Source organism: Canis lupus, chromosome X (genome assembly GCF_011100685.1).
Source record: "Canis lupus familiaris isolate Mischka breed German Shepherd chromosome X, alternate assembly UU_Cfam_GSD_1.0, whole genome shotgun sequence".
NCBI classification, from domain to species: Eukaryota; Metazoa; Chordata; class Mammalia; order Carnivora; family Canidae; genus Canis; species Canis lupus.
This window is the reverse complement of record NC_049260.1, coordinates 123,780,169-123,834,816: the sequence shown is the minus strand read 5'-3', so window position 1 is coordinate 123,834,816 and position 54,648 is coordinate 123,780,169. Positions and strand designations below refer to the sequence as shown.

The 54,648-nt window shown below is 48.4% G+C and overlaps 3 protein-coding genes across 3 annotated transcripts; all 3 read right to left on the bottom strand.

Moving 5' to 3' along the window:
* Window positions 1–11,200: 11,200 nt before the first annotated feature.
* On the bottom strand, window positions 11,201–12,482 carry LOC100683646 (EKC/KEOPS complex subunit LAGE3-like). The gene is made up of 3 exons (XM_038586666.1): window positions 12,185–12,482; window positions 11,779–11,907; window positions 11,201–11,525 (listed from the first exon to the last, which is right to left on the bottom strand). The coding sequence occupies exons 1-3, from the start codon at window positions 12,412–12,414 to the stop codon at window positions 11,387–11,389; spliced, it is 498 nt and encodes a 165-aa protein (XP_038442594.1). The 5' UTR covers window positions 12,415–12,482; the 3' UTR covers window positions 11,201–11,386.
* A 24,182-nt stretch (window positions 12,483–36,664) lies between these two features.
* LOC100683490 (protein MIS12 homolog) lies at window positions 36,665–38,029 on the bottom strand. The gene is made up of 2 exons (XM_038588860.1): window positions 38,018–38,029; window positions 36,665–37,162 (listed from the first exon to the last, which is right to left on the bottom strand). Exons 1-2 carry the CDS (start codon window positions 38,027–38,029, stop codon window positions 36,665–36,667), a joined length of 510 nt encoding a protein of 169 aa, XP_038444788.1.
* A 942-nt stretch (window positions 38,030–38,971) lies between these two features.
* Window positions 38,972–39,910, bottom strand: OR1D6 (olfactory receptor family 1 subfamily D member 6). Its single transcript, NM_001389173.1, is given in 1 exon segment — window positions 38,972–39,910. A coding segment is annotated over 1 exon segment (939 nt).
* Between the last annotated feature and the right edge of the window lie 14,738 nt (window positions 39,911–54,648).

Here is a 54,648-nt window from a genome sequence, read left to right as displayed (position 1 = left end):
TGAAAAGCCAAGACTGTCCTTGACTTACCCTTGGGGCAGTTAGAAACCCTCAAGCCCCACAGCAAAGCCCACAGCTGCCCCGACTGGCCCTGGCTGTCACAGACCTGCCTGCCTGCTTAAGCCATCCTCCTACGCGACACACAGCTGGTCAGAATGGCAGGCCAGCATCTGCTTCCGTCCCAGTTGTTCGGATTTGCCTTCTGGATGCAGGTGCTCAGAAGACTCGAGAAGACCCATTGAATAAAACCCCGTGCCCAACTGAGACTCTCATCTGGGTCCACTCGACCCCGGTGCCCCATCAAGGAAGGGGTGACGCGATGGCCTCACGACAAAGTGGGACCGTGTGCTCTCGGGGTTTAGGCAGCACTAAAGCGGAAGGGAAAACTCCGCCAGGAAACTGGGTCCAGCATAGGACAGCCAGGGACGATCCCCCTTCCCGAGGGGACAACAAACCTCTGTGAGCATCAGCCAGCTCACGGGGAGCCTGCTGCCAGGGCACCACGGGATCCCAGGCCGGAAGTCACGGTGATCGTTAAAAGCTAGTCGTGACGGTACCTACGGACGGCGTTACTTTCCCATTCGAACACCACAGAGGGCCTGGCGGGACATGCAGCCGTGTCCAGTCAAAAAGCACCACCTCGAAACCCTATGACAGGGAGAGGCGAGGAGTCCTCCGTGTCTGCGCGCGTTGTTCGTGGCCCCAAGGCCGGCCGAAGCGATAGAGCTCGTGCAAATCGTCGTGCGGCGGGCAGCGTGGCCAGCTCTGTCCCAGGCCTCACCCCGGGGCTGGGCTCCGTGCGGGCCCCTGGGCGGTTCCCTCCTCTCATGCTCACTCTTCCTTTCTTCCCAGCGGGAGCCACCATCCCTGGCACGCCTCGCTTCCGGGCTCGTTCAGGCAAGAGGTGGCCGAGGCAGGCGCACGCGTGCCGGGAAGGGGCAGGCCCACCTGGCCGGGGTCACCTGCTATGCTCATCGCGGAGCCCAGCACTCCCTGCCCCCGTCGCTTGAATTCTCTTTCTCTGGGGAGACAAATGACTGATCTGCCTGTTGGGGTCTCCGGCTTGCGTCTCCTCAGCCGCGATTTCGGGGGCCGGGACGAGACGTCTCCAGGAGCCGCGGCGCCAGGACCGTCCGTGGACCAGGAGGTCGGGACACAGGTCAGAATCCGCAAGCGTGACACCCAAATGGTCCTGATGGCAAGACCGGCTGTCCTCTGCGCCCCGACGCTCCGCTGGGCAGCTTCTCCACCAAACTCTGGGAACCCTACTCCCCCCAGTCTCGGCTCTGCATTTCGACCGAATGCACCGCTTCACACGAAGAAGAGAGAACTCGAGTGTCATTCCTCCGTATAAAACCTTTATTAATGCCAGAAAGGAAACAGTACAAAACATACTGGGTTTTGCAGATCAGCGCGATTCTGCGTACAAGGCCGGTCCTACCCGGGACGGAGGGGGCCCCGAGCGGACAAAGGCCACCGTCCAGCGGCTCCCTGGAGGGAGGACCCTGTGCCTTCGAGCTCCCCCCTCCCCGAGGAAAGCGCCAGGCCCCAAGCTCCTGGGCCTGCGGCCTGGGGGACTTGCAGGCTTGAGACCCTTGGGTCCCCCTTCGGCGCAGCACAGTCCCCGATCTGCAGGAACTCCCCAACAGGGTGACACGGGAGAAAAAGCAAAAAGGGGCTCCAGAGACCCACGTGGGCTCGCCCCGCCACCTCCCGGAGGCCGTGCCCCGCGCAGGGCACACAGCTGCCGTGAGCACTTGCCTCCACTGGTATCTGTGATCGTTCCCATTTTCAGTGCAGAGCCCCAAGCCTCAGGCCCTGGCCACATTCCTGGCCCCGTTACCCACAAGCCAGCTCCGCAGGGAAACGGGAGGCGGCCGGCCTCGCGTGCACGGCGGCCCCTTTCCCAGGGCGCTCGCTGCCGTCAGCCCCCAACTGGCTGCCCTTCCCGGCCGCGAGGCGTTATGCTCCTGGGAACCTTCCATCGGCAGTCTTACCGAAGCAGGGCCTGTCGCAGGGCCTGTCACACACACCCTGGAAAGGAGGCTGAAGTCCTCTGTTTTTCTCACCCCTAATTAATTGCTCCCAGACAAGTCACACGGCTCCAGTGTGTATTGCTTCGTGCAGCCGACGCTTCCGGGGACAGTTTTGCAAAGAGGCTTGGGGGGTGGTCAACTGGATGCCACCTCACTACCGGTGTCATTTTAGCTCTTTCTTTCCTGATCTAGCTCCAGTCGAGTGTGGTTCTTGGCACTTGGGCATAGAATTTTCCGGCACCAGCCTGTCAGGTAATCAAGAATGTGAACACAGGTGCACCCCCTCCCCCCGGAGGTTACTGTCTACGAGGTCCACCAGCCCCGGATTGCTGCCTGAGGCTCTGTGACTCTTTGTAAGTCACGCAGGGAAGAAGGCGGCTCCTTCCAGGCTCTGGCCTGTGCGTTGTGACGTGGAGCTGGCTGCAGGGTGCAGGGGCCCCTCTCATTTCTCTGTCCAGGCTCATGGGGGACCCTTACATCATTTAAAGCATTCGACAATGTCCCCCACCCCACTTTCCTCCAGGAAGAAAATGCCGTCACCAGATCCTGCTGCTTTGCACATGAAAAGTACTTCTCTAACGATCTGAAAAGCCAAGACTGTCCTTGACTTACCCTTGGGGCAGTTAGAAACCCTCAAGCCCCACAGCAAAGCCCACAGCTGCCCCGACTGGCCCTGGCTGTCACAGACCTGCCTGCCTGCTTAAGCCATCCTCCTACGCGACACACAGCTGGTCAGAATGGCAGGCCAGCATCTGCTTCCTGTCCCAGTTGTTCGGATTTGCCTTCTGGATGCAGGTGCTCAGAAGACTCGAGAAGACCCATTGAATAAAACCCCGTGCCCAACTGAGACTCTCATCTGGGTCCACTCGACCCCGGTGCCCCATCAAGGAAGGGGTGACGCGATGGCCTCACGACAAAGTGGGACCGTGTGCTCTCGGGGTTTAGGCAGCACTAAAGCGGAAGGGAAAACTCCGCCAGGAAACTGGGTCCAGCATAGGACAGCCAGGGACGATCCCCCTTCCCGAGGGGACAACAAACCTCTGTGAGCATCAGCCAGCTCACGGGGAGCCTGCTGCCAGGGCACCACGGGATCCCAGGCCGGAAGTCACGGTGATCGTTAAAAGCTAGTCGTGACGGTACCTACGGACGGCGTTACTTTCCCATTCGAACACCACAGAGGGCCTGGCGGGACATGCAGCCGTGTCCAGTCAAAAAGCACCACCTCGAAACCCTATGACAGGGAGAGGCGAGGAGTCCTCCGTGTCTGCGCGCGTTGTTCGTGGCCCCAAGGCCGGCCGAAGCGATAGAGCTCGTGCAAATCGTCGTGCGGCGGGCAGCGTGGCCAGCTCTGTCCCAGGCCTCACCCCGGGGCTGGGCTCCGTGCGGGCCCCTGGGCGGTTCCCTCCTCTCATGCTCACTCTTCCTTTCTTCCCAGCGGGAGCCACCATCCCTGGCACGCCTCGCTTCCGGGCTCGTTCAGGCAAGAGGTGGCCGAGGCAGGCGCACGCGTGCCGGGAAGGGGCAGGCCCACCTGGCCGGGGTCACCTGCTATGCTCATCGCGGAGCCCAGCACTCCCTGCCCCCGTCGCTTGAATTCTCTTTCTCTGGGGAGACAAATGACTGATCTGCCTGTTGGGGTCTCCGGCTTGCGTCTCCTCAGCCGCGATTTCGGGGGCCGGGACGAGACGTCTCCAGGAGCCGCGGCGCCAGGACCGTCCGTGGACCAGGAGGTCGGGACACAGGTCAGAATCCGCAAGCGTGACACCCAAATGGTCCTGATGGCAAGACCGGCTGTCCTCTGCGCCCCGACGCTCCGCTGGGCAGCTTCTCCACCAAACTCTGGGAACCCTACTCCCCCCAGTCTCGTTTTTACCGTTCGGAGCGTGCCTAAGTGAACGGCCCGGTCCGGGGCGCGGTCCACGGCCGTGGGGGCACGGCCTGGGGGCTCCGGGCCCGTGTGGCCGGGGAGGGCCACTCAGCGTGCACAAATGACCCTCTCTCCCAGCGGTTCTTGCCAAGCCCACGGAACCTGCAGATTCTCCCCGGATCTTGGCCCGGATCGACCCTCGGTGCGATTCTGGCAAAAGAGCCGCGAGGGCAGGGCCCGAGCCTCCACGCCCCGGTCCCGGCCCGAGCACACGCCTCACACTTTGGACTGCCTCTCGTCCGTCCACTCCTGCTTCGTGCTCTGCAGGGCTTGGGTCTTCTGCTCATCCACTTGGACGTAGTCGACTCTTTGCTCTTCCGCGAGGAGAAGTTTCTGAGGGGGGAGCACAGAAAGGGTTTCGTCACATTGAATCACGAATCAGGAAAACGTCGGCCCTTCTGTGGTAGGTTCCAGCGTTGTTAACCCTTTGGAGCCCCCCCGGCCCCCCGGTCACTCCCCGCAGAGGCGGACACCTCGGGTGTGTGTTTGGACAGCTCTGGACCTGGGATCCTCCAGCCCGGCTCGGGCCATCGGGCTCCTGTGACCCATACGACGGCAGTGGAAGGGACGCAGGCCGTCGGAGAGGGAGGCCGGCAGCTCGTGCTCCTGGCACGAGGGATGGTGGGCGACGGGGACACAGCGGGCCGTGGCCCGAGCACAACAGCCGAGGCCCGCGCTGCCGCCAGCCCCGAGGGCCTGGGGGCGGGGTCCCAACTGCAGGGCCCCCCGAAGGCCGCCCAGGCCCTCTTTTGTCCCCGCGGGTCTCCCCCTGCAGACCAGGTGTTCTGGAACATCAGCCCAGGTTTGGGGAACGAAATTACAGGTGAAGGAGAAGTGGGAGCTCATTTGGCAAAAGGAAAGGGAAACGCGGGGGGCCCTCCTGGGACGGCTCGGGCACGACGGACGCCTACCTGCTGTACAGGGGCCGGGGAGGCTGAATTGAAGTCCAGAGCTAAGTAGTCCAGGCTGAATTTCTTTGTCCACGTCAGAGCGCCACTGCCCAGGGGGTTGGCTGTCCTGTGATTCTGGAAGGCAACATCACAGGGCCCACGTTACGGCTGTAAGGCCGGGGGCAGGGGGGCGACTCGGGGTGCACCGCAGCCCCTGCCATCGGGTCGCAGCAGGCTGCTCTCAGGAGACCTCCGTGTCTGCGCGACAGCTGGCCCTTGAAACACATCGCCAGTGCGCCCCCGCGCAAAGTGAGCCCTTCGTCCACCCCGGAAACACTGGGCCGAAATCTCCTGCGACAAGAATTTAAGGATCTGACGGGCCCAGGGCCTTAGAGACCAGATCCCCAGAAGATCAGTCACAGTTAAGCTCGAGTAAAGGCGTCCCAGGTGCACGCAAAGGCCCTTTATACAAGGCGGACGGTGCAACGTGGGCGACACACGCCCGTGGGCCCAGCACTCGGCCGCAGAGGCCCCCGTCCCCGCCACGACCTCCGTCTCTCCTCACAAGACACTACGCGCCACGTGGACGGCCGCATCTCCCACGCTCTCGTTAAAGCTACACCTCGGACGGCGTGCAAGTGTCCGTGAATCACACGCTGCGGCTCTGGCGGTTTTGGCCTCTGACCACTAGCAGCGTGTTGCCCGGACTGGGGGGACGTCGCCGGCCCAGTCGCACACGTCCCGCTCAGCCCTGCGGACGCTCTGGCCTGGCTGCCCGCTGCGGGCCGGGGCTCTTCCAGGCAATGCTGCCGGGAGCGTCCGTGCGCCTCGAAGCGGCTCCGGGGCGTGGGCCTGGGTCGGAAGTGCTGCCTCCGGGCCGGTCCGTCCTGCACTCACCGAACGCCTTGCACCCGGGCTGTGGGTGCTGCACTTCCACACTCAGCAGGGGCAATTCCGCCCCGTCCTGCCCTCCGTCCTGGCCGGCGCTTGCTTCTAGAACACTCCGTCGCGTGGGGACAGTGGTGTCCTGCTGTGGTTTGATCTTCACGCCCTTGGTAACTAATTGGCCATCCTTTTTTTTTTTTAATATTTTATTCATCCATTCATGAAACAGAGAGAGAGAGGCAGAGACCCAAGCAGAGGGAGAGGCAGGCCCCACGCAGGGAGCCCGACGCGGGACTCGATCCTGGGACTCCCTGGGCCGAAGGCGGGCGCTAAACCGCTGGGCCCCCCAGGCTGCCCCAATGGGTCATCTTTTTGTACATTTAAGGGCCATCTCTTTTTTTTCTCTCCTGTGAATGGTCTGTTCGGGCGTATTTCTGTTTTGATGATTTTCATGTTGAAGCACCCGCATTTTTCTAGTCCCCCCCCTTCCTCCTCATGCGTCCTGGAGAGCAATTGTTGGCGATGTGCGGGACACATGGCCCATCGCAGCCTACAGTTGCTCTTCCTTTTTCTGGTATTTTTAAAATGAAGAGCAGTTCCCACTTTTAAGGTAAGGTAGCGATCTTTTCCTGAGTGGCTTGTTTTTGTGTTTTAAGGAATCCTTCCCATGCTGCAGTCGAACTTGTGGCCCCATTATTTTCTCTTAGAATTATAAAGTTTTGCCCTACTTGACGGGATGAGCACTGGGTGCTATTCTGTATGTTGGTAAATTGAACACCAATAAAAAATAAATTTATTAAAAAAAATAAATAAAGTTTTGCCCTTCACATGGAAGTAGTGATCTAGCCTGAGCTGGCCGTAACCCATGGTGGCGAATTAGGGATACACTCCATTCCTTTTTTTGTTTTTACCCCACATGGATGCCATCCTTTCCTCTCGGAGGCAAGGTCACCTAAGTTCGTACACGTGAGATGATGTTGAGCTCTATCAGATACTTGTCCTGCATCTGATGAGATAATCACATTTTCTCCTTTGATATGTTAATGTGCTTGATGGACTTAATAGATCCTTTTAATTAATAGCTGTTCTAGCTCATCTCTCAGAAAACAGTAAGGGGTGCGCCTGTGCCGAACACAGGGTGTGGAAGTCTGAATCCCTATATTGTACTCCAGAGACTAACATCTTCTCTGGCGTCCTCCCGGTCCTCCCACCTGGTCCCTGTGACCCGCCCACTCTGGCCTCCTCCCCGTCCTCCCACTTGGTCCCTGTGACCCGGCCACGCTGGCCTCCTCCTCGTCCTCCCACCTGGTCCCTGTGACTCGTCCCCTGTGGCCTCTTCCTCATCCTCACACCTGGTCCCTGTGACCCAGCCACACTGGCCTCCTCCCATCTTCCCACCTGGTCCCTGTGACCCGTCCCCTCTGGCCTCCTCCCCGACCTCCCACCTGGTCCCTGTGACCCGTCCCCTCTGGCCTCTTCCTCGTCCTCCCACCTGGTCCCTGTGACCCGCCCACTCCGGCCTCCTCCCCGTCCTCCCACCTGGTCCCTGTGACCCGGCCATACTGGGCTCTTCCCCGTCCTCTCAGCTGGTCCCTGTGACCCGGCCACACTGGCCTCCTCCCCCGTCTGCCACAGGCCAGGCCCAGGCCCCCTCAGGGCTCTTTCCTGCGGGAACTCTCTGCCCCGGTCCGCCTGGCTCACGGCCCCCCATGACGTTAGCAGGCCTGGGGGTGGGAAGCAGGCAGGTGCGGCCCAACAGAGATGCTGCCCAGCCGCCCCCGGGGAGGAGTGTGGGTGCCCTGAGGACAGCGGGGGGCCGGGCACGGAGCCCGACGAGGTCCCCTTGACGTCCTGTCAGGTCCCCAGGCCCGCTGTGCGGAGAAGAGGGTGGATGAGGGCAGGTGGGGCAGCAGCGGCGACATGACCCCACACCCTAGCCAAGGGTGCTAGGTCCAGGGGGGCCGTGGAGGTGGGGGTGGGTACCGAGGGCGGGGCCTGGCAGGGGGAGCCCCCAGACTTTGCTGACCTCAGAGTGGCCACGGCTGCCCTCCCTGGATCCCAGAGCCTGCACCCAGTGACCCTGCCTCCTGTTCGTATAGGGGCCGATGCCCCCCGCAGGACACCTCTTCCCCCTACCCTGCACCTGCCCCAGCACGCCCCCCACTTTCCCCCAGGACACGTCGTCCCACCCCACCTGCCCCCAGCCTGAGGCCACACTCCGACTCCTGGTTCCAGACATTTAATTTTGGAGAACAATCCGGAACAGTAACAACACAAAGCTCATGCCAGAGAGGAGGACGGGTTCTCCCTCTCGGCCTGGGCCCCCCCTTGACGGGGCGGCTGAGGGTGCGGGCAGGGGGCTGGGGAGGGTAGGGCGTGCCGAGCCCCCAGACCGGGCTCAGGCCCCGCCGCCAGCCTGACCCCGCGGCTGCAGGTGCTCAGAACGCGGTGCCCCCCCCATAGGGCGCGGAGGGGACGCTGTGACCCGGCTGCGGGGGGCCCTGGGCGCGCTCTCCCCCTGGCCGGCACCCCCACCCGAGGGGCTGCTCCCCCGGCGCAGGCCCCCAGCCGTTGGGCCCATACGTGGGGGGGCAGGGAGCACTCCAGAGGAGCCGGGAGACTGGGGTGCCACCGGCAGATGGGGGGGGAGATATACTACATAACTAGGGGGCTGCGGGGCAGCGTGGGGGGCCCAGCGGTTCAGCGCCGCCTTAGGCCCGGGGTGTGACCCTGGGGGTTGTGGAATCGAGTCCCACATCGGTTCCCTGCATGGGGCCTGCTTCTCCCTCTGCCTATGTCTCTGCCTCTTTCTCTGCCTCTCATGAATAAATAAATAAAATATTTTTAAAAAATTTTTAAATTTAAATTTAAATTTAAATTTAAATTTTAATTTAAAATAATTTTTAATATTTTAAATTATTTAAAATATTTTTAAAATATTTTTAAAAAATAGGTGGCTGGGGTATAAATAGCGGGGGGGCGGGCAGACGCGGGGCGGGGGGGGGGTATTGCTGCCGCGGGGCTCAGGGCTGGGTCCCGTCCCCCTGCCCCACGCAGGGCCCGAAGGAAGGCACTCAGGAAGGGGCCCGCGCGTCCCCGGGGGCTGTTGGCCGGCGCCGCCCCGCTCCAGGGCCGCCCAGGACCGCGGGCCGGGCCGGCCGCCCCCTCCGTCGCCGGGGCCGCCCCGTCAGCCGTTGCCCGACGCCAGCCCGATGATCTGCTCGAGCTTCTGGCGCAGCTTCTGCTTCCGACAGGCGGCGTCCCGGTCCAGCGCCGCCAGGACCTGCGGGGGGGCCGCGAGCCGGGCTGGCGAGGGCCCCGGCCTTCCCCGAGCGGGGCGCCGCCGCCCCGGCCCCAGCCCTTCCCGCCCCGCGCCCCGCGTGTGCTCCCCCCACGGCCCTCCGGCCCGCACCCCGACCTCTCCTGTGCCGGGCGCAGCCCCTGCTCCGGGCCTCCTGGCCCTCGACCGTCAGTGGCCCCCGCGCCGCCCCGCGCCCCGGCTTCCTGACCGCCTCCCTCGGGGGGGCACGGGGGGCTCATTCCCGTGCCAGGAGGCCCCCCGCCCTCTCGGGGTTCCCCCCTCCGCCCGCTCCGCTGCCCCCTGCCGAGTGTCCCCGGCGCCGGCTGAGTGGGGCTTTCTCCGTCTGCCTGTGTCTCTGCCTCTCTCTCGGTGTCTCTCATGAATAAATAAATAAAATATATTTTTTTTAAGTACCTGAAAAGAGCCCTCTTGATAGTTGAGGAGACCGGGCCGAGGGTGGGAAGGAAACAGGTACCAGCACTGTACCCTCTGTTTCTAAGAGAGTCAAAAGAAGGTTTCAAGATCCAAAAGCACCTGGGAGTATGGGGAAGGCACTGGAAAGCCGGGTTGCGGTTCTTATCAACCTTGTGTTCTCAGCTCCCATCGGCTTTGCCTGCTTGGATCTATTTCTGCATTTTTCATTAGGCACATGGATGTTCCCCGGATCCAGCAGAGGGAAAAGCACAATCCTGACGTCCCCGGGCTGCGGTTGGCGCGATCGCTTGGTGCTACCTTGGCTAAGCGAGTGGGTGCTTGAATCAAATCCACCCCACCTTGAGCCTCAGTCCTTCACTTACAAAAGCTGTGACAATGGTAGTACCTAGATCACCCCATTGTGGTGAGAAGTACGTAGGATAACGTGGGTCCAGAGCACAGCATCGTACCTGCACACAGATGTTTTTATGATGTTTTCCCTGAGTGGTCAAGGCAGGGGCAGCAGCAGCAGTGTCTGCCGTGGGGCACTTTGCGGAACCAGCAAGCAAGCGATTTCCAAGTCAGCGTCTGTATGAGCACCTGGCAGTGTGGACAGTGAGGGCCGAAAGGAAGCTTGACATGCAGGTCACCCGGCCCATGGCCTCAGCCGAGTGGGATGGTGACAAGAACGAGTGGGGGAATTAGGAGGCCACCCTTCACCCATCTGAGCCCCGCCGTGTTTTGCCACCTCCACGCGGCTCCGTGTACTTCCCGGCAACCGGTATGCCGCAGTACCAATGCTAACAACTGGGTCTTCGTGGAAAAAGTAGATTCCCAAGACTCCGCTACACTGCCTCCCTCCGGCCCTCCCTCACCTGCCTCTACCTACACATTGCCCCAGCACTTTTCTTCTGTGATCTGAAACCAGGTCGGCAAAGCACAATCTTTATTCTAGTGTCTCTAAATTGTTTACTTGTGCAGTTTTTTCCTATGGCAGGGCCGTGACAGGGAGGTGGGGAAACCAGCATTCTGGGGAGGGGGTGGGCGCATTTTCTGGAGAACAATTTTGTATTGTAGATCCAACTCTTGGACTCTATCTTAAGAAAACAACCGTTTATGCAGAGACTTACATACAAGAATCCCACTGAAAGATTATAATATGAAAAAAATGAGAGAAATATTAAGTGTGGAACCAATATATTATAAAGCATTGTGTATGTATCCATGCGACGCTTTTGGGGTTTTGGATAGAGGTAAAGGCCAAATATCAGATGAAATACATCTCAGGAAAAAAACTGGTGCTGAACTTGAAAAACCTTACTCCTGTATCTGATTGTCATAGGGTTATTGTATTATTCCTACAACCCTGAAACTACAAAGGTATCCCAAAATGCTGACATTAATGGTGAATGACAGAACACACGCAATTTTCATTTTTTCATTTTTCTCAATTGTATTTGACTGCCTTGTACCAGTTGAGTATCTGAATCCCAGAACCTCCCCTCCAACCCGAGGACAAAGGAGAGAAAATCGTGATGCTGACAGAAAAGTCAGACCCAGGGGATCCCTGGGTGGCTCAGCAGTTAAGTGCCCGCCTTTGGCCCAGGGCGTGATTCTGGAGACCCGGAATCGAGTCCCGCCTCCGGTTCCCTGCATGCAGCCTGCTCCTCCCTCTGCCTGTGTCTCTGCCCCCCTTCATGAATAAATAAATAAAATCTTTTAAAAAATAAGAAAAGAAAGAAAGCCACATGCATAACATCAGCTGATTTATTCTCTGCAGTAACAAATATTTGAACAATGAAAACAAGTGGGTAAGGAGTACCCCAGGGCCAGTGCAGGCAAACAATGACATCCCCCCAAACTAAGTGGCAATCCTGCAAAAAATCATGTTTCTAGGGAAGGATGTGCTGCCTGCAATGGGACTCTCTTGTGGATTCAGCCCCCTTTGCCAGGGCGAGGCTTCGGAAAAAACGGAGGCACGAAGTGCTGCATGGTCTGCACCACCAGGGAAAGCTGGTTCAGCAAGCACGCGGTGGAAATCTGCAGCAGGGCCGAGTCTTCAGCAGTTAGCTTGCTAAAAGGGAGTGAGGGGCAAAAGAAATCACGTCAGATAGAATTCCCCTTCACCCCCCCCGCCCCCCCAAGGTTACTCCTGCGCGGCTCCTGAAGAGCGACTCCTGAGGCTGCCACAGCCCCAGTGCCCCTCCCCCCGCCACATGTCTCCTCAGCCCCGGGCTTCAGCGCCCGCACGCCTCCAACAGGCTCCGTCAGGCAGAGACCCGCGCAGGTTGCCGCTTGCTCTCCCACCAGCGCCTTCTAGAACTTACATCACCAGGTCGTTGCCGATCACCGTGAGCTCCGTGTGAACCGCCCCTTGGAAGGGCTCAACATCCGAAATCAGGCACTGGCGGGCCACTTCGGCATCCACGTAGCACAGAAAAGGCACCGTAAGGCTGCTGTGGAGATTTCGTTAAGGCGCCGTCTGTGCTGACTTTACGGTTCAGGCTCCCTTGCCCACGGGGGCCCGCCTTCCCCCAGACCGCCTCGCCGCCCCCGGGAAGCGGGCCTCACGCCCTCCTCCCGCCACCCTCCTGTCCCCCGGGGCGGCCCGCCTGCTTCCTCCAGCCCCCCCTTCCGTGCCCCCTCTGGCCCCCCCACGCTGAACCCGCTTCTCCCCCCTGCCGCCCCTCCCCAGCACCCTTCCAATCCCGGGGGGCTCCTCGGAAAGGATACAACTCCAGCTGGTTTCCTGAGGCTCCGCCACAGGCGGCCGAGGTCGAGGCCGAAGCCTCTTCACCTTGCCCTCCGTCAGGCGACACCCCTTCGACCTGAGGCGCTCCCCCGGCCTGGGGGCCCTCGTCGGAGGTGCCGCTCCAACCTTCGGGTTCCCTCGGGGGGCTTCCATCGCCATCGGGCGCTCCAGCACCACCCTCCGCACCACCAGCGCCGCCGGGAGCCTGCATGGTGAGCGAGCTGCCTCCTCCGACACGACCCCTCAGGCAGTGAGGCTGGCTCGTGAAGCTCCGCCCCCCGCGCGCAAGGCCGCTGGGAGTGCTCAGAGCGCCTGCGCACACAGACCCCGGAGAGGCTCCTGGCACGTGATTGGCTCCCGCCAGCCGCTTCGCTGCCCTCGGGTCGCCTCCGAGACCCTGTGGTGCCCGCGCCTCGTGGCGCCCCTCCCCCAGCGCGTGAGGCCGCGCGGGCTCCCTAGTGCGCCTGCGCGAGCCAGCCCTGCCCCCGCCCCCCCCCCCCCGCCCCGGGCAGAGCGCGTGCGGCGGGAAGCACGTGGAAGCAGCGACGTCACACAAAGGGCCGGGTGAAAAGCGGCGATCGTGGCGGCGAAGTGGCGTCGCGCGTCGCTGATGTAGCCTCACGGGGACCCTCGAGAGCTGTTCCCCGGGGGAAACACTGCCGGCTCCCCGCAGCGCGACTGCGGACCCAAGCTGCCCCGTCAGTAAATGGCGAGGGGAGGGTGGCAAGCTGGCAGAAACGGGTCATGCCACAAAGCCTCTGCCAGGAAGACGCAGGCTCCACGCGGGGAGCCCGACCGGGGGCTCGATCCCGGGACTCCGGGGCCACGCCCTGGGCCGAAGGCGGCGCTAAACCGCTGAGCCACCCGGGCTGCCCTGTCCCTCCCTTTGCTTGCACATGCTCTCTCTCCGCAAGTAGGTGATCTTTTTAAAAAAGCAAAAGTGCATGAAATATAAATACATAGTTAATAAGTAGAAACATGCTTGGAAAAAGCATCCAAACAAATAAAACATTGCTTGCTTGCCCTCAGTAACCCAGAGGTTCTCTGAGCGATACCCTTGAATGTCCATCCCTACGAGAAGCGCTACGATGACTTAAATGCTAAATCGCTTCACATGACTTTATAGTTTGCCCAACTATGTATGCATTTCTAAACAATAAAGGTTGGTTTTTAGCAAAAAAAAAAAAAAAAGTCTCTGCCAGTCTCAAACTTTGAAGATTCCAAGAGTAACATTTCTAAGTTGTAAGAGCGGTTTAAACATGATTTTATTTGATTTTTTTAAAAAGATTTTATTTATGTATTCATGACACACACACACACACACACACACACACACAGAGGCAGAGACACAGGCAGAGGGAGAAGCAGGCTCCATGCAGGGAGCCCTACGCGGAACTCGATCCTGGGTCTCCAGGATCAAGCCCTGGGCCGAAGACAGGCGCCAAACCGCTGAGCCACCCAGGGACCCCCTCAAACATGATTTTAAAATAGATTTGTCTCTCCTGGGTTGTTGTCTCACTTTCTTGATTGGTATTGTTTGTAGAACAAACGTTTTTAATTTTGATGGCATCGATTATATTTTTTTCTTTGTCGCTTGTATTTTTGGCTACCGTTCTATAAAGAGGAGTATCGATGCTCTGTGCAATGGGCAGTGCCATTGGGCGATTGCTTGTGTGGAAGAGCAATCACTATGGGTTTGCTGAGGTCACACTCCCACAAGCAGAGGCTTACTGGGTGTGATGGCTAATCCTGTGTATCAACTTGCCTGGTACCCCTAGTAAGCAGTATTTCTGGGTGCATTTGTGGGGATGTTTCCATATGGGTTTAGCGTTTGAATCTGTGGATTCGGTAAAGCAGATTGGATGACGCGTTGGCAGGTGTCATCCAATCATTGAGAGCCTGAATAACACCAAAGGTGGAGGAAGCAGGAATTTGCCTCCCTCCCCTTTCCTATAACCTCACTATTGAGCTGTCACATCTCATCTCACCTTTTCCTCTGGCTTTGACTGGGATTTACACCACTTCCCCCTCCCTTGGTCAGACCTTGGGACTCGGGCTGAATTATACCACGAGCTTTCCTGGGTCTCCAGCTTGCAGGCAGCAGGTCATGGAACCCCTCAGCTTCCTCTATCTATCTATCTATCTATCTATCTATCTATCTATCTATCAATGAATTGGCTGTTGGTTCTCTTGATCCTACTTCTGTGGAGAACCCTCACTAATACAGATTCGGTACCAAGAGTGATTCTAGAGGAACAGAATTTTAGAGATGAGTTCTCTGAATTGGTTCTGGGGTTTCTGGAATTGGCTTTACAATCTGATTAGATTTGAAGACGCTAGTGACTGTTTCTCATAGTAAAGAGAACAGTGATCACCCATGGCATGAGCTCATAGAGATATGCAAACTATCTACATCGGATATTCCTAATCAACCACTTATAAGAAACAAGGAGCTAGTTGACTCTGTATGTGATACTTTTCAACATTTTTGGAAAACTAACAAATACAGTGACATTGGTTTATAGCTACTAATGTGACTGGACAACGTGGTGAAAGGAAAGGATGAGCTCAGAGATTTGAATTACCAGCTCAAACACGACGTAACTGGCTTAGGAGCTTCTAACTGAGCCCGGAAAGAAACCTTTATCGGGACGCCTGCTGGCTCAGTGGTTTATCGCCTGCCTTCGGCCCAGGGTGTGATCCTGGAGTCCTGGGTTCGAGTCCCACATCAGGCTCCCTGCATGGAGCCTGCTTCTCCCTCTGCCTGTGTCTCTGCCTCTCTCTCTCTCTCTCCGTCATGAATAAATAAATAAAACCTTTAAAAGGAAAAAAAGAGATCTTTATGTTCTAGAGCCAAAGAGCCAAAATTGCTGAAAATTCAAATGCAGAACCTCATGCACAACTACCTGAATTACAATGTAAATTGAACCTCCAGACTTGAAGGGTGTTAAACTGAGGCCTTGGTTGAGAAATAATGGAATCCTATAGATTGAGATGGAGAGGACGTGTGGGAAGACACTGCTGAAGCTGTGTGCATTGAGCCCCTAAATTGAGTGGAAGGGTGGGCGGCCTCCCCATCTGCAGTGGCAGCAGCCTCTAAACTTATAGTGGGATCGGCCTCTCCACCTCCCTGTGAGCAGATGATCTACACGTTGCCCAAGGAAACCATAATGGCCTCCTCTGAGGCCATTGCAAGATAGTGCTGATTCTCTTCAGGACCTACCCCACCACCCCTCTTTGCTTCCAGCCCTATAAGTAGACTCCAATCCCAGTAGGTCCCTACAGGCAAGGTACAAAACGTGACCCATGAGGAAATATGTGCCACTCCAAAATAATGACTTGAGCTTTCCAATTTATACAGATAGAAATCCAGGGAATGTGTGTGGGAATGGATACTGAGGGTGTGGGGTAATAATAGAAAGACATAAAGCTGCATCAGGCAAATTTATTGACAGGGGCTCACTAAGCAGAGATCCTTTATTTATTTATTTATTTATTTATTTATTTATTTATGTATTTATTTATTTAATTTATTTTATTTGAGAGAGAGAGTGAGTGAGACAGCATGAGCAGAAGGAGTGGCAGAGGGAGAGAGAGAAGCAGGCTCCCTAGTGAGCAAGAAGCCCGATGCGGGACTCGATCCCAGGACCCTGGGACCATTACCTGAGCTGAAGGCAGCTGCTTAACCAACTGAGCCTCACAGACACCCTGGGACCCTGCATGTAATATTATAGCAGGAATTAGAAAGGTCTCTAACGGCTTGATTGTTTGACCGTAACATGGACCTAAAGGTGGCTCACCATGAACAATAGAATTGCTGAAACCGCTTTAGTTTAATATGGAGGAAGGGATCAGAAGGCTCAGCAGGACTGGAATGTTAGAGTGAATTTGTCATTTGAGACGTGCTCACTCACCGTGGGAGGGTCCAGAAGACATATCTTTCACCGACACCGTGAGGAATAAATTTGTGAAGGGAGCACCAGCAACCTCGAGGAGTTCTGCAACTGCTCTTGTCTGTTGTCAGGCCTCATATTAGGAACTGCAGTCACTGAATTGGGAAGCCGAAATGCAGTGGTAGTAATTGGGTCCCAGTGTGGCAGGGGCCAGTGGGTGGCACTTAATCACTAAAGGCAGGGTGTGACTAAGGTTTCTGTAATGGACAGTGGAGGGAAAGCAGCAATCATAATAGCCTGGCTCACGCAGACCCTCCGGTATCGGCTACCTGAGCACGAGGGCCTAGAAGTGAAACGGGAAGCCTACTGAGTTCCTAACTGATCTGTCTAAGCAGAAACACCTAGGTCAAGGGAATAAAAGTCTAACCTGAATCATTAAAAACGGAAAATCATGGCCCCTCAATTTCTAGACGTGAACCAGTTCACAGACTCCGATCCACTTGAAAAAAAGGGGAGGCCAGGTCCCCTTCAGGAAGGACCTCGGCACACTGCTGAAAAAACTTTTTAAAAGATTTTATTTATTTTTTCATGAGAGACACACAGAGAAAGAGAGGGAGCAGCAGGCTCCATGCAGGGAGCCCAATGCGGGACTCTATCCCGGGACTCCAGGATCACGTCTTGGGCCGAAGGCAGGCGCTAAACCGCTGGGCCACCCGGGCTGCCCACACTGCTGAATATTTTAAATCTTAGTCTTTCTTTCTCCCAGCCTGCCGCAAAGGGCCCTATGGCCTTGTACTCAGGTAACAGTACACTGAGAGATAATCAATCTTTTCAGAGACGACTGGACACTGGCTCTGAACTGATGCTAATTCCAAGAGACCCCAAATGTCACTGTGGGCCACCAGTCAGAGTAGGAGGTTATGGCAGTCGGGTGATCCCTGGGGTTCTAGCTTCAATCTGATTCGCAGTAGGCCCAGGGGGTCCAGAATGTGTAACTGAAACAGTCTTTGCCAGTACACCTGGTTTCTGTGACCTGTCGAGTGAGGGCCAAGTGGAAGCCACTAGAACGGCTTTTACCTGGGAAAATAGTAAAGCAAAAGCAGTATCACGTTCATGGAGGGATTGGAGAGTGTAGCGCCACCATCAAGGACTTGAAAGACGCAGGGGTGGGGATTTCTACCAAATCCCATTCGAGGCAGATGCACCCTAGAGAATGACAGTACACTGTCATCAAGTCAACCAGGTGGTGACTCCATCCGCAGCTACTGTACCCGATGTGGTTTCATTCATTGAGCAAATAAACACCTCCCTTGGTACTTGTATGCAGCTATTAATCTGGCAAATGTCTTTTTCTCCATCCCTGTCCATAAGACCCTTCAGAACCAGTTTGTTTGCATGTCGCAAGACCAGGGATATACCCTGACTGCTCTACCTCAGGGGTATATCCACCCTCTAGCTCTGTGTCATAATTTAGTTTGCAGGGATCTTGAGTATCTTCCCCTTCCACAGGATTTCACACTGCTCCATTACATTGATGACATGCTGATTGGACCTAGTGACCAAGAGGTAGCAACTGCTCTACACCTGTTGGTAAGACACCTGCATGTCAGAGGTTGGGAAATAAATCCAACAACAATTCAGGGGCCTTCTTAGTGAAATTCCCACAGGTGCCAGTGGTGTGGGGCGCGTCAAGATATCCTTTCTGAGGTGAAGAATAAGTTGTTGCATCTGGCCCCTTTTATACCAAAAAAAGAGTCACAACAACTACTGGGTCTCTTTGGATTTTAGAGGCAACATATTCCTTATTCTTCCGAGGTATTCCAACACATTTGCAGAGTGACCTGAAAAGCTGCTAGTTTTCAGGGGGGCCCAGAACAGAGAAGGCTCTGCAACGGGTTCAGGCTGCTGTGCAATCTACTTTGCCACGTGATCCAGCAGATCCAATGGTGCTTGAGCTATCAGTGGCCCCTAAGGATGCTGTTTGGAGCCTTTGGCAGGCCCCTATAGGTGAATCACAGCATAGGCCTTTAGGATTTTGGAGCAAGGCTCTGTACCATCTGTTCTCCTTTTTTTTTTTAAGATTTATTTATTTATTTATTTATTTATTTATTTATTTATTTATTTATTTATTCAGAGAGAGTGAAAGAGAGGCAGAGACACAGGCAGAGAGAGAAGCAGGCCCCATGCAGGGAGCCCGACGTGGGACTCTATCCCGGGTCTCCAGGATCACACCCCGGGCTGCAGGCGGCGCTAAACCGCTGAGCCACCGGGGCTGTCCTCTGTTCTCCTTTTGTAGAAACAACTCCTGGCCTGCTACTGGGCCTTAGGAGAGACTGAACGCCTGACAACAGGCCACTGAGTTACCATGCGATTAGAGCTGCCCATCATAACTTGGGGGTTAGCTGACCCACCAAACCATAAAGCTGGGCATGGACATCATCAAATGGAAGTGGTATTTATACATATATATATTTATTAAAATATATTTATAATATATATTTATTTATATATAAATATTTATTTTAAAATATATACATTTATATATAATATATATATAATATATATATAAAACCAGGCTTGAGCAGACTTTGAAGGCTTGGGGAAGTTAAAAGTGAAAAAGTGGCTCAGGGACGCCTGGTTGGCTCATTCAGAAGAACATGAGACTCTTGATCTCAGGATTATGAGTTCCACGCGTATGTTGGGTGTAGAGATTACTTAAATAAAAAAAATAAATAAACTTAAAAAGATTTTATTTTATTTTTTTAAATTTTTTTTTATTGGAGTTCAATTTACCAACATTTAGCATAACTCCCAGCGCTCATCCTGCCAAGTGCCCCTCTCAGTGCCCATAACCCCTTAAAAAGATTTTAAGTGAAAAAGTGGCCCAAATGTCCATGGTCCCCACACCTGCTACATTGCTCCCCTCTCCCAGCCTGCACCTATGGCCCTATGAGGAGTTCCCTATGATCGATTGACAGAGGAAGAGAAGACTTGAGCCTGGGTTACAGATGGCAGGCACCACCCAGAAGTGGACAGCTGTAGCACTACAGCTCCATTCTGGGACATCCTCTGATACAATGGTGAAGGGGAATCCTCCCAATGGGCAGAGATCCGGGCAGTGCACTTGGTTGTTCACTGTTCTTGGAAGGAGAAACAGCCAGACATGCAATTATATACCAGTCAGTGGGCTCTGGCCAATGGTTTGCCTAGATGGTGAGGGATTTGGAAGGAGCACGATTGGAAAATTGATGACAAAGAAGCTTAGGAGAGACCTTTCTGAATGGGCAAAAAGCATGAAGGTATCTTGTCCCATGTGAATGCTCATCAAAGAGCAACCTCAGCAGAGGACGATTTTCACAATCGAATGGATAGCACTACCCATCCTGTGGATTCCAGCCAGCCTCTTTCCTGAGCCAGGCCTGTGCTTGTGTAGTGGCCTCATGAACCACGTAGTGATGCATGGACTCAGCAACATGGACTTCCACTCACCAAAGCTGATCTGGCTACAGCCACTGAGTGCCCAGTCTGCCGGCAGCAGAGACCAACGCTGAACCCCTGAAATGGCACCAGTTTTCAGAGTGATCGGCCAGCTACTTAGTGACAGATTGATGACATTGGACCACTTCTATTGTGGAAAGGGCAGCATTTTGTCTTTACTGGAGCACACGCTTACTCAGGACACGGATGTGCCTTCCCAGCACACAACGCTCCTACCCCAAGCACCACCTGTGGACGTACAGAGTGCCTTATCCCCCCTCGTGGTCCTCCACACAGCATTGCTTCTGATCCAGGAAGTCACTTCACAGCCAAAGAAGTGTGTCCCTGGGCCTGTGCTCCCCGAACTCACGGGCCTTACCATGTTCCCCACCATCCTGAGGCAGCTGTGTTATTGAAGAGTGGCACGGGCTTCCGAAGACTCCGTTCCAGGCCTGGCTACGTGGTCACACCTTGCAGGGCTGGAGCAAGGTTCCCCAGAGAGCTTGCGTGCTCTGAATCAACATCCAGTAAACGGCACTCTTTGTCTCACAGCCAGGATTCACGGGTCCAGGAATTAAGAGGTGGAAATGGCAGTGGCATCAACAACCCACTTACCCCTAGCGACCCACCAGTAATATTTTTGGCTTCCTTTTCCCACAATTTTGTGCTCTGCTGGCCTAGTAGACTTAGTTCCTTTCGGGGGTGGGGGGAGTACTCCCACCAGGAGACACAATAATTGCATTGAACTGAAAGTTAAGACTGCCACCCGGCCACTTTGGACTCTTCATGCCTGTGAATCAACAGCAAAGAGAAGGGGGTTCCTACCCTGCCTGGGGTGATTGATTCTGAGTACCAAGGGGAAATGAGACTGCTGCTCCACAATGGAGGTGATGAAGACTGTCTGGAGCGCAGGAGATATAAGGGTGTCTCTTATTAAGTCTCTTAGCATTATGCCCTATGATGAAGGTCAATGGAAAACTACAACTCAATCCAGGCAGGACTATTAAAGGCTCCGAGCCCTCAGGAATGAAGGCTGGGATCACACCACTAGATAAAAAACCAACTGAGGTGGTTGTTAAAGGCAAAGAGAATACAAAATGGATAGCAAAAGAAGTACAGGGATCCCTGGGTGGCGCAGTGGCTTGGCGCCTGCCTTTGGCCCAGGGCGCGATCCTGGAGACCCGGGATCGAGTCCCACGTCGGGCTCCCTGCATGGAGCCTGCTTCTCCCTCTGCCCATGTCTCTGCCTCTCTCTCTCTCCCTGTGTGACTATCATAAATAAAATAAAAATTAAAAAAAAAGAAAGAAGTACATATAAATACCAGCTACAACCACGTTACCAGTTAAAGAAATAAGGACTGTAATTGTCATGAGTATTTCCTCCTTAAAAATACCTGTGTGTGTGTCTGTGTGTGTGTTTTATTTCCTCTCTATTCCCTTATCATGTAACATAAGATATAGATTTTATATTGTAGTATTTAAGTTTTGTTACTTTTAAATCATAGTTCTTAAGTTATGGGGTATCAAGAAGAAAAGTAAATATCATCACTCAAGGACTTTAACTCCTCTTCTGGGGAAGAAGTTAGTGCATTTTTTACTTTATCCAGGATAGTTGTATCATGTTAGTGGGAATTATGACCTTGTTATTATCTTTATTCGGGATTAAGTATGGTTTAAGGATATGTGTATGGGTGTCAATTCTACGCCAACTTGTGACGATCCTTGTGATGTGTGATATGTGACCCACCTTGTGATGGTTAATTTTGTGTCACCTTGACTGGCAATAGGGTGTCCAGATTAAACGTTATTTCTGGGTGTATCTGTGAGGGTATTTCAGATGAGATCAGCATTTGAATTGGTGGAGTCAGTAAAGTAGATTGCCCTCCCCAGTGTGGGTGGGCATTATCCAATCTGTTGAGAGCCTGAATAGAACAAAAGGCAGAGGGAATCTGCCTTTGTCTCTGCCTCTCTCTCTGTGTGTGTCTCTTATGAATAAATAAATAAAAAATTTTTTAAAGGCAGAGGGAAGAGAAACTTACACGCCTTTTTTCTGTCTCACTGCTGGAGCTGAGACCTCTCATCATACATTCTCCTGCCCTTGGACCTGGATTTACATCATCAGCTCTCCTCGTTCTCAGGCCCTCAGACTTGAACTGAATAATACCACTGGCTTTCCTGGGCCTGCAGGGTGTAAATAGAATATCATGGGACTTCTCAGCCTCCATAATCATGTGAGCCAATTCCTCATACGTTGTTTCTGTCTCCCTTTTTTTTTTGTTTCCTCATTCATTGTTTCTGTTCCTCTGGAGAACCCTGACAATGCACCAAGACACTTATAAAATGCTGTTGCCTCTATGACCAAAAAAGATCCTAATCCTCATTTGTAGGGCACCCCTGTGGCACAGCCAAGGGATGAATTCAACCATGGCCATGGGAGAGGCCTATAACACTAATGATACTAATCTGAGACTTGCTGGAAGAAGAATTTTACAAATATGAGCAGGGCTTATAGGCCTCTCCAAAGTATATCTAGTAACCACATACACACAGATAAACACACACACACACACATATGCATGCATGCACACACACATACACACATGCATGCACGCACACACACACGCACACACACACACACACACACACATACTCTGAGAAAGTTTCCTGATGGTTGCCAAGTAGTGAATGGTCTTCAGGCCATTGTTGCTGGGAAGTGGGATGATAAACATCTCTGCGGAGACTTATATAGAATCTCATTCTCTTGAAGGAATTTTAGGTAAGACATACAAAAACAAAGTAGTGATGGAGGGTTGGGGAAAACAGAACAAATTACTCAATAGTGTGGTCATGGGGAAGAGCTTGCAGGAAACACCCTCTGTCTGCCATGTGATCCACCACAAATGAACCAAAAGAGATGAGGAAAGGTGAAAGGTCACTTTGGGGAGAGTCATTAGGGGGAATTGAAGTAACTCCCCCTTACTCTAACAAGATAATTTGGACCTCCCTCACATTTTGCTCCCCTCTTCCTGCCCCCAGATGTACATTGTGATGCCTGAGTTACCCCAGAACTACCATGGCTGGAAAGAGTTTCTTGCTGACTAAACCAAATGGAAGGATGTGCCTCTCCATTGTCCTGGGAAGAGTATATATAAGGAATCAGGAGAGCTGTTGGTGAAGCCACTGTTGACTTAGGCATGGCAGAGGTGAATGGGAAACCACAAGAGCCCAGCACGGATTCAGAATCACCAATCACAAGCATTAACCTGCCAACTACAAGCAACAGAGAGAGGATGAGTCAGAAGAAACCCTGACAACCCAAAACCAAAGACATTGAAAAAGTCAGATCACACAACCTACGGTCCTCTTCTGTATCCTCATTTACCACACCCCCAAGATTCCTACCTGTCCTTGTTTGGGACAAAGCCCTTCTTCAGCCCACACTCCTTTTATAAATCCACCCTTCTCATGTACCCCCAATCCACTGCCTCCAAACTAATGTCCTCTCTTTCCCTACCAGTTGAAGCAGTTAATAAAGAGGGTAAAATTAGCCCTTCAACAAAGTTCAAGAAATCCAAAGAAAACAAAGAGCCTGAAAATATTAGTCTGTCACCACAGGGCACTTAAAAAGAAGAACCTAAATAAGGCAGTCCAAGGACAAGAGAACCTGGACAACTCTGCCTCTGCTAATAATGTTGCATGCATAGTAGAGCCCAAAGAACTACAACTCTTCTCTACATCCCCAGTGGAAGTTCTGCAAAAACAGCCAACCCATTAAGACTAAAATGTACACCAATGGTGACGATTAATAAAAACAATACATTTTAAAAATGATGTGTGTATGTGTGTTTGTGAGTTCTCTGATGGTAGGGAGGTTGGGAGAAATGGAAGAGGTAAGTTGTGAGGAGAGAGGTATGTAAAGTCTAGCCGGGCTGGGGATCAGACTGGCAGGTTGACAGTTACAGTCATTGGGTACAAAGACTGGGTCATGGCTTAACACTGAAGACAGATTTCCTTCCTTGATACTTTAACTCACAGGCCAGGAGGGAAAAAACTTGGTGTTTCTGTATGAGGGAAGGGGGAAACAGGGAAGGATGGGAAAAGGAGAGGGGGCAACATCAGGGTTCAGATTGCCAGAACCCAGATGGGGAGACATGTGATGTGAGGGAGAGGGTGGAAGTGTGTGATAAAATGTTTAATGCTGTTTTTTGATGTTTGGCTGCTGACAGCCTTCAAGCTCCTCTGCTCCCCCTTCTCCTGCCCCACATTTAGGCAAGCTGATAAGGAACTCTGAAACTTGAGCCACGCAAGCCCTTAGCCCACATATGGGAACCCTTACCCCAGCTCCAGCCCCTAACCACCATACAATCCCAAGCCTGTCTCCTTTCCCAGCTCTCTCAAACCCATCTTGGTCCTGCTTGGGAGCCAGCCCAGCTCTCCCCAGAAAGCCTCATTATGTGAGAAATAAACCATTGATTCTCTATCGGTGCTCGTACAGCAGCATCAGATGCAGCATCCAAACCAAATTTGGGATGTGTGGAGGAGTCTATCATACTCCTGTGGGGTGAGTACAACAAACTCACATACTTCACAGGAGTTTAATTAACGGGATATATATGGCACTTTATCAAAGATACCAATATTTCAGGAAATATATCTACAGGGCCTAGTTCATGTCAGATATAGTTGTAGACCCTGGGCTTACAGTGAAGAACAAGACGTCAAAAGTTCCTGCCATCAGGAGTTTACATTTTCATGGGTCCTCAGGTAGTTGAAACAGGAGAGAAAGGGGAGGAGCACGGGCGACAGCCGCTATGGCTGTGGGCTGTGGAGAAATCTCTGAGGAGTTGATATTTAAGTTGAGACCTGAACAAGATGGGGTGGGTAGTGTGGAGATTTCAAAGAAGAGTATTTTAGGAAGAAGAAACAGCAAGTAGCAATATTATGAGGTAAGAACAAGGCCGTGTGTTGAACAGCAAAAAGGCCAGAGTAATAACTGGGGTACAGTGAGAGAGGGGCAGAATGGAAACAAATGACTGAAACTTGAGAGGTCATCAAAGATGAAGTTGCATAGGGCTTTGCTGATAAATGTACACTTTATTATTAAGGAGAAACTTAAAATAGAGTTACAAACTAAACAAACAAAAGGAAACATTTGGTCTTGATTCATACCCATCTCTGAAACTTCCTGCCTACCTGTTGTCTCAAGAAAGTCACTCAATTTATGTGAACCTATGTTTCCACATTTGCGAAAAGCTGATAATGTCGACATCACAGAATTTTTAAAAAAATTAAATTAGATACAGTGACTGGCATAAAGTCAGAAGTCAACGAATGATAGTTATGATGGTTATTAATTACCACTCTGTGAAATGCTTTTGTCTTGAACACACTTGGGAATGCTCATAGCCAAATTGCCTTCTGTATCATGGCTCACTTTGGTCTTGTGTCTCTGAAAGGTTTATTTTTAAGATTTTATTTATTTATTCATGATAGTCACACACACACAGAGAGAGAGGCAGAGACCCAGGCAGAGGGAGAAGCAGGCCCCATGCAGGGAGCCCGACGTGGGACTCGATCCCGGGTCTCCAGGATCGTGCCCTGGGCCAAAGGCAGGCGCCAAACTGCTGCGCCACCCAGGGATCCCTCTGAAAGGTTTAAAACTACCTTTCTAGGAAGTAGGCTTCAAAGATATTATCAATCGGAGAGAGTGATTCCGAGGTGAGCATCAGAGGACAGGCGAAGGTGGCTTAGATACAGCTCAGGCAAAAACTCTTCCATTTTTTTAAAAAAAAGATTTTTATTTATTTATTTGAGAGAGATAAAACACAAGCAGGGGGAGGAGCAGAGGGAGAGAGAGAAGTAGATTCCCCGCTGAGCAGGGAGCCTGACACAGTGCCTGATCCTAGGACCCCAGGATCATGACCTGAGCTGAAAACAGATGCTTAACTGACTGAGCCACCCAGGCACCCCCAAAACTCTTCCTCTTGCAGGCAGGGCAAACAAGGACATCTGTTAGAAGTTCCTGCTTCTAGAACACATCACAAGATGTCAGTTAATAAGTGGGATATTTAGGGACAAACATGGTTGAGGCTCTGACTCTCCAGTGAGTATATGGGACAAACATTTTGCTTGATGTAACACAGGGAAAATAACTGAGAGGGTCCCAACTTGGGTCTCCCTCATGGCCCAGATCCTTCAATTGCAGAATTGATAACTTCCCGCTTAAAAATTGCAGCCAATGCTAAGTTCCCCTACAGATCATTTCCCATTTGATAGAAAGGGGCAATAACATACTCAGGTAGTTCTTTTATTTGACTAATGCTATTGCTCTTACTCTGTGCCAGTAAATTTCTTAAGGGATTTCCACATATCAATACATTTAATCTCTGCTATGGCTTAAGACAAAGGTACTATTATAAACATTCCACTCTATAGAGGAGGAATCTGGATTTCTATGTGTTATACACTATTTTAGAGTCTACAGAAATGATGGCGATGTCTCCATCTCACTCTGAAAATCCTCACTCATCCTGTTGCCACTGGGTCAGCGGTTTCTCTCAAGATTCATGTCTTTATTCAGTTCTCTGACTTTTTTGTTCATGTCCTCCCTTGTCTTTCCTCTATGATGATCGCTAAAGGTTAGATGCTGACAATTCTGGATCCGTCTTAAATGTTGCCACTTTCCTCATATCCTTTCCATTCATTCACCCTTTGTATTACACGCTTAAATCCCATGGTTTAATTCTTTGGTTCAATTGAGTATGTGTCAGAATTTACTACTGGTCCCAATTGAATATTTGTTTTGCTGGGGTTTTTTAAATTTCAACTGTGATATTTTTAAGTTCAGATTTGGACTTGTTCTTCCCTATATCAACCTATTTTTGTTTCATGGATGTGTCATCGCCAAATCTCTGTTAATAATACTTTTATTTTCTATGGGAGACTATCCCACTGCTCCTAGTAAACCTAAGCTTCTGAACACTTCCCTTCTGGAAAATGGCTTAAATCAGATTTTTAAAACTTTAAAAAAAATTATGAATATATTTCCCTATATGGGAAAAAATAGAAACAATCCACTTTTCAGCTGTGACAAAGCATTCAAGATAATGAAAATCAAACAGGATTATTAAGAAGAAGATAGATAACCTAAATAAAACACAGAATCACTATATATAACATCAATGCATCAAGTCTCTATACCCAACCAACTGTTCACTTTAATTTAGATAAAATTATTTCTGAAACAGGCAAATTTTTAAACGGTAAAGGGGAAAATGGTTTTGTGAGGGAAAGTGAGGAAGGGAAGGTGTTTTTTTTAAAAAGATTTATTTATTTATTTATTTATTTATTTATTTATTTATGAGAGACACACACAGAGAGAGAGAGAGAGAGCGCGCAAGAGAGAGAGGCAGAGACACAGGCAGAAGGAGAAGCAGGCTCCATGTAGGGAGCCCGATGCGGGATTCGATCCTGGGACTCCAGGATCACACCCTGAACCAATGGCAGGCACTAAACCGCTGAGGCACACAGGGATCCCAGAAAGACCTTTTTTTGAGGGAGATGAGAGATTAGTATTTTGTGAATTAGTATTTTGTGAATTAGTATTTTGTGAAGGTGAGGGAGTGGAAGCCTTTTTGAGGGAGAATATGGGAGGGAATGTCTTTGTGAGGGAACTTGTGAGACGTTTGTACTTTGTTAGCGGAGGTGAGAGAAAATGACTTCATGATGGGAGGTGAGGCAAAGAAGGCTTTAATGAAGGAAGGGAAGGCCTTTATGTAGGGAAAAGAGGGAGAGGAGGAGTTTTTGTGCATTCAAGAGGGAGGCCTATGAGAGAAGAGGTGAGGGATGGTAGGCCTTTCCAAGGAAGACGTGTGAGGGAAAGACCTGTGGGCAGGTGAGTCAGAGAACTTTGTATAGGGAAGGTGAGGGAGGGAAGACCTTTGTGACTGGAAGAGAGGGATATTAGAACTTTGTGAGGGAAGATCATCAAAGGAAGGTCTTTTTGAGGGGAGATGAGGAAGATTAGCACTCTGAGAGACGGAGGAATTGAGAGGGTAGAGAAGGGAGGGGAGGGTAGAGAATTCACCAGGAGGGAATTCCCAAACTAGCAGCATTTATTGAACACGCAGGCCCAGAAGCACTCTCCCGGGCACCTTTACTGGATTGACTCATGTGGTCCTTTGGCATATGGTCTATCATTATCCCATTTTACCAACGAGTAAACTCAAGCATAAACAGGGCAAAGTGAGGATACAGAAGAAGCAAATAACTAACATAATGGAGGAGGCATATCAAATTAATCCTTCTCTTTTCAACTGTCCATGGAACATTCATAAAAATTGACTACATATTAGACCTGTGATATTGTGACTTATAATAAGGAATATAAAATTTATCTTCTACCATTTCCTGGCACAGAGTCCCTAAAATCCTTGGCATTTCCTGTCATCAGAGTCTTTGTCATGCTAACGACTGAATCTTTGGAAAGCCTTTAGGTAACCTAAGGATGGGGGCTGGTTTCCAGGGGAACCAACCAAGTGATCAGAGGGCTGGACCATTCACTATGCTGCCACCAGCCGCTGAGGAGGGTAGACAGGGCTGGAGGTTGCATCAATCACCAATGGCCAATGACTGAATCAATTGTGCCATTGTAATGAAGCCTTCATAAAAACCCAAGCGGCGGTGGGGGGTGGTTTCGGAGACCTTCTGGGTTGGAGAACACAAGGCAGGGTGGCACACTGCTCAGAGAGAGCGTGGAAGCTCCGCATCCTTTCCCCAGACCTTCTGCTATGCATCTCTTCCATCTGGCTCTTCCTCATTTATATCTGTAACCGAAGGAATGTGAGTTCGCCCCTTGGGGAGTCACAGATACACCAGGTACAGTTGTTGCACAAAGTAAACTTTATTGGCAGCAAATAAAGAGATCACAGGGAATAGTTTCCAGAGCTGTGACTCCCCAAGAGGGCGAATGGGTACCTTTTGTTTAGGTTTCGGATGCATATTTAGGTAGGGAAGCCTTGTCATGATACGTGGAGAGTGGCATAAAGTCGCACATGCCTGTGCATACATTGTATGTTATGTAAATGAGGCTGAGGCTCCTCCTTGGGCAGAGATTGTATTTTGTTTTATTTTATTTGAGATTTTAGTAGTATAATGAGGCAAAGGTAATTGCTGGTCATTCCAGGGGCTCACTCCATGATCCATCTGCGCAGGTGCGAATGGAGAGGGGGTTAGCCCAAACTTCTGGGTGGTCTGAGCCAGCAGGTCTTGTCAGGGCAGTTGCCATCACCTGAGGGGTGTTTTGGGGTTTCATTAGCCTGAGTTGGGAGGTTTTCCAGAAAGAAGAGCTGAGGTTAGTGAGCACAAGAAGGCGGGTAGTAAAGGTCAGGTCTTGGGTCTAGCTGGTGACGTATCTTTTATAATAAACCAGTAATCTGGTAAGTAAAATGTTTCTCTGAGTCCTGTCAGTCACTCTAGCAAACTAATCAGTCCTGAGGAAGGGAACTTGGGAAGCCCTGACTTATAGCCAGTGGGTCAGAAGAACAGGTAACAATCTGGACTTTTAAGACTGGCGTCTGGAGTGCAGGAGGAGATCATGGGAACCTCCAATCTGTAGCACACAGGTAACAACCTGGGTTTGCGGCTGGAGTCTAAAGTCAGGGATGGGGGCCATCTCCTAGGCCTGAACATTGACCTTCAAATCTGATGCTGTCTCTGGGTAGATAGCATCAGGATTGAGTTGAATTGTGGGACACCTAGCTGGTGTCCCAAAAATTGCTTGTTGGTGGTAGTGGGGAACACGCCCTCACACACACATTGGAATTGGTGTCAACCTATTTAAGACCACAGAGACAACTTTAATATATTCCAAAAAGTAAAAATAAGTACATAAAATAAAGATCAATTTTAAAACTAATAACCTCTCTTATCATCTGGAAATTTTCTTTTTCATCTGGAAAATTCTAAATGCTGCCTTAAGCAATTCTTGATTCAAAGAAGATAGCCAAACCAAAATTTGAAAGTTCTTTATAAAATAGTAACAGTGAAAGCCTAGGTATTCAGACTCCTGTAAGCAGGGTTTAAGCAGTGCTGAGAGGAAGTGCTTGTGTTAATAAACATGAAAATAAAGGAATAAAGTATCCAACTCAAAAAGATTAGAAAACAGGGCAGCCCGGGGGGCTCAGCGGTTTAGCGCCACCTAAACCCAGGGCCTGATCCTATCCTGGAGACCCGGGATCGAGTCCCACGTCGGGCTCCTTGCATGGAGCCTGCTTCTTCCTCTGCCTGGGTCTCTGCCTCTCTCTCTCTCTCTCTCTCTCTCTCTCTCTCTCTGTGTGTGTGTGTGTGTGTGTGTGTGTGTCTCTCATGAATAAATAAATAAAATCTTTAAAAAAAGATTAGAAAACAAACCAAAAATAAACCTAGGAAAATCAGAAAAAAGGGAAAAGTAAAGATAAAAGCAGAAATCAATTAACTAGAAAACAATAGAACTAATCCAAGGCTTTTCCAAAGAATAAAATAGATATATTAGCTGCTGTAATAAATAAGGAGGAGAAAGCACAAATACACAAAACAAGAAAAGAAAATGGGTAGATAACCACAGATTTAGAGCAAATAATAGGAAATATAAGACAATATTTTTCAACTCTATGAAAATAAGCTTAGGGACCTGGAGGAAATGTTTGATTCTCCAGGAAAAATATATGAATAACCAAAACTCACCCTAGAAAAGAAAAACTATAAAATAAAATTCATAAAAACTATTCCTATAAAAGAAATGGGAAATATTGCTCAAAAGAAACCCCCATTGAGCTCTAATGAATTCATTTAAAAAAATCTTTTTTAAAAACCAACCCCTATAAAAAGCAGCAGGTCAACTGAATGCAGAGGAGAATTTGACCAAACCTTTAAAGTGCAGGTGACTCCAATATTATGTAAACTATTCCAAGGCATTAAAAAAAAGTAAAATTTGCAAATTTTGTTTATGAAAGATGGATACCAACAAAGTGTAAAAAAACATGCAGTCATATGAATCTCACCTAAGAAAACCATTTCAAAAATATTGAATAAAGTATAGCCAAACGTAATCTAGTAACCCATTTAAAAATCAAAACATAACCAAGCGGGATCTATTTTTAGAGATGTAAAGATGGTTCAATATTAGAAAATCTATTAATGAAAAATAAATAAATGAAAAAGAAAAAAGAAAATCTATTAATGTATTTCACATTTTCATAGACTGACAGTAAAGAAATCATATAATCATGCCTACAGATGTTGAAGATGTACTTGACAGAATTTAATATCCATTCTTTTTTTAAATATTCATTCTTGCTCTCCAAAAATCTCTCAGGAAAATCAGATTAGTAGAATGCTTCCTTAACATGACATTTCTCTATCAACCAAAAATCCAACACCATGATTAGTGAAAAAAATACTAGAAATGCCCTCATTAAGACACGGGAAAAGACTAAGATATCTTCTTGCACCACTGTAATTTAACATTATTCTGAAGATAGATAATAAAATCAGACAAGAAAAAGATATAAGTATAAACATTTAAAGGAGAAGGTAAATTTGTCATTATTTGAGGATGATACAAGTATTTACCTGGAAAACACAACAGAATCCAAGTGAAAAACTATTAGAGATAGGAGAATTTAGTAAGGTGGCCCAGTACACAACTGATATACAAGAACCAGGGGTCTTCATCGACAAAAGCAATAGCTAATAAGTAAAACACCGTTTACAATGGCAATAAAAACTGCGACATACCCAGAAATAAGTTTAACATGAAATGGGCAAGGGAAAAACTTCAGAAACTTGTTAAGAGATGAAAATAAGACTTGAACAAAATAAGTATTTATTAAACCCAACAATGTCCAAAACATTATCATCTCAAAGTGTAATCATCATAAAAATATTAATGAGATATTTTGCATTCTTTATTAATACTAAGTCTTCGAGTTTCATTGTATTTTATTTATTTTTTTTTCATTTTTTTCCATTGTATTTTATACACTCACACTTTATAGCTCAGTTAGGACATTTCATATACTCAGGAGCTGCAAGTGGTTTGTGGCTACCATACTGGACAGTGCAGGTGGAGAGGGTGAGGGGAGAAACAATTATGCTCACAAAATGCTGATGGGCAGCTAAATGGGTAAATATCTCTTTTTTCTATATCTATAGGCAGAGGAATTTTATATGATCTATCAAAAGTAACATATATATGTCATTTGACCCCATATACCACTTCCAGGAATTTATCCCAGAGAATTTACCACAGGGCATTCAGTATTTTTAAGATTTTTTTGTTCATTTAGGCAACTTGCACACAGAAAGGTTGTAGATTGTACTTTAGTCCACAAAATAGGTATATCCACTTTTTCACATTGCTGTTTTGGTCAATGAAAATGATAACTTGATTGTTCTAAATCCACATTTCTTTGATTATTAATGTGGCTGATTTTTCCCCATATTTTTATCATTTATTTCATTTCTTCTGATGTGAATTGTCTTTTCATGTTCTCCATGCATTTTGTTTTTATGTCCTACTGGATTATATTTTTAATTATTTATATAGGATTTTTAATTAGAAGAATGGGGTGTTTTTCAACCCAACAACCAGTTCTCTGATTCTCCAAACACCAACTGAGTGTTCAACAATTTGATTCAACTCTGACACCGATTAACTGGAGTTAGCGCAGTACTCACAAGTTAGGGGCTCAGTCCCACAAGACTGTCCCCTACTTAAGATGCCACTTGCAAGTCCCAGGGCCTCCTATACTTGGACCAACTCGCTATGATTCGGAAGTTCCGACATCCCCTCCTCAGGCTCAATAATTTTCTAGAATGGTTCACAGAACTTAGGAACACACTTTACTAGAGTTTACTGGTTTATTGTAAAGGACATTATAAAGGATGCAGATGAAAAGCCAAGTGGAGAGGTACATAGGGCAAGGTCTGTTAGAGCCCCAAGCCCAAGAGCTTCTGTCCCATGGATTTTGGGTAATCCACCCTCCCACCACGTTGATGTGCTCACTAACCTGGAAGCTCTCTGATCCCAATGTTTAGGGGTTTTTATGGAGGTTTCATCATGTAAACATGATCAATTAACTCAGTTTCCAGCCTCTCCTGTCTCAAGAGGTTGGGAGGAGGTAAATGTGAAAGTTCCCGGCTCTTAATAAAGGCTTGGTCTTCTGGTGACAAGCCCCATCCTGAAGCTCTCTAGGGACTCAATAATAGTCAACATATTAGAACAAAGATGCTCTTATCACCCAGGAAATTCCAAGGGCTTTAGGAGCCCTGTGTCAGGAACAGAAGACAAAGATCAAATATATGCTTGTATTATAATGTTTGTATTATATTGTAGAAGATACTAGTGTTTGTCATATGAATGGTGACTATTTTCCCTATTTAATTTGGTTTTTATGCAGATAAATCTATCCATTTTCATTTGCGATCTCTTCCATTGCTTTTGTGCTCCAGGAGTAGCATGAGAATAGCTTATATATTCACATGGTCTGTATGTTGATTCATCTGCCAATAGCACTCTGTTTAAATGATTTTACCTTGTAATGTCTGCCAGGAAAAAATCCTCACTGACCACATTTTTGTTTTGCTGTTGTTATTGCTGTTATTGGGGTTTGTTTTTTTTGTGTGTGTGTGTGTGTGTGTGTGTGCCATTTATGCCTCCAAATGAGCAGTGAAAGCCTTTTCTCAAATTAAAAAAAAAAAAAAAAAGATTGTGTTCAGGTTCTAAATGCCTGAAACCTATGGGTTGATCTGAGCTTTCCCATTCAGAAAGGATAGGTCGGAGCACCTGGTGGCTCCGTGGCAACTGCCTTGAGCTCAGGTCAGGATCCCAGGGTCCTGGCATCCAGCCCCACATCTGGGTCCCTGCTCAGTGGGGAGCTTGCTTCTCCCTCTGCCTGCTGCTCCCCCTGCTTGTGCTCTTTCGCTCAAATCAAATAAACAAATAAAATCTTAAAAAACCCAAAAAGGTTTTATATCTTTTCCTTTGAACAGGTTCTCTCAAGAGAATCTCCGCAGTCTCCTCATATAGGCTCTTTTCATTTCTTGTTAAGGCAATGTTTTATCCTTGTTGCCATTGTGTTTGGGATATTTTTCCAATGCCACTTTTAGGCAGTTTTTCTCCCTGGATTGGAAGAGTTTTACTGATTTTTGCATTACTTATTTTGCACTTTGTAAATTTGCTCCCCTTAGCTCTAATAGTTTTTCAGTTTGACTGTCTTGGCTTTTCCAGAAAGATACTCATATTTGCATATGATCTTCAGTTTTCCCCCTTCCATATATCTATTTTCTGATTTACTGCTAGGCTAGAATTTTGATGAAAATGTTAAATGAGGGGCAGCCGGGGTGGCTCTGTGGTTTAGCGCCGCCTTCGGCCCAGGGCATGATCCTGGGACCCCGGGATCGAGTCCCGCATCGGGCTCCCTGCATGGAGCCTGCATCTCCCTCTGCCTGTGTCTCTGCCTCTCTCTCTCTCTCTCTCATGAATAAGTAAGCAAAATCTTTTTTAAAAATGTTAAATGATAGTCATGGTAGAGGGACTCCCTCTTGTTACCCTGATCTTAATGGAAATAATGTTTCAATACTAAGTACTAAGTTGGCCAAATTGTTTTAAGACAGATGTTTTTATAACCTTAAGAAAGTTTTCACTTTGTTTCCTAGCTTAATGTCAGGCTTAGGTATGTCAGGAGTAATGCTAGCCCTGTAGAGCAAGTTTGGAAGTTTTCTTTTTCGTGCTCTGCAGCAGATTAAATAACATTGGATCTGCTTAAAAGTTTAACAGAATGAGTAGGACTACTGTCTATTGGTAAAGCAGATCTTTGATTCTATTTCTTTTTTAAAAAAAGTTTTTGTTTATTTATTCATGAGAGACACACAGAGAGAGGCAGAGACAGAAGCAGACTCCCTGTGGGAAGCCTGATGTGGAACTCGATCCCAGAACCCTGGGATCACGCCTTGAGCCAAAAGCAGACACTCAACCTCTGAGCCCCCCAAGTGTCCCTACAGGAAATTATTTTTATATCTTCTTGGATTTGGGTATTTGAGAGTTGAAAAAAAGAATTTCAGTGTGAGTTTAATTTGTATTTCTCAAGCTATGAGTGAAACTGATGGTCTCTTATGTTTAAAAACCACTTGTAGGGGCCCCTGGGTGGCTCAGTGGTTGGGCGTCTCCCTTCGGCTCAGGGCGTGATCCTGGGGTCCTGGGATTGAGTCCCACATCGGGCTCCCTGCAGGGAGTCTGCTTCTGTCTCTACCTCTCTCTTCGTGTCTCAGGAATAAATAAATAAAATCTTTAAAAAAGACCCACAACACTTGTAGTTCTCCTTCTGTGAATTTCTGTTCACTTCCTTGGTTCATTTTTCTATTCCATTGTTGTTGATGATAATTTACAAGAAGCATCGTTTACATTAACAGTGAAAAAAACAGTTAAAATAGATATATACACCCCTCACATACTTATTTATCAATCTACCAATGGAGTGAATTATAATGTGGTGCATTACATTCTTTCAGTCTTTCATGCAACCCATATTTACTGAGCACCTACTAATGTCACATGAATAAGACAGACAAAATCTCTGGCTTCATGGAGACAGAGAAAAAAGAACTGAACAATTCTATATATTGTAATTTTTTGAAGATTTTATTTATTTATTCATGAGAGACACACACACACAGAGAGAGAGAGAGAGAGAGAGAGAGAGAGGCAGAGACACAGGCAGAGGGAGAAGCAGGCCCCATGCGAGGAGCCGGACATGGGACTCGAACCCTGGTCTCCAGGATCACGCCCTGGGCTGAAGGTGGCGCTAAACCACTGAGCCACCCGGGCTGCCCAGCCATATTGGCTTTAAAGGATAAATTGATATACTTGCCATCTTTTCCCATGTTCCTTAACCTTTTATTTATTTATTTTTGCCTTTACAATATATATATTTCATGTACAGGATTGGATAAAAAGACTCTTTGATAATAAACAGATTCCAGGTGAATACAGGCATCTTAAATCTATGAATATTTAATTCCAAGTATTAACGCCCTGAGTTGCTCTTCTACATAAAGGAGAAACTCGAAATCCCGTTCTTTTGGAAGACATGGAAAGTAAGCAACACCGTAGGAGCAGCTACTGCTATTCTGCTCTTTTTCTGGGTGATATAACACTTCACGTGGATTAATTTCAGAAGAAAATATTAGATCCCACTAAATCCAAGCACGAGACAGCTAAAATTTCCCACTGTGGGTACTAAATATTTGATGCGTAGGAGTATGAATAAATAACTTGAAAACATTAGGTACAAGGCAAAACTAACCAAAGTATGGGAGGAAAATGACGTAAATACCTAGTGGTCCGTTCAGCTACTTTGCTCCCGGCTGTTCTAGGCTTGCCCCTCCACTCCAGCCACCCTTGCCTCTTCTGTGTCCATGGTCTCCCCCAACCGGGCTCCCACAGAGCAAACAGCTCCACATCTCCAACACCGTGATCACAGAAAGCATTTATTTTAGGAACCAAAACAACTTCTCTCCTCTTTACTAAGGATCACACGGGTGGTGTTTCTCTATTTGCTTCTTCCCATCCGCTAACTTGCTGTGTAAGGCAATTCGTGGACGGGAGCAGGCCACGGGTGCTGGCGCCCATCCGGCCATGCAGTGGCTGGTTCCTAACGAAGCCGCCCACTTAACCCTTTTCTCATTTGATCGCATCCAAAGAATAAGTCAGAAGGATCAAGGTTACAAGGAGCCCCTGACCAAGAAACTGCTTTTACAGATCTCTCTGACCAGCCCAGGAGGGCTCTGCTGCTGCAGTCCTGGTGCCCGGTGACAGGCTGCTGGACCAGGAACCCCTTCCCACCTGTGAGAGGTCTCTAGGGAGCACGGGCTCCAAGGATTAGTCCAGGGTAGTGTAGATGCCCTAGCAGAGTGGGGCCAGACAGAGGGAAGTGCGGAGTACAAGAAAGAGCCAATAAATGAAATCCTGTAAGACATTCAGTTCACCAGAATATCACTCACATCAGTCCCTTCCTATTCTACTTTCTGACGGTTCCTGTCACCACTTAGAAATTACAGTATTTTCTTTCTCTTGCCTTCCCGTTCCACGGTGTCCCTAATAGTCTGTAGTTTTCTGGAGTTCTGGACCAGGAACACCAGGCTTTCCGTGAAATCACTAGTCCCGTGATCTCGGCCAGCATTTTTGAGCTCATCAAACAAAACCAGTGTCTGCTTAAGTTGGGCCTGCATGATTTTTTGTTCCTCTAATTCTGCGAGAAGGGCCTGCTTAGTGCCTGATTCGGTCTTGCACTTCTCCTGTAACTGTTCAGTTTCCTCCTGGAGGAGCCGGAACTCTTCCTCACTACAAGGATGCAGCTCCTGGGGTTTGTCTGCCGGAAGCAAAGTGTTTGGGGGAATGTGCAGAATCAACTGTAAAAACAGCTGCTCCATTTTGCCAAAAAGATTATCGAAACGTCCCTTCATGAAGCCGAGGAACTTCTCTGTGCATTTACGAACCTGGACGGGGCTGATCTCCCAGCCTGGGAGGTCACCCAGCTTTTTCAGAATCACCTGTTTCTTTAAGCTTTTTTTTTTTTTAGTTTTTTTTTTTAATTTTTATTTATTTATGATAGTCACAGAGAGAGAGAGAGGCAGAGACACAGGCAGAGGGAGAAGCAGGCTCCATGCACCGGGAGCCTGATGTGGGATTCGATCCTGGGTCTCCAGGATCGCGCCCTGGGCCAAAGGCAGGCGCCAAACCGCTGTGCCACCCAGGGATACCTTTCTTTAAGCTTTGATGAAATAACCTGGACTTGATTTCTCCTTTTCTTTGGACTAAATCTTTGGCCACCATTTGAATCACCCCTTTGGTTTCAGTGTAAACAGATTTCCTATTTCTTCTTAGTCAATTTTCAAAATTAACATAGTCCTAGAAAATTGCCCATTTTATCTAGACTCAACATTTCTTTGCATTTTAAAAGTTTGGTTTTCATCCTATCTGTCCGTCCGAATCTTATCGACTGGCATTGTATCTTTGTATCCTAATTGAGCTGCCAATTAATTCACTGTGCACACAAATTCTGTGGGAATTGGGAATTGGGATAGGATACCGTGGGGACGTGTTGTCTCTGCTCTATGAATGTGCAGCTTCTGCTGGGAAAACTCAGGCAGGTGGGGGCCAGAATCCTCTGCGGGACTCATGTACTCTCCTCTCCTGTCTGTCTGGTATGACTGGAAGGCTGCTCTCTGTGGGCCAGAGCACCTTCATGTGGCCTCCATGCAGCTTAGCTTTCTCATAGCATAGCAGTCTCAGGGCAGTCCATCTTCTTACGGAAGCTCAGGGATGCCAGAGCACATGGTCCAAGGAACACTCTAGAAGCTGCACCACCTCCTATGACTTAGCCTTGGAAGTCACACAGCACTTACATTGTACTCCATTGGTACAAACGGTCCCAAGCCAGCCCAGATACAAAGGCTGGGGACACTGACCCCCATCTCTCAAGAGGAGGCTGCAAAGGCCATCGTGTAGCAGAGCACAGTGGGATGAACTACCGTTGCATCTATCACTGGAAAAGAGGTTCAGCCACAGTGTTGTGATTATCGTCATAAGCACACGCTGAGAAATGTGGTGAATCTACTCTTTTTACTTCATCTAGGAATGTTCTTTGTGAGGTCAGTAAGTAAGTCTATGGTTTGGGAAGTGTGTTGACATACCACGAGGATCCTTGCAGGAGTTCAAAGGAGTACCCGTCTCTTCCTCCACTTTGCTCAAGAACTTTGTGAATTTGTCATGAAGTCACAATCCATGCATCTACTGCCATCTAGTGACAAGGGTGTCCTTTGCAGATTTGTTTTTTGAGAAGTGAAAGGAACCTCTTTAGTTCGATCCAAGAAATTATTCCTACAGAAGCAGAAGGTGAGAATTCCATTGCTTCTCTGACGCCATCCCTCACCTAGAAAATGTGGATAATAACAGCATCTCCATCACAAGATTGTTTGGTGATTAAGTGAGTAAGTACATGCACTCACTCAAAACGGTGCATAGCACAAAGTAAGATGCTCCATTGCTTATTATGATTTACTCCACTAATGAATGGGGGCCCACGGTACAAAGTCATGAGGCAGACAAGGTCTGAGGAGGGGCATGAAAGACATATAGAATGAATTGAAAATTAAATCCTCACACAAACAAGATGTCTGCCTGGCGCCTGACCCAAGAGTCTCTCAGGGAGGGCTGGTTGATGAAATGAGTGAACATGATGACAGCAAATATTTGGGCTGAGCTGGACACCTGTCAGATCCATCATATGGACAGTCCCCTCCCACATCAAAGGTAGGAGAAGATGAGACAATATCATTGCTCAGAAACAGGAGATGCTGTCACCAAGACCAGATCTTTCTCCACCTGAGGAGGTTCCTCAGAGCCCCTTTCATGTCCTTATTCCTAAGACTATAAATGAAGGGGTTGAGCATGGGAGCCACCACCGCATATAGCACAGTGGCCACTGAGTCTTCAATTGTGTAGGAAGACGAAGGTCGTAGATACACCCCAAATAAAGTTCCATAGAACAATGACACCACAGCAAGGTGGGAACTGCAAGTAGAAAAGGCTTTCAGCTTGCTCTGGGAAGAATGAAGTCTTAGGATGGCTGAGAAAATGTGCATGTAGGAAACAGAAATAAAGAGGAAAGGAGCAACAAAAAGACAGCTCCCCAGGGTATAAACGACTAACTCATTGATGTGGATATCTGAACAGGAAAGCTTTAGCAATGCGTAGAGTTCACAGAAAATATGGTGAATTCTGACACTTGCACAGAATGACAGTGTATCCATCAAGAGGGTGTGGATCAAGGGATAGATGTTTGTGATAATCAGAGCCACAGACACCACTGTGATACAGAATTTAGGGCTCATGGTTATGGTATAATGAAGAGGGTGACATATGGCTACAAATCTGTCATATGCCATCACTGCCAAGAGGACATTGTCCAGTTCTAGAAACAAGATTAGAAAATACATCTGAGTTAGGCATCCAACATAGGGGATGGACTGGCTCTGGGTTTGGATATTGAGCAGCATCTTTGGTATAGTGACAGAGGTGAAGCAGATGTCAACGCAGGACAGGTTGGCTATGAAGAAGTACATGGGGGTGTGGAGATTGGAGGTAGAGCCAATGGCCAGGATGATGAGCAGGTTCCCCACCACAGCAACCACGTACATGCATAGGAACAGACCGAAGAGGAGGGGCTGATGCTCAGGCACTTCTGACAGCCCCAGGAGGAAGAATTCTGAGACGATGGTTTGGTTGCCTCTCGCCATGCCTTCTGGTTTCTATAGATATTCATTGAAAATACATCAGTCAACAAGAGCAGAGGCAATCTGGGAAAGCGTGCACAGCAACCTTCATCACTGGCTGAAATCATACTTTGTGACACTTTAGGAAGGAACTCTAACCTGAGGTGGTAAGGGCAAGGAAGTGTGGGGCCTGAACGGTCATCAGAGAATGCAGGACAGGTGAGCTGAGGCCTTTCTTGTGACTTACCTCAGTCAGGAGCTTCTCTTCTTTCTCAAGAAGGTAAGAAAGATTGGGCAGAGAAGAAGACAGAACTGAAAGTAAGGCTCGGTTTGGGGAGAGTGGGTGGAGGCAGCTAAAGCAGTTGAGTTTCACAATGGGTGCCTTGGTTAGATCTTTCCAGGCCTTTTTATTTTAGCCATGCAGGGGTTTGGGTGATGGCCATAAAGCAAAATTCTGGGTGTGTGTGTGTATGTGTGTGCATACTTGGACACAGATGTATACACTTTGTAAACATGCACAGAGACATATATATTCATATTTATGTATTCACAGAAAAATGCATGAAAGCATATTCACCAAAATGCTAATAGTGTTATCTCTGGGGTGTGAGATTTTAATTTGCATCTTTTTTCAACAATAAACATGTATCAACTTTCTAAACTATGCTCCATGGATGTGAATATGCCTTTCAAAAGGTTTCTGTGGTAGATTAAGTTTGAAGCACAAGAACAGTTAGAGGCTTGGGGTTCATGAAGTCTTGTCATACATAAGATCATGTCTAAGAAGTCTTTGGGGGCACCTGGGTGGCTCAGTGGTTGAACACCTGCCTTTGGCTCAGGTCATGATCCTGGGGTTCTGGGATCGAGTCCCGCAACAGGCTCCCTGCACGGAGCCTGCTTCTCCCTCTGCCTCTGTCTCTCTCTGCCTCTCTGTGTGTGTGTGTGTCTCTTATAAATAAATAAATAAAAATAAATAAATAAATAAATAAATAAATAAATCTTTAAAAAAAGCAAAGAAATTATGTCTTTGTATCTTTGTCTTTCCTTTCAAGTTCATGTCATGGAAATCACAAAGGTTAAATGCTCATGTATTGTAATTCCACTAGGTAGACAGATCTATATTCATAAATCTGAAAATCAGATAAAATGTAAATCTTAGTAAAATCTGATTTTAAAATATTGACTCAAAAACAGGCAGATGTTAAGTAAACAAATATCTATGGAAGAAACTGAAAAATATTTCATGGATCTCCATCTAAAGATAAACCACATGCTTTTAATCCAGATGCTTTTAAGAAAAATTTATTTTAATTCATCAGATTTTCAGCCTACTACTCCCCTCTTCAAATATTAAAAGTTCACGAAGGATGACATCTGTCTGCTTCTCCACTGAATGACCATGGCCTCAAGCCAGCACAACACTGAAATCAAAACCTGGCAACAAGCATATGCACAAAAGAATAATGAGCCAAATGTCTTCAGTACGTGCAAGTCCAGTCTAACAGTATGTTGGAGGGATAAGACATCAAATAGGAATTTAAGAATGATATTATGATATCTAGTAATGCAAACAATCATATGGATTGAGGGAAGGAAAAAAACTACATTATAAATCTAATGGATGTGAAAATGGCACTTGTAAAACCTCACATTATTTCTTGAATTTTACAACCCTCTCTCAAAGCACCAGAATCTGGATGTCCTTTCCTTCAGTCCAGCTGCCTCACTCAAAGCTCTCCCTTCAGATCCCAACTTTCTCTGGGCCCTTTGGAACTCATAATTTGTAATCAATGTCTTCCCAAAGCATTCCCTCTACCTTCTGGCATAAAGGACGCTTGGCTCCATACCCTGAGGACTCTACTTTCTTGCTGCTCTTTCCAAGGTAGACTATTTTTTCTTCTCACACCCAATATGCCTCAGGGTTAGGAGATAGGGTCAGTGACCTTTCCTTCCTCCTAGAGCTATTTTTCAGCCCAGTATTTCCTCTCCTTTATTTTAAAAAAAGATTTTATGTATTTATTCACGAGAGACACAGAGAGAGAGGCAGAGACACAGGCAGAGGGAGAAGCAGGCTTCATGCAGGGAGCCCGATGTGGGACTCGATCCCAGGACCCCAGGATCACACCCTGAGTGTGAAGGCAGATGCCTAACCGCTGAGCCACTCAGGGGTCCCAAGTTCTTTTTTTAAAAAGATTTTATTTATTTATTCATGAGAGACACAGAGACACAGGCAGAGGAGAAGCAGGCTTCCTGCGGGGAACCAGATGTGGGACTCGATCCCAGGACCTGGGAATCATGCCCTTAGCTGAAGGCAGATGCTCAACCACTGAGCCACTCCAGGTGCTCCTATTTCTTCTCCTTAAAAAAAAAAAATCCCAAGAGTGACATCTGCAAAAATAGCCAAAGGAGGAGCTCCAAGGGCCTATCCCTCCACAGAAACAGTGAAAAAATTAGCAAAATTAGCAAAAATGGTCAGAATCAATGTTGTCAGAATGCACAAAAGTAGTCAAATATTTCCAAAAACCAAGCTGATGTTGAGTCAAGAAAAGGGCAACTTAAGCACAGTAGAACTTTGTGTGTTTTAACTTGAGCCTTGTACAGCAGCAGTCTTGAAGATGACAGCCTACATTCCCAGTGTAATACTAGGCTCAGAAGAGAGGAGAGCAGACATTGTTCCCAAGGTAACTGTGTTTGTCTGGTTCTATCTGGAAATTCCCTGAAGGACTGACACCCGGTCCTGGCCTTTGTTTCACCTAACTCAGAACTCCCTCAGGATAGAAAAGTAACTAAGAGGGTGTTCCTTAAGAACAATGAAGAAGCCACTGCCTCTTAAGGCAAAAGATTACAGCTGGGACAAACAATAGGCACACCAAACAAACACCTTGGAGGAAAAACCAGGGAAAGTTACTTTTGGGAATATTGGCTTTGAAAAGCTTCTGCTTATTATGGAAAAATATAGACAATCATATGTATGCCCAGGGTTGGATGCATGTTCAGAAAAGACCTGAGATTATGATAAGTTTTCACCTCCAATTGATATTTAGGATCAGAAAAACAAAGGAAATGAAGGCTAAGGCACACTTATAAACAGACCAGCTAAGCATTGAAAAAGTGCCCCAACACAGAGCCAAATTTCAAAGACCAGAAGACTATTTTATTCTTTATATTTTTTTCCTTCCCCTGCACCTCCTCCCACCGCCAGTGTTTAAGGAAATCTCTGGAAAACCATTATCTGACCAAAAGCTAAAAGAGCAGAGACTTCAGAGACCACACATGATAAAGCATAGTTTTTGAAAAATAGTTTACAAAGTCACCAAACCAGCAAACTACAAATGATAGAAAGCAACAAAAAACAAACCCTGATGAGAAGGAAAAATCTAATTTCCAGAGTTCCCACATTATAATATTCAAGATGTCCAGCTTTTAATGAAAAATTATGAGGCATGCAAAGAAACAGGTAAATAGGGCCCATTCACAGGATGAAAAGAAATGAGCAAAAATTGTTTATAAAGAAGCACAGACATTGGACTTACGACAAAAAGACTTTAAATTAATTTTTAAAAATATGTTCAAAAAGCTAAAGGAAGCCAGAACAACATTCCAACAAATAGAGAATATCAACAAAGTAATAAAAAATGATAAAAAGGAGCCAAATAGAAAATGTGGAACTGAAAAGTACAAAAATCGAAAGAAATAATTCATGATAAGTTTTCTTTATTTTTTATATATTTTTTAATATTTTTTTTATTTATTCAAGAGAAACAGAGAAAGAGAGAGGCAGAGACCCAGGCAGAAGGAGAAGCAGGCTCCATGCAGGGAGCCCAACGTGGGACTCAATCCTGGGGTCTCCAGGATCACACCCTGGACTGAAGGCAGCACTAAACTGCTGAGCCACCCGGGGTGCCCAATTTCTTAATTTTTAAAAAAAATCTATTTATTTATTTGAGAGGAGGAGAGAGAGAGCGTGAGCACAAGCAGGAGGAGGGAGAAGCATGCTCCCTACTGAGCAGGGAGCCTGACTTGAGGCTCAATCCCAGGACCTGGAGATCATGACCTTACTAGGAGGCAGATGTTTAACAGACTGAGCTAACCAGGCGCCCCCATGATAAGGTTTCAATAGCAGATTTGAGCAGGCAGAAAAAAGAATCCGTTGGGGCCACTGAGTGGCTCAGTCTGTTAAGAATCTACCTTCAACTCAGGTCATGATCTCGGGGTCCTGGGATGGAGCACTGCAACTGGCTCCCTGCTCAGTGGGGAGCCTGCTTCTCCTGCTCCCTCTGCCACTCTCCCTGCTCATGCTCTCTCTCTCTCAAATAAATAAATGAAATTTTTTTTTAAAAAAAGATGAAAAGAGGGGATCTCTGGATGGCTCAGTGGTTTGGTGCCTGCCTTTGGCCCAGGGCGTGGTCCTGGAGTGTCTGGATCGAGTCCCACATCGGGCTCCCTGCATGGAGCCTGCTTCTCCCTCTGCCTGTGTCTCTGCCTCTCTCTCTGTGTGTCTCTCATTAATGGGTAAGGTCTTAAAAAAAAAAGATGGGGATCCCTGGGTGGCACAGCGGTTTAGTGCCTGCCTTTGGCCCAGGGCGCAATCCTGGAGACCCGGGATCGAATCCCATGTCGGGCTCCCAGTGCATGGAACCTGCTTCTCCCTCTGCCTATGTCTCTGCCTCTCTCTCTCTCTCTCTGTGTGACTATCATAAATAAATAAAAATTAAAAAAAAAGATGAAAAGAATCCATAAACTTGAAGATAGATAAACTGAAATTAGTCTGAGGAGCAGAAAGGAAAATGTCTGCTCTCCTCTCTTCTGAGCCTAGTATTACACTGGGAATGTAGGCTGTCATCTTCAGGACTGTTGCTGTACAAGGCTCAAGTTAAAACACGCAAAGTTCTACTGTGCTTAAGTTGCCCTTTTCTTGACTCAACATCAGCTTGGTTTTTGGAAATATTTGACTACTTTTGTGCATTCTGACAACATTGATTCTGACCATTTTTGCTAATTTTGCTAATTTTTTCACTGTTTCTGTGGAGGGATAGGCCCTTGGAGCTCCTCCTTTGGCTATTTTTGCTGATGTCACTCTTGGGATTTTTTTTATTTATAATAAAAATTTTATAATAATATTATTTATTTATTTATTCATGAGAGATACACACACACAGAGAGAGAGGCAGAGACAGAGGCAGAGGGAGAAGCAGGCCCCACGCAAGGAGCCTGATATGGGACTCAATCCCAGGATCCCCGGATCACACCCTGGGCCAAAGGCAAACGCCAAACCACTGAGCCACCCAGGGATCCCAATAAATAAACTCTTTTAAAAAAAGAAAGAATGGCTGAAAATTGCCCAAATTTGATGAAAGTATGAATGTATACATTCAAAAAGCTCAATGAATCTCAAGTAGGCTTAAAACAAAGACCCGCACCAAGACACTTTATAATCAAACTGTCAAAAACCACAAAGAATCTTGAAAACTGCAAAAGAGGAGCAACTTGTCATGTACAAAGGATACTTGATAAAATACTTGACAATTTCTTATCAAACTCCATAGAGATCAGAAAGCACTGGGGTGACTTATTTAATGTAATGAAAGGGGGAAAAGGTCAACCAAGAATTCTATATCCAGCAAAATTATCCTTCAAAAATAAACAATGAGGGGATCCCTGGGTGGCTCAGCAGTTTAGCACCTGCCTTTGGCCCAGGGTGTGATCCTGGAGTCCCGGGATCGAGTCCCACATCGGGCTCCCTGTGTGGAGCCTGCTTCTCCCTCTGCCTGTGTCTCTGCCTCTCTCTCTCTCTCTCTCTCTCTCTCTCTCTCTCTCTCTCTCTGTGTCTCTCATGAATAAATAAAAAAAATCTTAAAAAAAATAAAATAAAAAAATAAAAACTGAGAGTGAGGACACTTGGGTGGGTCTTGGTTAAGCATCTGCCTTCGACTCAGGTCATGATTCCAGAATCCTAGGATCAAGCCCCACATTGGGTTCCCTGCTCCGAAGGGAGCCTGCTTCTCCCTCTCCCTCTGCCCCTCCCCCTGCTCATGTTCTCTCTCACTCTCACTCTCACTCACTCTCTCAAATAAACACATAAAGTCTTTAAAGACAAAAACAAAAACAGGGATCAGCAGGAGGCCTCAGTGGCTCAGTAGGTTATGTCTAACTCTTGATCTCAGCTCAGGTCTTGATCTCAGGGTCATGAGTTCAAGTCCTGCATTTGGGCTCCATGCCTAGCATGGAGCCTACTTAAAAAAAAAACAGAGTGGCAAAATGGATTTTTTAAAAAGTATTTCTTCATTTTAGAGAGAGAGCATATGCACAACTGGAGGAGGGGCAGAGGGAGAGGGAGAGAAAAAGAGAGAGAAGCAGACTGCTCACTGAGCATGGAGCCTGACGCAGGGCTTGATCTCACAATCTTGAATTCATGACCTGAGCCAAAACCAAGAATCAGACGCTGAATGATTGAGCCACCCAAGTGCTTCTACAAAATGCTTTAGATCCGAAAACACAAATAGGTTGAAAGTTAAGGAATGAGAAAGGTATCCCATGCAAATTATAACCAAAAGAGAGCTGGGGTGGCTATACTAATATCAGATAAAATAGACTTTAAGTAAAAAATTATTATGAGACAAAGAAGAACATCATGTAATAATAAAAGGGTCAACTCATCAAGAAGATAGAACTATTGTAAACATATACACACCTAGCAACAAATCACGAAACATATCAAGCAAACATTGACAGAATTTAAAGGAGAGATAGCTAGTTCCATAATAATAACCAGTGACTTCAATACTCTACTTGCTTTTTTTTTGAAGATTTTTTGATTTATTTATTCATGAGAGACAGAGAGAGAGAGAGAGAGGCAGAGACACAGGCAGGCTTCCTGCAGGGAGCCCGATGCAGGACTTGATCCCAGGACCCCAGGATCACACCCTGAGCCAAAGGCAGACACTTAACCACTGAGCCTCCCAGGTGCCCCAATTCTCTACTTTCAATAATGAAAAGAACAAACAGATGAAAGATCAATAAGGGAACAGAGGATGTGAACATACAAGCCAGCTAGACCTAACATACCTATACAAATACACCACCCATAACAGCAGAATATACACTCTTCCCGAGAGTACATTAAACATTCTCCAGGATAGACCATGTATTATGCCACAAGACAAATCTCAGTCAAATTTAAAAGACTGAAATCATACACAGTATAGTTTGCAACCACAACAGAATGAAACTAGACATCAATAACAAAAGGAAAACTGGAAAATTCACAAATATGTAGTAATTAAATAACACATTTTTAAATAAGCAGTGGGTCAAAAAGAAATCACAGGGGAAACTAGAAAATACATTGAGCTGAATGAAAATGAAAAACCAAAAAGAAAAAAAGAAAATGAAGAAACAACATACTGAAACTAATGGGATCCAGTGAAAGCAGTGTTCAAAGGGAAATACCTGGTTGTAAACACCTCCCTTAAAGAGATCAGGAATAAGACAAGGATACACACTTTCATCATTTTTTTTAAAAGATTTTATTTATTTGAGAGACACAGAGCATGCACAAGTCGGGTGGGGAGGGTGGCGCATAAGAAGAGGAGAAGGAGATTCCCTGGTCAGGACTTGATCCCAGGACTCTGGGATCATGACTGGAGCTGAAAACAGACACTTAAGTGAATGAGCCACTCAGGCGCCCCAGTCACTTTCATCATTTCCATTCATCATTGGATTAGAATTCTAGCCATAGCAGTTAGGCAAGAAAAAGAAACAGCATCTAAATTGGAATGTAAGAAGAACAATTATCTCTATTCACAGATGATTTGATCTTATATATAAAATCCCAAGGAATCCATCAAAAAAAATCTGCTAGACTTAATTATCAAATTCAGGAGAGTTGCAGGATACTAGATCAACACGGAAAAATCAGCTGTAATACTATACACTGGAAATGAACAATGGAAAAATTAAATTAGGAAAATAATAGCATCCATCATAACAACAAAAAGATGGACATGCTTAGGAATAAATTGTAACCAAGGGAGTGCAAGACTGTACATTGAAAATCATAAAACAGTGTTCAAAGAAATTGAAGAAGATCTAAGTAAAGGGAAAGACTTCCCACGTATGTGGATTGGAAGATATTATTAAGATGGCAGCACTCACAAAGCGGTCTACAGACTCAATGCAGCCTTTACCAAAATCTCAATGGCCTTTTTTGCAGAAATGGAAAAAGTGATCCAAAAATTCATAGGGAGGGACGCCTGGGTGGCTCAGCGGGTGAGCGTCTGCCTCTGGCTCAGGACGTGATCCCAGAGTCCCAGGATCAAGTCCCACGTCTGTCTCCCTGCATGGAGCCTGCTTCTCCCTCCGCCTATGTCTCTGCCTCTTTCTCTATGTCTCTCATGAATAAATAAATCGGAAAATCTTTTTAAAAATTCATGGGGAAACACAAGGAACCCCAAATAATCAAACAATCTCAAAACAGAGCAGGTGTACAGTTCATTTAGTAGACACTTATGGCTAAGATTGTAGGAAAATTTGGGCATTAAATATAATGCTGATTCTTGAATAAGTTAAGGAGAACATTGTTATATGAACCAGGAATTCCACTCCTAGTTATATACCCCAAAGAGCAGGCATTCAAATAAAAACTTGCCCATAAATGTTCACGGCAGTACTATTCATAATTGCCAAAAGGTGGAAACGGCTAATGTGGACATCAGCTGATGAGTGGATGAACAGCATGTGCCAGGGCTGTGCAATGGGATGGTATTAAGGCATGTAAGTTAATGAAGTGGTACATCCTGAAACATGGATGAAAATATTGAAAGCGCTATGCTAAATGAAAGAAGCCAAACGCAAAAGGCCATATATTATATGATTCCGCACACATGGAATATCCAGAAGAGGCAAATGTATAGAAGCAGAGAGCAGATGAAAGGTTCCTAGAAGTGTGGGCGAGGGTGAGTGCAAAGTGACTGCTTAATGGTACGAGGTCTCCTTTGGGACTGGTGAGAAGGTTCTAGAGGATACACAGGCAATGGTTGTACAACATGGTCAGTGTGTTCAATGCCACTGAATTTTATACTTTAAAATGGTCAATTCATGTTATGTGAATTTCACCACAATTAAAAAGTCATAGAAAAAATTTTAAAAGAACACCGGGCCCTGGAGGCCCCTGCAGCAGCCCTGCCGGTGGCCCCTCCTCACGGCCCCCCGGCGTCAAGACCCCGGATTCCCTGCAAGGGACCACTGTCACCCGGTGACCCCGCCTCCCCCACACTCTGATGCTCGAGCCTGGCTTCTCTTCGGGGAGCCCCTCCCGCGCCTCCAGGGGCCTCCTGGTTCTGTCGGAGCGCGTCTGGTCACGCGCCCCGTGTGCTGCGGCTCCTACAGCAAGAGACTCGGGAGACAGGGGATCTGGATTCCGCGCTCTTGCTCAGCGGGTGGAAGTGGCACAAGCCGGAGCCACCCAGTGACGCGGGGGGGTGGGAGGTGGGGGCCAGAGGAGCAGGGCGTCCCGAGCGGGCCACCTGACCACGTGCCGGCTGAAGACAGACTCGGGCTAGGGCGCGCTGCTGAGACCCCCGTTTGTACACGTGCGCACACAGTATCCGTATTATTTCTGGGTAGGAGCCGCACCTGCCAAAGTGCCTGTATAGACAACACACACGTTTTCCTTTTGAAGGAGGCCCCCCGCCCAGCGTGGAGCCCGACACGGGGCCTGAACTCGTGACCCTGGGATCAAGGCTGGAGCCGAGAGCAAGCGCTGGCTGCTCCCCTGACCGAGTCCCCCAGGCGCCCTGCCAGGAAACCATCTCTAGAGGTGCCCGTGGCGGGGGGGTCGGGGCAGATCGTCACTTCCGATGGCCTCGGGTAACCTAGAGCCTGGGAACCACTACTCCAGCCTCCACGCGGTTGCCTCCGGACCCAGAAGGAACCTTCTGGCCCCTCTCCAGCCTTGCTGGCGAGGCCCCTTAGCGCCTGGAGCCAGCGGGTGCGGATGTCAAGAAGACGCAGCTCGGACCAGGCTTCGGAGAGTCACTACGCTGCAATGGCAGCTGGAGCTCCAGCGTCACCGCGTGTCTGACCTTAGTGCAAGAGCACCAACGCACGGGGGCCCCACCTGTCATGAGAAAATCTGAGACCGTCGGGAAGACTGGGAGGACCCCAGAGCCCCCTGTAGCACCCCCCCCCCACTGACGCCCCGAGCTTTCCTCCAGCCTTCCTCAAGAAACCAGTCTCCTCTGCTTGGGAGAGTTTCTCTGTCTCTCCTCTGTCCTCCTTCCTCTCCTCCTCCCTCCCTGCTCTTCCTCTCACCGGCCTCCTCCTCCCTCTCGGCTCCGTCCCTCCTTCCCCATCTCAACCCCGACTTTCCCTTCCACATCCCTCAGACCCCTGCTCCAGACAGGACAGCCCACAGCCCCCAGCCTAAAGCAGCTGGAAGCGCAAAGGTGCGAGATCAGAACCAAGTACGGGTTTAGAGGTTAGAGGACACTTCACCTCAGTGGGGAACCACGGATCACTCAATAAACGATGTTGAGACACCGGGCTAATCTCTGGAGTTGGATCCATGTCACCCTCACACCAAAAGAAAGTTCCAGCAGATTAAAATCTCAAAGTACCAGAGGGCGTTGGGAGGGAACAGGTCTATAGTGTCACGGGGGGGTGGGGCTTCTCACAGGGCACAGAATCCAGAGATCACAGGGAAAGAAGGTGACCACTTAAAGGCATCTGATTTTTTTAACCCATGCTTCTGTGCCTACGGACGATGAGCAAAGTGAAAATGAAGCAACGAGGAGGAAAAGTATTTCCCAGTCATGACAGAGATTGGCTGTTCTGAGCACAAAAAGAACGCCTGCCGATCAGCGTGAGAAAGGTGACCGTGCCCGACAGAAGACAGGCGGAGGATATGGACTGTCCTCCGAAGACATGCCACGGGCCAAATGTCACGCGCGTCATTGTCTAATCACAGGAGAGTCAAAGGCAAGTGGAGCGACACTGAGATACGGTTTTGCTCCTTCATGTTTTCGGTCTTACAAAGACGTACAAGGTCGAGCACATTCCACTTGAGGTGGGATTCAGGGGAAGGGGCACTTTTATCCACGTCGGGAACGCTCTGGGGGGTGTAGTTTGGGCATAGGTGTCAGACACGGTATCCAGCAGTGGGCTCCTTGCATGGAGCCTGCTTCTCTGCCTGCTTCTCTCTCATTCTGTGTCGCATAAATAAACAGAATCTTTAAAAACGAATAACAAAATAAAAGTGTATCGGACAAAAACAAAGGCACCCGCTACTCACCGCAGCACTGTTTATAGAGGTGAAAGACGAGAAACTGTGAGGTCGGCAGAGAGGGCACCGGTTAAAGCGGCTGAGGAATGGGGGCGCCCGGGGGGCACAGGGGGCCGGGCTTCCGACTCTGGATTTCAGCTCGGGCCACGATCGTGGGCTTGTGGGATGGAGCCCCGTGGTGGGCTCCGTGCGCAGTCGGCTTGGGGTTCTCGCTCTCTCCCTCGCCCTCTGCCCCTGCCTCCGCTCATGCGAGCTCTAAAGAAATAAACGGATAAAGAAAGTTTTTCAAACAGTAGCTGAAGGGATGTGCCTGCGCGGACCGTTAGCCAGCCCCCAGTGGCCCACCCCGTATCCTGTCCCTTGGGGTGAAGGGACTTTAGAGGCCCCAACAGGTCGGGGAGGCCATCACAATAAAGCTCCTCTGCAGGAGAGAAGGCAGCGGGAGCAGCCGCAAGCCTGTGTCCTTCCTGGAGGGGAAGGCGGGGGGTCCCTGGAGGATGAAAGGTGAACTGGGTGGACCCCTGAGGCCCGGGGTCTGGTGTGCCCTCTATGTCCCCTGCACGATAGGTTACATCGGATGCACGGACTCTCAGTAAGATGACAGGCTTGCCAGAACTAGCCATTTCCATCCCCCTTGACTCCCACCTGGAGGTGTCCACCCTGGCACCAACCCACTAGGTCCCCAAAGCCAAATCCACCCAATCACACACCTTCTCCTGTCCTCTAGGCTTGGTATGGTGGTGTCTGTGAGCCTGGTCACAGCAGTCAGTTGCTCAGAGCCTGACTAACCCTGTCTGGGTACCGCACCTACACCTGGACCTGGGACATGACACACGGGAGGATCAGGCCTTAGGTCCCAGTGACCTGACCAGGGGCCTGCCCCTTAGATGCCAGGCTCCTCCTGAACTCATGGCCAGCTTTGCCCCAGCCTCCCTCCCTTCCATCCTGCGCTTTTCACGTGGCTCTTGCCAGGGCCTTATCACTGAGGTGGAGACCCAGGAACTCAGCCTTGGCATATGCTGACCAGGGAGCCTCCTCCAGAGTCATCTGGAAGGCCCAACTTGGCCAGCTGTACAGCAAACACAAGACCTCTCCTGCTCATGGCCCTGGCATCCTGGGACAGACCCCAATCCCTGCTGTATGCCAGAGTGACCAAGGTCGGCTCAGGAGCCTGGGGCCTACATATGGGCTTCTGTCCTCAGTACCGACCCCACCCTGTTCCTCTGCCAGGAAAGAGATTTTTTTTCTCAGTTCCCAGTCCCTGAGGAAACACCAGCTGGCATTCCCAGGGCAAGTTAAAGTCCCCACCCAGAACCCTTTCTTCACTTCCTTCCTGAGTTCCTCATGCCTGTGCCAAAAGTCTCCTGTTCTTGGAGCCCCCACCCCATCCATAAGAGCCCCTCCTGCAGTATCCCAGGAAGGGGCTCCTGTCCTGCTCAGATACTCCAAGTCCCTCCCCATTCTCATCAACTGCTGGGATGGAGAGCAGTCCACTCTTCCTCAGAGAGATCGCTCACACACAACATTCTCTGTACATTTGAAAACTCAACTGAGGCACCCGGGTGGCTCAGCGGTTGAGCGTCTGCCTTCGGCTCAGGCCGTGATCTTGGGGTCCTGGGATTGAGTCCTGCATCAGGGTCCCTGCGAGGGGCCTGCTTCTCCCTCTGCCTGTGTCTCTGCCTCTTTCTCTGTGTCTCTTATGAAAAAAAAATCTTAAAAAAAAAACTCAAGTGGAAGCTGCTGGCATGGAACAAAGGTCAGGCACCTGCATGGGACAGGGTTACTGAGAGTATGATCTTCACATACACATGTGTGCGTGGCTCTGTGTGCACATGCTAATATCGATGCACACATAATACATGTGTGCCTCTCAGATGCACACGCAGACGTGCAAGCTAGTGAAACTAGAAGTACACGTCATTGACACAGCATCCAGCTTTGCCTGTCTGGTCTCAGAAGCCTCCAGAATTCGGTCATTTCCTGACCCAGGTCACCTCCCACCTGTGGATATCAACTCAGCTCTATTCACCTCCTATGCACACTCCTGAAAGTGTTCACAAGCTCTCTAACCCCGCAGCTCCTACCGGCTCTTGGTCTGGCTTAGGTAAGCGGTTCACACAGACACTATGGATGCATGGAATGGCTAGAATGGCAGCTGTGTCTGCTGTGCTCTGCCTGGGACTGTGCCTGGCATGGACAGCAGCTCTGGTCCCCAGACCAGTTCTGTGGCTCACACAGTAGGAACCCCGCAGCTGCCCTATGCCTCCTGTCCGTCTCTTCCTCATGCTTGATCAACTGTAGCTTCCCAGTATGCTTCTTTCTTTCCTAGTGTCCACTCTCCAAGCTCAGAGGCCTCAAATACTCACATGTTTCCATAACACACATGAGGCGGCATCCCAGGCACAGGTCTATAGACCAAGGGAAATGGGGATGGCCCATGTCAACCCAGCAGGAAAAAGGAGACAGAATGTCCCTTGATTCCAAGGGAGAGCAAACTGCCAAGACTTAAGTCCTCATAACTGGGTATGCACCAGCCTCCCCACCTGGCCCACTGTCACCTGTGGGAACCAGCCGCCCATTTCACCCACCTCTCACCACGAAGCTCCTGACAAGGAACTCAGGGAACTCCCTGGAGCCTCGATCCACAAGAGCCAGAGAGCGGAAGCTGTGGCCACGAGGCAGGGTGGAATCAGCAAGAAGAGCCCAGGAGCACTGTTGGCAGAATGAAAACCAAGGAGCCCCGGGGACTCCAAGGACCTCGGGAGAACATTTCCCAGAAGGACTTGTTAGTGACAAATGGTGTTAATTGCCCTTGGGAAGAAGAGATATTTTTATATTTTCCAGGGGACTCCTTCCATCCCATTGGGCCATCAGGGCTTTAAAATAAATCATATTTAGAAAAGGTGTTTACCGTTATAGGCATTGGTTTAAAAAGATGCTGAGAAATCCCTGAACAGGCGCATCCTTCACCATCTGACAAAGAAAACACCCTTCTTTGTCATATACCCATTGGCTTGGTGGTCAGAACTTAGTAAAGAAGAAAACGGGGGCCAATCTGTGTTTCTGCCATAGTAGAGGACAGCTAATCTCACTGTGTTCCTCGCTCATATACCTCATCTCCATCTGGTGGTTCTCAAAGTGATTCACAGTCCAGCACCATCGGCATCATCAGCTGAATCTCAGTAAGAACAGTGATCTTTGTGGCATTTTAACTTATCCCACTTGTATCCCCTTCTTCCCAGCTCCACAGTAGCCTTGAAAACCAAAAACCTGCTATCGTGATGAAAACCAGAAGCCTAGCGGACACTGAATAGGGTAGAGTGGGACTGGAGATCCTTCAAAGTCCCATTCTGAGATAATAATAACTATTTTACTTAACCAATGGTTCCCTGAAAGACACCACTCAGAAGTCTTTATTTTGTTATATTTTTACAGGTGGGGAGGGAGGGAGGGAGGAAGAGAGAGAGCGAGAGAGAGAGAA

Coding starts and splice junctions, on each gene's coding strand:
- LOC100683646 (XM_038586666.1), bottom strand. CDS start 12,414: ATGCAGGCTCCCGGCGGCGCTGGTGGTGCGGAGGGTGGTGCTGGAGCG. Junction 11,908..12,184: donor TCAGGAAACCAGCTGGAGTT/GTATCCTTTCCG, acceptor AAATCTCCACAG/CAGCCTTACGGTGCCTTTTC. Junction 11,526..11,778: donor ATCGGCAACGACCTGGTGAT/GTAAGTTCTAGA, acceptor ACTCCCTTTTAG/CAAGCTAACTGCTGAAGACT.